Below are 72,089 nucleotides of genomic sequence, written 5' to 3'. Positions count from 1 at the left end.
GCCTGAGATTCAAATCCGGCTGGGTGAAGATATATTTCAGACTTTGGTGATCAGTGAATATTTCGCAACGATTACCCAAAAGGTAATGTCGCCAGGTTTTTAGTGCATGGACCACAGCTGCAAGCTCAAGGTCATGTGTGGGATAATTATCCTCATGTGGTCGCAACTATCGAGATGCGTATGCGATCACATGACGATCTTGCATGAGAATGCAACCTAATCCTTGTCGCGAGGCGTCGCAATAGATAACAAAGTCCTTAGAAAAATCTGGTGGTAGCAACACAGGTGCGGAAGTCAGGCGTCTTTTCAGTTCCTGAAAACTATGCTCACACTGTGGTGTCCACTCGAACTTTTTATCCTTCTTGAGGAGTTCAGTTAGAGGCTTTGCAACCTTGGAGAAATTCTCGACGAAGAGGCGACAATAGCTCGCTAGACCAAGAAAACTCCTAACTTGCTTAACCGATTCAGGTTGAGTCCAATCAAGGACAGCTTGAACTCTCTCGGGATTGACAGCAATACCCTTACCAGAGATTACGTGGCCTAGATAGGTCACTTCTGGTAACCAGAATTCACATTTTGAAAATTTGGCATAAAGGCGATGCTCTCGAAGTTTCATCAATACCAGCCTTAGATGCTCGGCATGTTCTTGTTCATCCTTTGAGTAGATGAGAATATCATCGAGGTATACTACGACGAATTTATCCAAATACTCCATAAAGATTGAATTCATCAGCCGAGAGAAGGTGGTTGGGGCATTGGTTAAACCGAAGGACATAACGGTGTACTCATATTGGCCATAACGAGTAACAAAATCCGTTTTTGGAATGTCCCCGTTCTTAATCTTGATTTGATGGTATCCCAACCTCAAATCCATTTTGGAGAAGACTGAGGATCCAGCGAGCTGATCGTACAGGTCGTTGATCCTGGGAAGCGGATACTTGTTCTTTATGGTGACCAGGTTAACTGGTCGGTAATCTACAACCATCTGATCCGTTCCGTCTTTCTTCTTGACGAAGAGGACGGGGCAAGCCCAAGGGTAAGAGCTAGGACGAATGAAACCTTTACTCAAGGCCTCATCTAGTTGCTTCTTAAGTTCGGATAGCTCCAGGGGTGCCATCTTATAAGGTCTTCTGGCTATTGGGACAGTTCCCGGAACAAGATCTATCACAAACTCTACATCTCTGTCAGGTGGAATTCCTGGCAGTTCCTCTGGAAAAACATCCGGGAAGTCACGGACTACCGGAATGTCTTCAAGTTCCGGAAGAGGGTTGGCATTTAGGGAATAGAGCTTGCATTTGGCAGCTCGAGTAGAGACATTTACTATCTCACCCGAGGGATGGGTAAGCTGGACATTTCTAGAGTGAGTATCAATCTTGGCATAGTGAGCTGACATCCAGTCCATGCCCAAGATGATATTAATATTCGAAGATTTCAATGCTATCAATGAGGCTAGAAAAACTAGCCTGTCTACTAGAATTTCATTGCCATAGGTTATCCTAGAGGTTTGCCACTTACTACCAGGGGTTTGGACAACCAATGGGATTGGCATATCACAAAATAACATGTTATGCAACTATGCATAACTTTCTGAAATGAAGGAATGAGAAGACCCAGTGTCAAAGAGAATGGACGCTGGGTGATGATTAACAAGAAGCGTACCCAGCATGACGTCGGGATCCTCTGCAGCTTCTTCTGCTGACACATAGTTCACACGGCCACGTGCAGGAGTTGGCTTCACATAAAACGCTTTGCCCGACTTGGCCTGCCCGACGGACTTTCCGGGTTGCTTGGCACCCACATTCTGAGGACACTCACGGGAACAATGCCCTGGTTCTCCACACTTGTAGCATATCACCTGGTTGGCACGTGGTGCAGCATTGCCAGCTGGACCACCATAAGCTTTTGCTGGAGGGTTGGCCTAATTCGTCTGAGGCGCCACGTAGTATGGCCTCGGAGTGTATCTTGGCGGCAGAGAACTGTTTGGAACCCACAGCCTGCGTTTTGGAAACGCGGAACCAGAAGACGAGCCAAAGTCACGGGAGTGCTTCCTTGTGGCTTCGAAGTCAGTATGACCAGTCTCCGCACTGATCGCTTTGTTGACCAGGGCTTGAAAGCTTGCACACTCATGGAGGCGCAGATCTCGACGGAGCTCAGGGCTCAGACCCTTACGGAATCTTGCTTGCTTCTTGGCGTCAGTAGACACCTCCTCTGTTGCATAGCGGGCGAGGTTACCGAACTCGCGGCTATAGGCATCCACAGACAACTTGCCCTGAGTGAAGGCACAGAACTCCTCTCTCTTTCTGTCCATCAGGCCCTCTGGAATATGGTGCAGACGAAAAGCTGCACTGAAGTCTGCCCATGTGGCCACTGGTTCAGCGGGACGCATAGCTTCAAAATTCTCCCACCACAGATTGGCGGGTCCCTCCAGGAAATACGTCACGAAGGTCACCTTGTCGGCTTCAGATACATTTGCCGAGCGAATCTTGCGTGAAATGCTGCATAGCCAGTCATCAGCGTCGAGGGGATCGACGGAATGATGAAACTTTGGAGGATTCAGCTTCACAAAGTCATTGAGGGATACTGCAGCATTCCTAGGCTGTCGAGCCGTATTCTTCTCAATACGCTCTAACAGTCGGTTGGTCTCCCTTTTGTTTCTCTCTGCCTCAAGCATCACTTCTACCAGAGAGGGTGGGTGAGGCAGGTCTTCCTGCGACGCTTGACTACCCTCACCTTGCTCATGGGCTGGGGCACGGTTCAACCTGGTGAACACCATCCTGACAAACAAACTCATAGCTTAGACCAATATCAAATCATTACTAGCTATGGATTAAGAATGTACTGAACACACGGAATGCGGAAATGAATATCCGAACAACATGGTAACAAGCAACTGCTATATATACACCATGGTTCATACACACCCTTACATAGTTCAGTACAAACTTACTCGAAGAGCAAACTACTGAAATGGTGGAACTACTCATCAGAGGCTTACAAGCTTCCTATGCATTATTTATCTAGGCCTCCGGAATTCGTTTCACATTACTACCATACTCCACAAGTCACACAGGACTGTGAACGTACGGCTACTACCATACTATCCTTCCGCTCACAGCTCAGGCATCCGCATAGAACATCTCATAGAGATTACCTCCATGACCTGGAAGCTCAACCTGCGGATCAGGAAACACTCTAGCCTGAGATCCCTGGGATCCATAAGGACACGGATGTGGCCTTGGTCCCCTGACTGGTGGTAAGAGGGGGCCCCGAAGAGGTGTGACTCCTCCTATAGCTGGCCAGTCAACGTGGGCCGGAAGATGGGTCCTAACAGGGTTCAGCATCTCCATCTCTCCATACCCTGTCTGGACTACCGGTGCCAGCTGCGTCAAAGTTGTCCACAGACGGGCACGGGTAGCATAAAGCTCCATGCGGAGAGCACGAGCATCCCTATCTCTGTTCTCTAGCATCTCAACGATGGACTGCAGAAGTGGGTCCTCCATAGAAGAATCAAAATAGACTCCACTGATGTATCCCTCTTCGCCAGACTGAGAGGCCGGAACATAGCAGAACTCTGAATTCTGCAGTAGTGCATGTCTCGCTCTCATGATAGTCAGCATTGAATAGGCAGCATCCTGTACTGCCATGTCAACAGTGACTCCCAACCCATAGGACCAATGGATTGGCTTCTCCGCTCCAGGGTAGTCTGGAAATACCCTAACAGTGCAGATGTACTGGCTCTGGTTGAAGTCTCGGTACTGTTCCTCTACCGTGTACTCGGGGTACCAACGGTAACCGCACACCGACATCATCCTGACCAGCATGGCCGTATGACCTGGTACATCAATGCACCTGGTCAGACGTACCACCTGACGAGAAGGACGGCCAGGCATCTGTAAATAGAGAGTAATGCAGAAGCATCAGAGCTCTGAATGCAAAAATTGGGCAGCATAACGGCTGTAAATGCTCAAAAACAAATTTTGAGACAACCCAAAAATGAAATAGCGTCACCACTCAACTATCAAGTTCAACTCTCTGATCATCAAACTTACTTCCTGCCTCCTAGGAATAAAAGAAACCCAATATCTCTCGACCCGTAGTCCTATAATCTACCGATCAAAAATCCGAGCCTAGGAGAAGATGAGTAACCTAGTCCTTAATTCCCGCAGAAAAGACGAGGATGACCAGAATAGAATACCTTGAGAAGAGAACAAGAGTGTTACGTTCCCTTCCACAAACAATTCCCTTATATATAACTAAAGCATTTCTACACTCAACTTTGACCAGTTTGGCTTAGTAATCCTACAGTCAGTCAGGCTCTGATACCAACGCTGTCGGGACCCCGATCCTAAGCCATAGGAATCTAGCATGTAATCCATCGCATCCCTTTGTGGTCTCACGCACGGTTAACTCCACGGCTGCAGCCTTACCTTAGCCGGGACCGTTTGCGTCTTTTGACTCACGTATGCGATAGTATCGCTAGCAATCCAATGTCAAAGAACCCGGATCGACATGTCTAGTCATAAACCAAAGTGGCAGTACCGCACAAGGACAGGCATACATGACCCAACAAAGCAGGTGTCGGTCACCGGCGAATGTAGACGAGTCGTAGCAAGCTACAAGGACTCCATTACATCACGTGACATTTCCCCAAAGGGGACAGACACAGCAGCTAAGAAGGACACATGCCGGTCAACCAATGTGTCCGGAGCAGTAGCGAACTACCAAGGCTCGTTGGACCACAAAGGGGCATTTCCTTGTAAGGAGTGCTACTAAAGTTCACGACTAGGTAATCGAACCCCATACATATCAAGTACGACACACGTACGCATGGCATACCGATATGTATAGATACATCGATGGCGTCACAACATAACCATAAACATACAAGCTTTATTTAAGAGGCTCGGAAGAGCCACACACATAATATTACACATTAAGGGTCTCACGACCCACAATAGCAGTCACACAATACAAGCCAGCGGAAGAGTTATAAACTGTCTGGGTACAGACAGAGCAACTAGAAGGCACGTGTCCTGACTATACTACAGAGCCGACGTAGGGCCAGATCATAGCTGGGACACCAGCTACTCGTCGTCGTCGATGTCTACGAAGAACCCTCCATTAGGGTCATTAGCAACCTCTGCAACATTTATTAAGCAAACATGAGTATGAAGGTACTCAGCAAGACTTTAGGAGAACTAACTACTCATGCGAGGTATCAAAAGGTATTGTGGGGTTTCAAGCGGAAAGCCAGCATTTGACTCGTGGCTAGACAACTTGCAATTTTAAATAATTTTGACACTTGATTTCTCGCACACGAGTCCACTAACACCACAACAATACACTATCGTGGAATCATTCCGTCTCCGTACGGAAATGTCGTCCACGACACTCACGCTTATCTGGACAATTTTATGAGTAGCCATTGAGGTTATCTATGAACAACATATGTCTCCAAGTAGTCCATATCCGCGGACGCGGCTATTCGAATAGATCATAACCCTGCAGGGGTGTACTTCGTCACACACGCTCCCGCCACTTATCGCCATGTGCACGTCATGCACCTCGGCAACCTTCAAGCGGAAGCCCAGCGAGGGAGTCGGCCACGACCGTTAACCACACTAGTACCTAGTCCAGGTTTATTGCCTATCTGAGAGTAACCCGTACGGAAGTCCGGCCGAGGTTTCCGCCACGGCCTCAAACGATGTGCGCAGGGTTCCCAAGCCCACCATCCGGGTGCCACTTGGTACACCGTGCCACTGCCTACCGCATCACGGCCCACCTCTCAGGTCAGCACCATGCACGGCCTCCAGCATTACTATAAACACCATAAACTACTTGCAACTCCTGGACCGAGTACTACGCGATTAATAGGCCGAGCGGGGTCATATTTCAGGGCCCAGCATGTGGTAGTATCTAGTCTTGGATTACATACACGGAACTCAGGTCCTAAGGACGGTTCCAATGAAACAACCCGCCATGTACTCCTACACAGCCTTTCACCGGTACCTTTACCAAATCAAGTTTAACACACGACCTTTGCTTACCGAACACATTCCACATTTCTGTTCATCTCCCAGATGACAGACCATACACAACTCTAAGCATAGCATGCATAGCAGGATAAGGCACATCATAGCTCAAGCATCTACCAGGTATGCTAGGTTGCAAGGTTCGGCTATTTACTGTGACAAGGTTAAGTCATGCAAAGGAAGTGGGTCCAACTATCGTGGCAAAAGCAGTTGTAGCATTTGATCCTAATGCATTAAATAGGTGCAGGAGCAAGAACATAGGTGTTATCGGGATGATCAAAAGAGGGTGCTTGCCTTGTTGCTCAGAGGAGGAACGATATCCGTCGGACGGATATTCGGTGGAATCCGGGGGTGCGGAGCCTACCGAAATGAACGGCAACATTCAATAACAATCATATGCAATCAAAATGATGCATGAGCATGGCATGAGAATTCAAAGTGATAAGTTATTATAATCAAGATGTTTTAAGTTTAGAGTTGATTTGAATCACATTCGAATAGCAATTCAAATGGGTATTCCCGGATACCGGTTTAATTGATTCGACCTGATGCTCAGATCAACCTAAAATTAACATGCATGAAATGTCATGTTATGGTACTGATTTACATCTAGGGCAGTGTGTGATCATTGCATTTATAATGAAATTTGGATATTTTTGCAAATTCCATTTATAAAGTGATTAAAAGAATTGAATTATTCCTTATTTCACAATTTAGGGTTCTGTAACTTTTTCAATAATAGTTGAAAATAGCATAATCAAAATCCTTGAATTTTTCTGATACTTTTTCATATATAAATTATTTTCATTGGAGTTACAGATTAATTTCTATGATTTTTGCAATTTTTAGCAATTTCCTGAATTATTTTTATACTGGAAATTCCATTTATTGCATCAGGCTGACGTCAGCAGGTCAGCCGACCTGTGCAGGTCAAACCTGACAGGGGGGGCCCCACTGGTCAGCCTCTCTGGGCTAATCCCGCGCTGACCAGCCCCTAATTGGGGTTTGACCAGGCGTGGGGCCCTCTGTCAGCGACTCAGAGGAGGGCGATTAGGCCCTAATGGCCGGCCACGTCGACGGCCACCGGAGGGTGGTCGCCGGCGACCAAACCCGCGGCGGAGGGTTCGCCGGAGGCGACCTAGACGGCGCTGCACAGCACCAAATCGCACGCGGTTGGCAGCTAAAGCAAGCTCGCGAAGCGGCCGATCTGGCAGGACCAACTGGGGAGGCTAGGGTCGCCGGAAGAGGCGTCGGTGACGAGCCGGAGCGGCAGCCGAAGCTCGGGCGTCGTCAGGGGCTTCGAATCAGGGGGATCCACACTTAGTTCTTAGCTGCTACGGCATCTATGCGTCGTCCTGGAGCTTCTGGTGCTCACGGGAGGACGAGCTGGACATCGGAGGGCTACCGGCGACGAGCGGCAGCGGCGGTGCTCGTCGGGCTCCGGTGAAACTAGGACTAGAGAAGGGGATCGACGGGGAAAGCTTAGGGGAAACCACCGCATGCTCACAGGGAGTGCAGAGAAGAGCTCAGACGGCTCGGGGAAGGCCTGGGGACGACGAATCGACGGGAGATGTCCGGCGGCCGGAGGAAGAAGACGACGGCGTTGCGGGCGTTGCAGGGCTCGAGGGGACTTCGGCTTCTGCAGAGACGACCAGGGCGACGAGGCGGATCTAATGGCGTGCTCGGGGAGGGGTTCCTATGGCCAGGGCAACGGCCAGCTCGAGCTCGAGCTCGGCTCTAATGGCGGCAGCAGGGAGAAGGAGGGGATCCGGGCGGAGGAGGAGAACCGAGGCGGGGAATGGATAGGGGAGGCTCTGGGGAGCTTATCCCCGCCGTCGCCAGCGCGAACCGGCGGCCAGGCAGGCACGCAGGTGCGTGGCCGCGCCGGAGGAGGCGGCGGCCACCTCCTGCTGCCTACTGGCACGGGGAAGGGGACGAGCGGCGAGATGGGCTGGGCCTGGCGTGGGCGTCAGGTAAGTCTTTCTCTATTTTCTCCTTTTCTGTTTTTTCTGTTTTGCTATTTATTGCTTTGCTATTTATTTCAGCTCCAAAACAAAAAGTAAAAAAAAAATTAAACCTCCTGAAATATTTGTTAAAATGTCCCCACTCATTTCCAAGACTTTCAACATTTTTGGAAAATTATAGCTTCTGTTTTCAAATTTTTAGATTTGAAACCAGTGGCTTTTGCATTTATTTAAAATGCTTGAAGTGTCAAGAAAATAGTTTTCTCCAATGCTCATTTGCTTTCATGATTTATCAGAAAGTTTGAACATTTCTTGAGGCCATTTTGGGTTCATTGATTTTGAACTAGTTTGAAATTTCCTTTAATTGAAATGGTGGCTAGGGTTTTGAGTTTTTCCTTTGCCACTTTGTTGTTTTTGTTGAAACTTCTTAGATGCAAATGCAAAGAAGACATGAGCACAATGCTATCTAGCTTAAGGTTTAGGGATGTGACACACAAACATGACAAATAAGATATGTGGCAATACTATCCAAGAGTACTATAAGCACAAGCAAAAAGATCACACAAACGAGCTTCACACAGGAAGTTACACAGCTACTAACTTGGACAAAAACATCAGTTTTTAGGGAATTAGTGAAAATTCCAGATTCTCACTAGCTGTTTATGCTCTGAAACATTTTGACAGCACCCAAAACAATATCTACAGGACTCCAAATGGAATGAAAATTTACAGGGAGCTAGACAAACACATAAGCTTCAACTTTCCAGTTGAAAGCTAAGGCTGAATCACAACACATTGAGCTGCACAAGCTCATCTACAGGAGAAGAAAATATAATCAGATTCTCAGACTTGGTGAAAATCACAGATTTTCACTGTCACCCTCTACTGCCACAACCAAGAATCAAACTCTTGGGCTCACCACATCTCATGGAACCAAGCTCCAAAAATAGAACAAAACTGAAATAAGTCATCTCCAGACATTGTTCCAATGGCAAAACTGACTTCACCAATGGATTCCTAGGATGATTCTACCCCAAAAACATATAAAATACCTATGCACTTGCTTGAAAAAAATGGGCACAAACTAGAAAAGAAAAACTACATAGAATCACATATAGTGAATGGTGCATCATCACATGTGATATTCACTAGAACAACCCCTACACAAGCTTATGCATGCTCTCACAAGGCCAATGGTGACATGAGGGTTTTGACCTCATGTATGTGTGCCCTAGAACATCACCATACCCACACACCTACAACAAGCATAAGCATAAGAGCACCTACACCATCCAACTCATGTGCTTATCATGGCACTTCATGCCATGGCATGTGTGTGACACACACATAGCACACACACACTCACATCCAACATTCTCATGGGAAAATACACCCACATATGCTACTCACTTGCACCACATGGATACCCCATCTACTCACATGAACTAGCAACATATATCTACATACACCCAAACCTACACATGCACTCCTACACATGATAAACCACACATGCACTCCTAGTGCCATCACACACACACACACATCATCATCAACTATCTAAACACTCATACACAAGGTATGTAGGGAGGGGGAAGACCATCCACACACACACTCACTTGTGCATCAAAGGCACAAGCACAACAACCCACAACACCTACACATGTATACAAGTCCTTCACCTACACACACACTCTGATGGAACCTTGTAATGCCCCAAGTGTGTAATTGCCATATTTGGAACCTATTGCATGTGGGTCCACCTTGTCATGGATATGAGGATGTCATTTTGTGTCTATGATCTCATTTGTCACTTTGTGTTCTTCTTTTGCATTCATGCATCCATGCCATGCCATGCCTTGTTTGACTTGCATCTATACCTTGCCATGTCTTAGTGCGGAGACTTGTGATCATGTGATCTGTGACTTGTGTGGAGTGAAGCATGTGTTAGAAAGTGCTTTGTTTTCAAAACAAACCACCTTCACTCCCTCTCTATTTTCCCCTATGTAAAATCTCACCTTTTCCTTTCCCCTTTTAAAAATGCCCATGTTTTAGCTAAAAAATTGTGGTGGATGAGAGATGTGAATTGTTGGTTTTGAATGGGTGTTTTAAACCGGTGCAATAAATACAAAACAGAGTCATCTAATTCTGTTTTGTGAAATATTACTTGCTCCTAAAAATCTTGTTGTTGTTTTATTTAATAGGTCATATTTTTCTATGACCAGGGGGTATTTTCTTTTGATTTTATCCCCACTAGTTTGCTTTGTTTATTTTTTTTCCTTCTAGCCTTTCTTTAAATAGAAAAGCCACAGGGTTTCTTTTCTTCTTAAGTGGCGCCAGTGGGCTTCCTCTCTCTCACAGAGAGGCCCATCTTCTCCTCCTCTTCGCGCTAGGAACCCACCTCACCGTCGCTCGTCTTCCTCCTGGCGACGTCATGCCTGTACGAACCTTTCTCCACCTCCCGATCGCCTTCCCCCCAATCCAGCGGCTCAAGCGCATTCCCCGAGGTGAATAAAGCCCCAGGTCTTCCTCCTCCTCCGTAGGGTTCCCTCTCCCCCTCAAGTGCGCCGCCACCTCTCCCCATCCCCATCTCCATCTCTTCTTCTTCTTCCCTGGTAAGTCTGTAGGTTAGCAGCAGAGAGAGAGAGAGGAAGAAGCTCGCCGCGTCTACCCCGTTTTCATCACCGTCCGGCGAGTCCGCCATGTCCAGGAGCTCGGGGTTCGACCCCGCGTTCCATTCCCGTTGTCGGTAGGGTCGGGGAGCGACCACACCGACGGGGCCGAGCTCGTCTTCGCCGCGGCCACGGTGCCCTCCTTCCTCTACATCAGCAGCAGCAGATCTTCCTCCGTTCGTTCTTCTTCCTCTTCATCGCCTTGTCGTCGTGGGTTCCTCTCCTTCCTTCTCCCTTCTCGCGGTGAGCATCGCCCCCTTTCTTCCTCCTCCTTGGTTCGGCCTATATCCGAGGAAGGGCTCGTCGTTTCCTCTCTGTTGCTGTTCGTCAGAGAGTAGCGAGGTGATGCGTGTGCGTAGCGTGGTGCCACATGCGTGGTGGCATTGCTTGGTAGTAGTAGGAGCAGGAGCTCACCTCCATCCGGCGCGTCGAAGCCGCTGCGGCAGCAGGGCGTGCCTCCTCACTCCCTGTCGCCATGTTCCTGTCAAGCAGGGTGTACCAGGGCAGCAGGAGTTGTGTGCGTGTGTATCTTCTCTATCAGGGCGACATGTAGGCATGTAGCAGTAGCAGGGGATCTCCCCCTTCGTGTTGCTTCGTCAGGGTGGAGGGTTCCTTCGGTAGCACGCAACAGCAGCCAGGGCGAGGTCAGCCCGACAACCTCCCTGTCACCGGTGCTGTTCTGTAGGCAGAGCAGGATCTCGTTGTCGCTTACCTTGTTCCAGTTCCCGTCTGTGTCATACTTCGAGGTGTAGTGTAGTGGTAGCGCGATGTGGTTGACAGTAGCAGGTGGTGGGTTCGAATTCCCCCTCGACACCTTTTTGTTTGGTTGTTTTCGACACAGTAAGCAACAAGGAAACCTTACCTTGTTCAATCCCCTCTCTCTATCAAATGCAGTGACAGTAGCGAGCTGGTTTGGGCTTTGTTCTGTAACCAAGGGTACTGGATTCGAATCCCAGGAAGACCCCTTTTCTTTTTTCCTTCTTTCTATTTTTTTTCATTTTCCTTTGTTTGCTATACTTGTGCCTAATTCCATAGGTAACAAGGTGGCATTGTATTTTTCCTTTTGCCTGCTAGAGTAGGGCAGAATGCATGTGTGTGTATGTGTTGCACACACATGTGGTGATGCTAGTGTATGCATGTATGTGTGTGTTTGAGTCATATGCATGTGTTAGTATTTTGCTTTGCTAGCATGTGAAGGATATTTGGTGGCTACTAGATGGTTTGCACATGTGTAGGTGTGTGTGTGTGTGTGTGTGTGTTGAGATGATGTGTGTGTAGGTGATGCACACACATGGGGTTCCTAGTAAGTGCATGTTAGTGATGCTTCCATATTACTTGCATGGTAGTTTTCCCCCTCATGTTATTCTTGGGGTCTTAGGGCTTGTGATGAGGTGGTGGTGATGATGACATGTGTGTGGTGAAAACAGCCCCATTTGCAACTTGTGCACCTCCTCATGTTAAATATGAGAGAGGGCATGATGTGTGTGTAGGTGATATAGTGGGAGAAGTGTATGTGTTGTTGATGTGCTTGACACCAACATGGGGTCCAAACCCTCATGTCCATATTGTCTTTGTGCACATGAGCATAGCTATGTGATAGTTGTTCTAGTGAGAGTGGCATGAAATGTTGCACTATTCACTATGTTGGATTCTATGTAGTTTTTCCTTCCTAGTTTGAGCTCACTTGCTCCAAGCAAGAGCATATGTTTTATATATGGTTTTGGGGTAGAAAGATCCCAGGAATCCATTGGTGAAATAGTTTTTGCCATTGGAACATTTTCTGGAGATGACATATTTTCATTTTCTTCTATGTTTAGAGCTTGGTTCCATGAGTTGTGATGTGCTCTTGTGTTTGTTTCTTGGTTGTGCCAGTAGAGGGTGACCCCCTCTACCTCTTGTTGGTTTCATCTCATGTTTAGGATTCCATATGTGCAAGTTATGCCCACTCAAAGTAGGCATGTGGCTGAAATTCCAGATTAGTGAAAATCTGAGATTTTCACTAAGTCTGAGAACCTGTTTACATTTTCTTCTCCTGTTGGTGAGGTTGTGCTGGTCATTGTGTTGTGATCTAGCCCTAGCTTTCAACTAGAATTTGGACCTGATATGTTTGTCTTGCTCCCTGTAAAATGTCATGTCATTTAGAGCCCTATAGGTATTGTTTTGGCTGCTGTCAAAAGGCTTCAGAGCAAAGACAGAAAGTTTGGTGCAGGAATTTTCACTAAGTCCTTGTAATCTGATGGTTTTGGGCAAATTTGCAGCCTTGTATCTTCCTGTGTTTAATTCCTTTTTGTGTGATTCTTGGTTGTGCTGGTAGTATTCTTGGCTAGCTAAAGCCACATATATTATTTGTCATAGTTGGGTGGCTGTAGGTGCTTTGCATATAGCTCACAAAGTGCTATGATGCAGTTTATGGCAGATTGTGTAGTTTTGTCATTTTGATGATCGTGAGTGCTTAGTTGATGTGTGGTGTTCTTCTTTGCTCCACCCCATCCATGATGGGTTTTTTTATGTCTTGGCAACCTCGGAATACCATATTTGTGCCATTTGAGTGTGTGGTGATGATTTTGACACGTAGGGCTTCATATCTTGTTTCATTGATTCCCGTTGATCCGTAGCTCCGATTGTATTTTCTTTATATGGTTTTGCATCGTTTTCACGAGACGCATCTGATCATGTCATTCTCATGCATGTCAAGATAGGTTAGCATGCAGTTCTGTCCAGGAACTTGTTTTAACTCCTTAAGCTTGTGTTAGTGATAGAAGTAGTGATGCATGCTCATTTTCATCTCATGCATCATGTGCTTGTTGCATCTTGAGGTGCTGTTGTTCATTGGATGTTATTCTTATGTTGGGTAGCACTGGGATCGGAGAACGGATACGTGGAGTCAGGAGAGTATGTGCAGGACGATCAAGGACTATTCCAAGCTGGGGATATCACACGCAAGATGATATGACCTTGATTCCATCTCTAGACTTGTTATGCCAGATTACGTTTCCCTTGTCATATGCTCGCTGCCTACCACTGAAATATTTGCCTCTTGATATGCCATGAACCCAAATACTGATCTCTTCCTAGCAAACTTGAATGGCTAAGTAGGCTTTGCTCAACTGCTAATGTTAGCGTTGCTAGATGCAGGTGCTTTGACTCATGTGATAACATGAGCTTGATATCATTATCTTGAATTCTGTTATTTAATTAATGCACCTATATACTTGGTAAATAACGGAAGGCCTAGCCTTTTGCCGGGTGCTTTGTTCCGTTATTGCCGCCATAGTTACCGGCTACCGGTGTTTGATTCCATATTGATCGCTCCTAACACGTTCGGGGTTGTTATGGGGACCCCCTCGATAAATCGCGTAGTGTTAAGACTTGTCCGGCAGGACCCAACATTGGTGTTAATTTTATAATCACTTAATAATAACCTCCATAGGGAATAGCTACCCGAGGAATTTAATCAACAACCCGGGCCAGTCCTCCTCATGAGTGTTGGTCCAACCACCTAGCAGTCGGCAAGACCACCCCAAGGAAACTTGAGGTCTGGTCCTTGTCCACTTTGCATAGACAGTGTTGTCCTAAGACTGAGATACGCGGCTCTTATCGGGGTCGTCGACACACCGGGAGGTCCTGCTAGTCTTGTCTTACCTTAGCGATGTATCTTGCGTATAGGAATCCCAGTGAAGCTTTGGTCCTCCCCGGAGTTGAGATTTTCCTCTAAGGAATCCGACGAGATCACGAGATTCGTGATAGAGGATTACTTTGCGGCCTGTGTACGTTTCTGATGGACTAGTTGGAGCACCCCTGCAGGGTTTAATCTTTCGGAAAGTCGTGCCCGCGGTTATGTGGCAACTTGGAATATTTTGTTAACATCCGGTATTAGATAACTTAAACAAAAGCTAATAAAATTGCCAACCATGTGTGTAACTGTGACTATCTCCTCGAAGATCTCTCTTCGATCGGTAACACGGTGGGGTTATGATTGACGTAGGTAGGTGTTCAGGATCACTTCGTGATCAAGTATTCTCGACCGCTAGTATAGACCACCTTCATAAATGTTCTACGTAAGTTAGCCACCAAACCAAGCTTAGGATGCTCCAACCTTAAACAGTCTACCCTATCCAACCTAATAACTTGACTAGTTCTGGCACCGAGGTCATAGATTGCTGAGTCCACGTGGCTCACGGATTCCTCCACAATACCAACAGGTTCAGGTACCCCAGAGACAGATGATCCCAACGGCACGCAGCTGGCGTGGAAGTACGATGAGGAGACAGACCGCCTGTACGTGAACTATCCAGAAGATTGAGGCGTGGTCGTGATCGTGGGCCTACAGGCAGGGTAGCATAGCCTTTTCTCTGTTTTGTAGTCCGTAGCGGAACTACTTTGGTTGTATGCGTGATGTACTCTGAGATATTTATGAGAAGCCAATTGAACCCCTGATTATCTATCTTTATTTATTATGTATGTGCTGTGTTACCTGTTTGCGAGACGCTTAGATGCGCTCCTTTCCAATTCGGGACCTCGATCCCCAGATCGGAAAGGACCGCATCTTGGTCGCTACAAACCTACTCACATGATATTCTCACATGCTAGCAAAATAAAAATACACAACAAAGATGGAAATAAACTAGGCTGCATATCCTGCCTCACAAGCACCAGCAACACAATGTGGCAAGCAACAAAAATACACAACAAAATGAAACATAGAAACAAAAAATAAAAGGGCTTGGAGGGGTTCGAACCCAAGCCCCTCTGGACCTCACCTGCTGCTATATCCACCCTGCTCTTGCCACTGCTTCGACGAAGAAGGGAGGTTAACAGAGATATCTACTATGCATGCAGCTACGCTACTCTACCGAAATTCAAATGCAAAAAGGGGGGTGCTCTCTCTGGGGCTCGAACCCAGCACGTGCACACAACACACACAACATCTACGCCATTATGCTACGATGGGAATCTCAGCAGAACAGGGGGTTACGACAAGGTAACCTGCAGGTATGCCCTGCTCTGCCTACAGGGAGCTGCCGGCGACAGGGAACAACACCGGAGCTCTCTCTCTACTGCTGCTACTACGAAGAGGGGGAATCCACTACTCTACGGCGCTGCTACTGCGAGGGAAAGGCACCCTCTGTGATGCCTTGCTCTGCCCGAGCACACACCTACAACAGACAACACACACCAGCACCTATTCCTCTCGGGACAGAGGTGTGCCGATGGCCTCTACTCCGATCTACTCGAGGGGGAAGGAGGGAGGAGAGGTTTCTCACCTAGGGAAGGAAGAGGGGATGCCGATTGGTGGAGGAGGCCGACTGGAGAGGAAGAAGATGAGCTGAAGGAGTTCCTGCTGCAGACCGAAGTAGAAGGACGGAGACCACCAGGACCGAGCCGATGGCGAGCTCATGCCCGTCGGTGAGGACGCTCCCCGGCCTCACCGAGGATGGGAATGGGGCACGGGCACCTCTCCCGTGCTCCTGGACATGGCGGCGGTGCCGGACGACGACGGAAGCGGGGTAGACGACGCCGGCGACCTTCTTTCTCTCTCTCTCTGCTAGACGCTACAGAGACTCACCTGAGGGGGGAAAGAGAGATGGATGGGGATGGAGGAAGGAGTGGCGGCGGCGGATGGGAGAGGAGGAACCCTAGGAAGAGGGGGTCACGTACGCCCACGTTATATGGGGAGGCCTCGACGTCTGTGCCCTCACGGTGGCACGCTCTCTCTCTCTCTCTCTGAAGCTCAAACGGAAAGGAGGCGTGGGTGGAACGGCATCAGGAAAGAGAAGGAGGGTCTTGGGAGCTAGGCTTCCGCACGGGGAGAGGAGAGTTGGGGCGCCAGGGGGGAGGAAGCGCACCTGAGGCGCCGCATAAGAAGAAAATAATCCCTGGGCTGCTTTCTAATAGAATTAAACCACAGAAAAGAAATAAAGCACAAGCTAAATCTATAAAGCTAAAAATAAAACAAAGGTACCCCTGAGCATAAGAAATTATGCCCTATTTAATAAAAATAGAAAAAGGATTTTAGGAGCCACTAAATAATTACAAAACAGGAATTGTTGGATCTGTTTTGTAACTATTTGCACCATCTCAACAAGTTTCAAAACAGCACAAACACATGTTCATCTCCACCACAAATAAGCTAAAGCAAGGACATTTTTAAAACAGAAAAGAATCAAGTGGAACTTGACCTTGAGATGAAATAGAGAGGGGGGAAGATGGGTTTGAAACCTATGCAATTCACAAGGTGACCTATTAGCAAAAGCACCACTCCAACTCTCACACACACTATCAAGAACATCTCATATCACCTCTACACCATCATGGATCACACCACACAAGGATCACAAGGCATCACACATAACACAAGGGCATCAAATGATATGGCATGCATGCAAAAGAGAAATAAACAAGGGGAGCTTCACATGAAATCATAAGCATTGAACTCTCTCATATCATTGACAAGGTGGACCCACATGGGGAAGGTTCCCAAAAGGGAAAGATACACTCTTGGGGCATTACATGAGGATAGTAGCCTTGCTCGATGATTCTCCATAAATTTGTTGCGCTGTGATTCAAATGAGACTTAATAGAAAACACCCAGTTAGTAAAATCACCCTTAACAAGCTTAGGAGGAGGACCAACAGAGTTAAGGCGCGATGTAGGAACTGGTCCTCCATAGACCACGGGAGGTGGAACTAAGACATAGGTTCCAGTCCCATTATTCTCGAGAGGGGAAGAAGGTCGCATACCTTTAGCCGCTTCCCCACAGGAATTGGCCTCAGAATCCGTGTTGGCGGGTTTAACCACCAACGCCGGTTCGGTAGAACTTTTAATTCCCTCGATTAACTCTTTAAGCATGGTCTTGACTTCGTTCGTCAAGGACGTCTTGAGGTGGGCCATAGCCGCATTCAAGTCGTCCCTTGTGACCGAAGTCAAGCCCATGGCCTCTGGTTGCCCATGGGGTCCTCCCTCATCATCCTCCATACTCTTCGGGTGGTGAAACCCTTAATAAACAGACGTAGCTCTCATAACAATTGAAAGGATCGATATGGTTGACTAGATGGGGGTGAATAGGCAATGACCACTTTTTAATAATTCTTAACAAGTTTGGGTTAGCAACATAAAGGTTCTCTAAAATGACAACTAGGTGATAACCTATATGATGCTACCAACTATAATCGCTAAGGCAAGTAAGAAATAGTCTACAACAAAAACATACACAATGTAAAGATTAGAGATAACCCCAAGTGGAACCATTGAAGACGAGGATTTGTTACCGAAGTTCCTTCCCTTTGACAGGAAGTACGTCTCTGTTGGAGCGGTGTGGAGGTACAATGCTCCCCAATAAGCCACTAGGGCCACCGTATTCTCCTCACGCCCTCACACAATGCAAGGTGTCGTGATTCCACTATAGGTTCTCTTGAAGGCGGCGACCGAACCTTCACAAACAAGGTTGGGGCAAACTCCACACAAAGCTTGGAGGCTCCCAACAAGACCATGGAGCTTCACCATAATGGAATGTGGCTCCGAGGTGATCTCAACCGTCTAGGGTGCTCAAACACCCAAGAGTAACAAGATCCGCAAGGGATTAGTGGGGGGAATCAAGTTTCTCTTGGCGGAAGTGTAGATCTAGGCCTTCTCAACCAATCTCTAGGAAATCAACAAGTTTGATTGGCTAGGGAGAGAGATCGGACACTTTTGGGCTTAGGGAGCAACAATGAAGCTTGGGAGGGTCAAAGGTAGGGTTCTTGAGCAAGAAGAACCCTTTATATAGTGGGGGGGGGGAATCCAACCGTTTTCCCACTCACAGCACGAGCCCAGCGGTACTACCGCTGGCTGCAGCGGTACTACCGCTAGCACTCCAACGGTACTACCGCTAGCTGCAGCGGTACTACAGCTGAGCCCATTGTAGCGCAAAGATACTACCGGGCCAACCACCGCCAAGAAAGTCTTCACAAAAAGTCCGACGTAGTACAGCCGCAAGGATGATGGTACTAAAGTCCTGAAGCGGTACTACCGCTAACCAGGGGCGGTACTACAGCTGGGCCAGCGGTACTACCGCCAACTCTAGCGGTACTACCGCCAGCTCTAGCGGTACTACCACTAGGGCCAGCGGTACTACCTCTAGGGGACCTTTTTGCAAGAGGAGAAAGATCAAAGAGGGAAAAGCTCCAAAGTTGCAGGGGAAGGAGATGGAGAAAAAATGTGTGCGTGCAAGATTGATTCCACCCAAACCTTCCCAATACGGGTCCCCTCTTAATAGTACGGCATTCCTACGACTCAAAAACCACCAAAGAGAATCGTAGAAGACACCGTGCTTCTATTCCACGGAGGGTGCCAAATCGTCTTGTGCCTTTGTCATGTATTATCTGAAATGCTCAATGGACACGATTAGTCCATTAAGGTACTGTCATCAATCACCAAAATTACTTAGGCATAAATATGCCCTAACACCTACCTCTGCGCCGGGGGTGCCGATCCACCAGCTCCGGTTTCCCCCCTCGCCATCGCCGCTACCGGCCTGGGTGACCGAGTCGTCATAGCCGATGTACACAATGGCCTCGGCGCCGCCGCACATTCAGTCGCCACCGGCGCCACCCCCGCAGTACGGCGGGCCCTCCAGTTTCGCCGGCCCCGACGGGTACCCGGCGCCGGCCCCTGCACTACTCCGTGCCGACGAGCCGTACCGCCAGGGCGGCCCTACCCACACGCCGCCACGCTTCGCCAAACTGGACTTCGCCACCTATGACGGCACGGAGGACCCCCTGAGCTGGCTCAACCAATGTGATCAGTTTTTTCGAGGGCAACGGACGCCAGTGTCGGATCGCACCTGGCTCGCTTCATATCACCTTCGAGGTGCCGCACAGACGTGGTATTACGCTCTCGAGCAGGACGAGGGCGGCATGCCTCCATGGGAGCGTTTCCGCGAGCTCTGCCTCCTACGCTTCTGGCCTCCGATCCAAGGGAGCCGGTTGGCAGAGCTTGGCGGCCTACCCTTCACCTCCATGGTGCAGGACTTCGCCGACCACTTCCAGGCCCTGGCGTGACGACTCGCCAGCGGGCGGAGCTCTTCGTCGGGGGACTACCCGACCACATCTGCATGGACGTCGAGATGCACGGACCACAGGACATCCAGACGGCCATGTACTATGCCTGCGTGTTCGAGCAGTGGGTGGTGGCTATGCAGCAGGCGTTCTCGGCCCAGGCACCTCGCCCACCCCCTTAGCCGGCTATGTCTGCACCCAGCCGGCCTGCCCAGCCAGCGGCAGGGACGCCCGCCACAGTAGCAACTCGACCGTTCCGTCGGCTAACCCCGGCCGAACAAAATGAGCGTCGTCGCCAAGGGTTATGTTTCAACTACGATGAGCCCTACGTGCCAGGCCATGTCTGCCCGCACCTCTTCTATCTGGAGGCGGATGACTATGTCGTGGAGGATACAGCTCCATTCGAGCTTGCCAAGGCGGCAGCCCCAGCGTCAGCCACCGCTCTCGTGGTCTCCCTGCATGCCCTTGCCGGCATATGAACGGAAACAACGATGTTGTTGCCAGTGACGGTTAATGGGGAGCGCCTCTTAGCTCTCCTGGACACGGGCTCTACACGCAACTTCATGCCCGCGCCTAGCATGCATCACTTGGCCCTCCAGCCGACGGGCGGCGAGCAGCTCTGAGTTACCGTGGCTAATGGTGACCGTCTTTGCTGCCACGGAATTGCGCAGCAGGTTCCCATCCTCATCGGCGACGAGTCATTCGCCATCACGTGCGTCGGCATCGACTTGGGCGACTACGACTTCATCCTCGGCGTCGACTTCTTGCGGACGCTCGGACCCATCCTTTGGGACTTCGACGCACTGACCATGACTTTCTGGCGTCAAGGGCACATGGTGCAGTGGAAGGGCGAGGGTGGCACTTCTCGAGCAGTTCCCTCTGAGCTGTCGACCGCCATAGCAGACTCCAAGCCGCCCCTGTTGGCTCATCTCCTGTAGCGGCACGGTGACCTTTTACCGTTGTTCCTTGTTCACAAGCTCGGGGGCATATGGCGTTTCTGCCTCGATTACCGTGCTCTCACTGCCACGACGACGAGGGTCAATTTTCCTATACCGGTCATAGCGGAGCCGCGGGAAGAGCCGCAAGGGCCACGCTTATTCCCTACGCTCGACTTGCGTTCTGGCTACCATCACGATCACTTCGAGTTTTTGGTGATGCTTTTCGGTCTCTCCAATGCGCTGGCGACATTCCAGGCCTTGATGCACGACGTACTTCGGACTAGCTCAACCCTCCGAAGGCACCTTGGGAGCAGCTCAAGGAATCCCGCCAACATTTTCTAGACATCCAGCTCGAGGACGAGCTGTCTGCGCAGGCGAGGAGAAATGTTATGACCAGAGGCCCAGTTAGCCAAACTGGCCTAGTATCTTAATAATATTAGGGGCTTAGCCCAAGTTATCTTAGTTATCTTAGAGTCCAAGTTATCTTAGTTATCTTAGAGTCCAAGTTATCGAGATTATATAAACCGATGTAAACAACTCTTTTGGAATCAAGCAATAAGACAATTCTATTGCCCGGATCCAAGAGGAGCCAGAACCCTAACCCTAGCCACCGCCTCCTCTACTCCTCGTCGCCTCCTCCCTATGCCGAGACGGCGCCGTCGCGCCGGCCGCGGCGCCCTCGTCTCCTCCAACCTCTCTCCTACACTTATAACCTAAGGCAGAGGGCCGGTAGAACCCTAGTTTCTACCAGAGACAATGTCTTCAAAAGTTACAAGACACATAGTAGTTTAGTGTGTACTCCCAGGATTGTATCTGGCTCAATTTGATTTAAAAAAACACGGTTTAGTGTGCATCGAAACAGTAGTTACAGAGTTTTGGCCTTTTATCTTTTTTCTCTATATATTTTTCATTCATATCATGCAGCCATCGTGCTATGGGTTCATGTGATCCTGATGAACTTGGTACATCCAAAATCCATGTGTGATGTCTTTGATTTCGACATTATTTCCAGCTTAGGTTAGCGAAGCCTGTTAACCGTTCAAGTGGTATATGTGCTTGTGCGTTGGTGGCCTCTACCTACTCGTGATAAAATATTATGTTTTCTGATATCTGTTCAAGCGGATGATGGTTAATGTATGAGGGCTAGAGATTAATGTCTCCATATCTATGGTGGTTACTAGTAATGTTGAATTGCAAGTTCAGACTTTTTTTTTCTAATAACCAGAAGCAATATTTACGTTTTGGTTAGAAGAAAAGTGAACCTAAAGGGTGCAGTTGGTTATAGCTCATGGATAATAATATTTCAGTCGCAGGAGAGCTTGCTGAACAGATGAAGTTGACGTAAAATCTCTGGTCACCTGCAAATTTAGCTCCTTAAAGATCAAGTTCGGCAGTCATCAGTTTCATGTTCAGTAGTATTCAGTTTTGCAATACAGTAGTGATTTCTGAATTTGTTATGTTGCTGGTTACTTAGTGCTAAGTGGCACTCAGTTGTGTCCAAATGAATTGTATTTGTAATTGTAAGAATGGTTTTTATTATACAGATGGAGTATTTATTAGATCACTTTGTTATTCTGGTTTTACCAAAATATTCACACAATGAATTATATTTGGTTTTTTTTTTCGAATTATATTTGTTTCTTATGCTTACCAATACTGCATCCCACGGAATCGTGATAATGGCCTATGTTACTTAAATCATTTCCATATTTCATGGCTAAAGACCTCGTGTACTCAGGCCCTGTTTGGAATCATAATAGATTATAATAATCTGGATTATGAAGATAAATTATATAATCTGGTTTATAAAAATAATCAAGGTGGGCATGTTTGGAGGCCAGATTATATAAACTGTAATCCAGGTTTTATATTGTACAATGACATGTATGTCCTTTGTTTTTTAACTGCAAAGGTAATAATCTAGATGGGCATGTTTGGAGGACGATGGCGGTGGCAGTAGGTAATTATCTCCAAGTTTCCAAGGGTGATGGGTCATTAATAATCCATAATCTGATTTTAGCTGGGGTAGAGTAGATTATGAGTTTTTAATAATCTGGCCATCTAGTTTTTATAAACTGCAATATAATCTGTCCTGTTTGGAGACATAATAGATTATAAAAACCGGATTATATAATCTGAGTGTATCCAAACAGGGCCTCAGTCCAATAGAGATAGTAAAAGAACTAACATAAAATACATGATATAAGGACGCACAGTTATATCTAGAAAAAACAAGAACGCCTAGCTACTGTAAGATTAAGTGAGTGGTCGTAAAACTACATCAAGATTCGCCAGATTCGTTCCTCGCTTATGGGAGTAATTGACTCCATGCAAACTGTAAGATTACTTTGCATTTATTCTGTAAAATGTTTACAGTGCTTTAGGTGCGGGGACTGGTTCCTCCTTCCACGCTGTAATATTACCTCACAAACGTGTTTTTTCTTACAAATTATGGTTCTAAATGTGGGTACAGAAACTGGCTGGGGTGAGGAAATTCCTCATCCAGGATGACGAATAGTGGAACCATACACACACATATATATATATATATATATATATATATGTGCGGGGACTGGTTCCTCCTTCCACGCTGTAATATTACCTTACAAACGTGTTTTTTCTTATAAATTATGGTTCTGAATGTGGGTACAGAAACTGGCTGGGGTGAGAAAATTCCTCACCCAAGATGACGAATAGCGGGACCACACACACATATATATATATATATATATATATATATATATATATATATATATATTAAAGCAGGATCGAACGTCGTGATGGTTCGACCATCTCCCGTTCCCGCGTACGATCCCCCCTTCCCCGTGCTTTTCTCCTAAGCCCCGCCTTAAAGAAATGAAGAAAGGAAGAAAATAGATCAACTATCCACGAACGCACGTCTCCAACGCACCCGGCCTCCTCATCTCACGAACCCCCACCTTGTCGCTCTCGATCCCATCTCTCTCTCGCTTCATAGAAAAAACTTCATTGCTATCCCCAGGAAACTAGACCAAGCGCGGCCGCCCGGCCGACGGGCAGAGGAACCGATGGGGGTGGCTTGGGAGATCGCGCGCCTGCCGGAGGAACTCGTCTTGGTGGCGCTGGCCCGCACGTCCCCGCGCACGCCGCCATTTCCCCGGCCTTCCGCGCCGCAGCCGACTCCGACGATATCTGGGCGAGCTTCCTGTCCCCCGACGGCCTTCCGTCGCTCGCCGATGGTGAGCCGTCGGGCCCTGCCCCGCCCTCATCCAAGAAGGAACTCTTCCTCTGCCTTTCCGCCGGCCCCGCGCTTCTCCAGGTCAGGCTCGTGGTACGCGCCTTCACGCCTATCCCCACCCAATCTCTTGTACTAACAGATTTGTTGCCGGTCGATTGCTAATTGATTGTGTGCCCGCAGAGCATGTGGTTGGACAGGGAGACCGGTGCCAAGTGCTACATGATATCCGTCAGGAACCTCTTCATCATGTGGGGGAACACTCCGGAGTACTGGTCCTGGATCCCACTCCAAGACTCTAGGTTCGTTTGCTCTTCCATATCCATACATACTATATAACTTGTGTGTCTGAATGTTGCTACCTGGTGATGGTATTCTCATCTAATTACATTTTATTTGATTGTGTGGTTGCTTCATGGTCGCACTGGCTTAATTGCAATTAATTTGACCATGTTAATTCATGCAACCTGCAACAGTGCAGTAGCTCCTAGGATCGTCCTATGAACCAAAACCCAAAACCCAAAAAGGGGATTTTGGCATAGTTCCTAAGTAGCAGCAAGTTTAAAATAAGCACAATGCTTGAAATCAGTTTTTGGTGATCTTGAAACTGTTTGAAAGGGACTAAGTTCAATTCAATTCCAGTTGGATATCGGAATAATGTTGTACATTCTAAAGTCCTGGCTACTTCATGCATAAGCGAACTTGGTCTAGACCAACTCTTTTGATATTGTTTCATCTAGACCAACTCCTACATCTGTATGTCTGGTCTAAGCTCTTTAACTTTTGGTATATGGTACATCTGCATTTCCTACAATTTTTGTTCAGGTATATCTATTTTAACGTGCTCTAACGTCAATCTATTCTTTGTACCAGCATGATTAAAGTACTGCGATGAAAATTGAAAGGAGCTTCTAAGAAGCTTCCTTTCATTTATCCGGTCCAACTAAAATGATATTTATTCAAACACATGTGTAGAAGTAATAGATGTCAACCGATGCTAATTCTGTTGTCTCATAACTTTCTACACTGTCACACTCAAGCATGCATGAAGATGGACCTTATAAAGGGGAATCTGCCGTCGTGATGGTTCAACCAGCGATGGTTCGACCTCTCGATCCAAGCTCTCCCACCCACGTTCTCTTCCCATAGATTTTTTTTCAACCCTTCGAAAACCAAACGGCTCAATAAAGAAAACCAGATCCCTCACCCCGCCCCCGCGCGCTAGCCGCTAACCCTCCCTAGGCTCGAACCGCTCCCCTCGCTAACCCTCCCTAGGCTGGAACCGCTGCCGTTCCCGACGCCGCCCCCGCCCCCACGCGCTAGCCGCCGTTCCCGACGCCACCCCCGCCCCCGCGCGCTAGCCGCCGCTCCCGGCGCCGCTCGGTCGCCCGCCCTCGTCCCCGCCCTAGCGCGCTAGCCGCCGCTCGGTCCCGCCCTCGCCCCCGCCCCGCGAGCTCGCGGCCGCCCCGGTGCCGCTCGGTGCCGCCCCCTCCCCAGCGCGTTCGGGCACAGCCTGTGTCGGGAGAGCTCGGTGTGGTCGCGCGACAGGGACGACCTGTTCTCGCGGTCGCGGTCGTCGTGGGACGAGGACGACGAGGAGGCGCTGCGATGGGCGGCGTTGGAGAAGCTGCCCACCTACGACCGCGCGCGGACGACGGTACTGGCCATGCCGGAGGGGGATCAAGGAGGTGAACGCGGACAAGCTGGGCGCGCAGCAGCGCATCGCCTCGGTCGGCGACGACCACGAGTGCTTCCTCTCAAAGTTCAAGGACCTCGTCCACAGCTTGAGCTTCTCACCTCCTCTAACATGTCAGACTCTCGACCTTGTGAACTTGTGATGCTCATTTGTCGTGTGCTGATGCAGGGTGTGGATCGAGCTGCCGACGATCGAGGTGCATCTTGATGGATCTTTTTTACGAGCATATGTACGCATGCTGTTGGATGGGAAAATTTTTCTTTTCGTGATTCCTGCGAAAACATAGGGGTATCTTATCCTAGCACAATTGATTAATTTTGCTTGACCAGCTAAAGCTCACTCTCTGTTGCAACATGATGTTCCTTAATTCGGTAAGACAACCTTATATTAGGCTAGAAGAGTCACGATTTCTACGCAACTTTTTCTCTTCATAACTACATGAACTAGATGTTGGTTCCTGTCAGGCTGTCACTTGGATGACTGAAGACGGCTTGGCACTGAGCGAAGTTTCTCAGTCATTGAGCAGGCGTTCACAGAAAGCAAGGCACAATGGATTTTGTTTGGATGTGATCTGCTTGGATGCTGAGCAGATCCATATATCTGGATAGTGTTTTCCTCTTGGTAAAGGTGCATGCATGCTATACCTTGGAATTGGATATTCAGAAAAGCAGCAAACACTTCTGGTTCAAATCAACTCCTAAACCTGGCCTAATAATATCCCAGGCCCACGTTGCTTGCACTTCAGTAGAACGACATTTCAGTTTCCCATCTGATGATGTGACCTATTTATCACCTGTTAGTTGAGTTTGAGCTCTGCCTGAGTAGGCTAAGTTGTGCAATAAGTTAATTATGCAGAATATTTTCCATATATGGCAACTTTGTTGTTGTGATTCTGAAGAGGATGTTTTCAGTTATTTGATAGCCCCCTTACCCCTCAAAAAAAAGTTAAAGTAGCTTCATGAAATGATACCGTACTCTCAAGTGGTGCCTCATTCTTGAGTTTGGCACTCATCCTGAGCCACAAGTTCCTCATTCATCTCTTGAGCTCCTATTCATGCTTACTTCTCCTAGAAGATAAATTCATAAGTGATTAACAAGTTAAATGGTCTATCCATGCCTTTTGTTGATTTATAGCTGTCCTTTTATGTTTCTCTAATTCACTAAAACCAACTCTGTAAAGGCTTTCTTTCCAAAAAAAAAGTGGGTTAGCTTCTGCTAATAGTCAGCATCCCTTGTTTTGTTTCTATTTTTTGGAGGTCGTATGAAATCTGTGCAAATGTTATCATTAAGCTGAAAGTCAGTTCGGTAATGAGACGAGCGAGCACAATTTTCATTGCTGTATAATATAATAAGTATACATAGCTGCACATGATTTCAAGCCTGAAGACACTACTCATTTTCGTTTCTAATGGCTTGCTAAGGGAGCTGTAACCATGTTTTTAATCTTCTGCAGGTGGACTTGGGGATGTTGCTGGAGCTTTGCCTAAGGCTTTGTCAAAGAGAGGTCATCGTGTCATGGTATGTTTCTATAAGCCGCCTTATGATGATATTGTGAACAGAGACTCAACTAAGATGCTAACAGTTGGTAAATGCCGCAAGTCAGCATGGAAGATAAGCAGATGATGTTTAACGTTCATGAAGTAGCTTATTAAACCAGTAAATGACCTAAAATTGGAAACTTATGTCGCCAACTGAATAAAACTGGCAAGAGAAACTCATAGGTATCATGATGTTTGTGCCCAGTAAAACCTGAATGAATATTTCATGAGTAAACAGTTGTGGTAATTATTACATTTAGTCTCATGTAAAATGAGTCATTAACAAAAGAGTAAATTTCATATTTTACCCCTAAGTTTTGGGTTCTTGACATATTTTTCCCAATTTAAAAGAAACTCCTCCATTTTACTCCATTTAACCTAACTCCTGCCACTTTTTACCCTTTCAAATTAAAGGGGATCTGTCGTCGTGATGGTTCGACCATCCCTCACCTGTCGCTGCCTATTGACAGGCCCTACCTTTCACCCACGTCCTCCCATCGATTTTTTTCAACCACCCCTCGAAAACCAGAGGCAAGTCAACCCGGGAACCAAGCGGTAAAAAACCGCGTCTATCCCGTACACCCTCGCTAGCGATCCAGCGACCCTCCATGATGCCCATTTATGATCCCCACTTCCATCACCAAGACCACCGGTAGCAGCGCATCTAGAGCAGTTGCGTCTTCCGCCCCTCCCTTCCCCCTTCCATCCTCCTGTTCACCGGCACCTCTCACATGGTCTTCTGCTCGCCCTAACTCTATTGATGTCTCCCTCCATGAAGACGTTCGCGCGCACCTGCCTCCAAGGCCTCTCCTTCCCGATGTCGCCTCCCATGTGATGTGCCACAATCTCCATCGGTGTGGTGTCGGTCGAATAGGACGACCAACACACTCCTCCTTGGATCTAGGTGACGACGTCGACCAGAGCAGTGGCTGGTGCAAAAGCTGGAGGAATCGAGAGATGCACAAGCCAGCAGAGGTGTGGGAATGGAGGTGTTCAGGGCCGTGGGCGCTGGCCGACGTGTCACTTAGAACACGGCGGCCTTCCCGCATGGTGGCTGCGCCCGCGCTGGAGCCTGGATGATAGGAATGCAAGCGGAGGCTCCAAACTGGAGGTGCCTGGCCAACCGCGTTTCATCTCTTTCTGAACCATGGAATAGTCAACCTCAGCTCCCACGTACATTATCCATCCATGCATGTCAGCTAATTCATCTTCAGAGTAATTTATACATTTCTGTCTTCATGTATTTGCTGTCGTCATGTTTTTTTATTTCTTATTTATGCTAATTGGACAATACATACAATATGGAATGCACCCGCCTCCAAGGCCTCTCCTTCCCGATGCTCAACTAGGCCACATACCACATCCTCCTTTGCTCCAAGATAGGTGCATGGCGTCTGTCTCAGCACCCCTATGCCTTGTTGATGGGGAAGGGAGAAGCCTCAAGGACTCGCTCGACCACGGCAGCCCGAGAGGCCCGCAAAGCCGCCACAGGGTTGAGATAGTATGGTGATGTACGGCGTCCTGAAGATATACAAGATCGATGTCACCCAAGTTTCAATACGACAATTTGATTGAACTGGGCTATGCCTCTATGACTGTGTTCAACGAACCTGAAAATTTGGTAATGTCATACGCATGCATGTGTGTTTGTTTGTGTTGGGAATTTTCAGAGATGCTCAGAACATCCAAACATGTGTACGATGGCTATGCTGCAAAGGGCGACGAGCATGTAGATAAGGTGAAGAAGGAAACGTTTGTGTTATTCTTCTTATCTGTGTGAGCTCTCGTCCTTTTGATTCGTAGAATGATGAAGTGACCATGATGTGCTCTCACTGCTTTGATTTGTAGATTGCCAACTTCCCCACATATTATAATTCGTAGGTTGCTGAATGGCCCTTTGTCCCTTGTGCCTTAATTCAACAATCCATCTACTAGCCTTTCGTTGAACAACACAAGTGAGAACTATGCAAGTACACAATTTATGTTAGATTCAAAAGGCACTTAAGAGTTAAGGCACTATAAGCTTACTAATTAGGAGAGCGTCTATGCATCTGTGTACAGTGTACTTCTAATCGGTGGGGGTTATAAAGTGTCGATGCACGACACTTAAGCATAATCATGTTGTGGTAGAGCAGAAACCGGGTTTACCTCCAACGAAGAGAAGCATTGCAGCTGCATATATCCTACTTTGCATTGTTAGCTAATTCCGCCTCTTTATTGAGTGGGTTATTGTATTGGGAGCTGCCAGTGCTTATTGTGGTATCTATTCCAAAATTTCATTATATTTCTTCGGTGCAGTCCAATCTTGCAGAACAAAAACAAATAAAGTGCATAGAAATATTGCATTTGGTAGAATTTATATGATATTCCAAGGAACCATGCTGCACTCTATGTTGTTATGTTGAACCGGAAGTAACGACGACACTGAGGAAACATGAGTTTATCGTTCAAAAGAGGTCTCTGGAATTTTAGAGGGTTGTGGTATATGAATCATTGTTGGATAAGGAAAGGAGTGGGGTAGGATCTGCACGTGTGTATTGTAGAACTTCACTAATGTAGGTGTTGATTTTTTTGCAAGATTCTATATTGTTGTTTACCCATATGCTCTTGGAATTGTGTACTAATTATGATTTGTTTCAGTCTCATGCAGACATTATATGATGGATTTATATGGCTGCCTGACGAGGTAAAAGAGCTATATCTAAGCATAATCCTGTTGTGGTAGAGCAGAAACCGGGTTTACCTCCAATGAAGAGAAGCATTGCAGCTGCATATATCCTACTTTGAGTTGTTAGCTAATTCTGCCTCTTTATCGAGTGGGTTATTGTATTGGGAGCTGCCAGTGCTTATTTGTGGTGTCTATTCCAAAATTTCATTTTAGTTCATCGGTGCAGTCCAATCTTGTAGAACAAAAACAAATAAAGTGCATAGAAATATTGCATTTGGTAGAATTTATATGATGTTTCAAGGAACCACGCTGCACTCTATGTTGTTATGTTGAACCGAAGTAACGACGACACTTAGGAAACATGAGTTTATCGTTCAAAAGAGGTCTCTGAAATTTTCGAGGGTTGTGGTATATGAATCATTGCTGGATAAGAAAAGGAGTGGGATAGGATCTGCAGGTGTGTATTATAAAACTTTACTAATGTAGGTGTTGATTTTTGTTTGCAAGATTCTATATTGTTGTTTACCCATTTGCTCCTGGAATTGTGTATTAATTATGATTTGTTTCAGTTTCATGCGGACATTATATGATGGATTTATATGGCTGCGTGACGAGGTAAAAGAGCTATATATTTTAGTGTTTTCGATTCAGATAATCTATTTCCTATGGATCTATGTAATCTTGGTCTTGCAAGAAAAACCATATGCAACATAGCTACAAGGTGACATATAATTTGTTTACTTTGTTGTAATTTGTATGCTAAGTAGGTCGGAATATTCCTATCTGGTAGTTTATGAAAGAACTGTCATGGTGTAGCCAAGATTTTAAAAATGTTCATCAAATTTGTTGTTTGTATTTCTGCCTAATATAAGAACTTTGTTTCCCTGTTCATCCAACTCTGCTCTTTTGATTGAAGTTCTTTCCTACACTCACAACAGAAACTTACAATTTGAACGCTTGTCCGATGCAAGAGATTAAGGATTAAAATCATGGAATCTAAAAAAATAGCTTGGACTATAAAAGATCTAAAAAAAGACTCTGAATGTCCTGTCAAAAAAATGATTTACTCTGATAAACAATGTTCATGGCATTTTGACCTAAAAAGTGGGCAGCCCACTTGATAATTAACGGACTCTGAACGTCCCGTCAAAAAAAGAAAAACTCCAAACGTCCAACTTATATTATGTTGGTGCTTAATACTATGATGCTGGTGTATGTGTACGAGCTGATGTCCAGGAAGCCATCGCATCCCGACCTCTTTGAGGTCTACTTCGATCAAGCAGGGAGGGTGACACAGGTGTCATGTTAAAGATACTGCAAGATCCTGGTGCTGATCTGATCACTACTATAATAATGAACTATAATGTGGGTGCCTTTTGTTCAAAAAAATAAATAAAATTTGGGCACTCACGACCATGTGCTCACCAACAACTAATGATGAACACATTCGTTTAATTATTTACTGTTCAGGAATTAGAACATATCTGAACAATTTTATTTTCATGCATGATTTTGTTTATGAGACTGTTCAGGCATTTTTTAAGTTTCCGTAAAGATGAGTACTACCAACCCTTGCTTGTATATATATGGCGACACTTGATCCTCTTTGTTCTGGTTTCCGAAGGTGCCGATGCTTCTGTTCGTGTTAACAGATAGTTTTGTCCGAGGGGAAAGCAACTCTGTTTGAAGTGAGTTGTAAGTTGCGGAGTTTTAATGCTATATTCTTGTGTTTTATTTTAGTTGTAGCCAGCCCGGATGTAATCTTGAGATTCCCTTTTTATAGTTGAAATAAAGCCATAATTCAGATAAATAGTTTGTGTAGCACTAACTCATTTTGTTGCGTGATCTTTATTGCATATCACTAAGTTTAATCTCCATTATACAATCTTCCTATGAACTAATAAATGGCTGCATGGTATGTTCTTATCTGTTGCATTGTGGGAGTATTTTATTGTATTTCATATACATGATACAAAGGGAACAACTATAAAGGTAAATAATGGAGTTCTTTTTTCATGCTTGAGAGGAATGCATTAGGAAGTAAAGATTCGTGGTTTGACTATCAATTATAGGAAGAACCCGAGCATGATTTCCATATTTAATTTATCATGGCAACAACTACCAACCGTGTAGTAGTAGATGTTGCCGCCGGATGTCTAACCATTCATTATCCGTCATTATCCGTGTTAATGTGAGGTTCTTAGTACATGATCATATTATTAGTGTCCTACCTCAATACTCGACTGAGAGGAGAGTTTAAGACGAGATGACACACGATGCGTGTAGCGGAGATACATTGAGCATTTACAGTTGTTGTAATTTAATAGCTTATTACCTTCATAAATGTTTTTGTCCCGTGACAACGTACGGGCATCCAACTAGTATATATAGGTGCCCCAAACATCGCAGTTCACCATCTGATTTATGTTATCCCTTGCGAGCCTATTCTATCATGGCCAAGCAAGTAGCAGGGTGGTTTCTCTCTTTGTAAGCTAGCCTGAGCACTTGAGTTCGAGTCCCATCTTCCACCACTTTTTGTTTTTTGTTTAAAATCAATTTTTTTACCATGCGGCTATTAAACTACGAGACAGGTTCGATCCCTGGTTGCCTCAGTTTTTTTCATCCCTCACTTTTACTACTCCGTATTTGTTATGTAATTAAAATGCATATATGTATTGTATTGTCCCACCTCGCTCCCTTTCACAGAATACCATCAACTTATGTACCTTTATCACTTTATATCAATATAAGCAGCCCATAAATTCTGTATGGAGTTAATCCGTCTCTTCATAGAAAGAAAACTTGTGGGATGATTATGGGGGAGATTACCGAAAAAAAATTGACACGCAAAAGAAGATGCCATGCTTAATGTTTCCAAAGGTAGACACCCTAGAGGTGGTATGGAGGAAAAGTGTTAAAAAAATATTCACAACTAAAAAGTTGTTTGCAAATAACAAAAATGTTCTTGAATTTAAAAAATATCAAAAGATTGTAAAATTGTTCATGTATTTGAAAAATATTCACGATTTTAAATATGTTCAAGAGTTTAAAAAATATTCTTGATTTCACGGAATTGAGAATGATAGTGTATCTTGGTGTTGCAGCAAAATGTGATCATGATCATTGAATATTATGATTTTTTTTCTCCCGTTGCAACGCTCGGGCCCTTTTTCTAGTATATATATACACACACTACCTCCACCTTCCCTGCTCTCCGATCTCATCTGACCTATGACCTCTGATTAACGGGTTCAACCGTACAAGAAATGTTTTTTTCCTCCGCACCCGATAACAAAATTAGTTGCATGGCCCGTCCGAATTTTATGCATGACTAGAGGTATATAACTACCCATCAAATAACCTTGCTAGCTTTAAGATCCGGCCAGCCGGCCCCATCCATGCACCAGATCTACTTCTATGCATCAGCGGCAACAACAATTAACAGAGTACTTTTCGGACATGCCGGCGACCACGAGGACGAACAACTGCATCCAAATGGCTGCTGCAACATGGTGGACGGGGACAGCGGCAACGACTACGAAAGCTATACATCAGCTCCGACATTGCTAGCAGCCTGGCGACGACGTAGTGCATGTCGAGGGCGTCGAGGAGAGTGCGGAGCACAGTCACTGTTGAGATGTACCACTGAGCTCTTGGTTCATGAGCGCATGCAAATGGAGACATGGAGAGTAGATATGTAATTAATGTTGCACTTAATCGAATCATGGTCTCGTGAGCAGAGTCACATGCACCAATCATCAATGGATATACTCTTGGGTGTGAAAGACTGTGTATATGGTTAGCGTGTGTTTACTTAATATTGATGTTGTTATATATCCTTTCATTTTATACTAAGTTTAGAGGTTGCCTCGTTCATCAAGATGGGCACTATGAATCTGATATAGGGTAGTGCACCAATTCAAGTATAAAAAATTGTAAATATCCAACATGTTGAATGTCGGACATACTTTACTATAGACATACTACAGATTTTTTACTTTGTTAATACACTAGACATTTTTTTCATCTACAGCTTACTACTCTTGTGCATATACTCCATACTACTCTTGGTGTATATACTCCATACTACTCTTGGTGTATGTACTACTCTTGGTGTACATACTCCATACTATTCTTAACCAAATACTTCATATATGTACTTCAGTGACATACAATATACTACACTCCACTTTGGAGAAATATATAATCCCTTTCCAACTTCATTTTTGGGGATATACTCCTTTTTGCATAAATATACTTTTGAGATTAGATGAATATACTCCTCTCCTAGTGTTTTCTTTCAAATAAATTGATACTCTATTTTTTTTGTAGAATGATACTCCATGCTAATTAAATGTGTGTGTTTCCGTGCCATATATGGCAGGAACCATGCCAATTACATATGAGTATGTGTTGTTGTTTTATTTAGAGCATGGTTAATAGTATAACCAACTGCTGGTTATAAGCAGTCTTATAGTTCATCTTATAGCTAGCTTGTACAATAGTTAGCTATAAAAGAGTAATATTTTTATCATATATTACCCATTTTTCATTCTCATAAAACACCTAGGAGCACATGCTAGAGCGGGCTCTTCACTTAGCTATAAAAGAGTAATACTTTTATCATATATTACCCATTTTTCATTCTCATAAAACACCTAGGAGCACATGCTAGAGCGGGCTCTTCGTGAAGAGCCCGCTTCCCTTCTCTCATCCAACTCAGCAAAAACATAGTATTTTAATCCTTACAGCCTGCTGATTGTACCTTATTGCACTTGCTCTTAGGGACGTGTGAACATAGTCCTCTCCTCTATCCGATGGAACACGTGCATTGGTTTGTTATCTACTCGCTTGCATGCAGCGAGAATCGAGTGGGTTGTTGAACCTAGCCCCTTATCCGCCGGATTATTTAACAAAAAAGCGCTGGTCACAAGTGACGAAAAGTGAGATGCTAATGGTTCTTCCTTAATTCATCAACCCGGTAGGGGAGCTACGAAGGAACACGTGCACTACTAGAAAAACATAATTTGCCGACAGCTTTATGCTTTGCCGTAAGCAATTTCACGGGGTTGACGCAAAGGGACTTTGCCCTCAGCCAAAATAGATGTTGACGGCATAGGAGGGGCTGACGGCAAAGAAAATCTATGCAGTTCGCTTGATCTAAGCCGGTAGCCAGCTGACGGCAAAGGACCAAAAAGTTGTCGGCATAGGAAGGCTGACGGCATAGGGGCCTAACCCGGTCGCCGCCTCGACCAGTGCTTAACGGGGGCCGTCTTTGCCGACAGCCAGCTGAGGGCAAAGACTAACGGTTGTCTTTGCCGACAGCTGGCTGAGGGCAAAGACTAACGCCTTATCCCCCCGTGCCACGACCTCTTCTCTCTCTCACGTGCACGTACATCTCCCACCCTGCTCTCCCGACCCGCCCTGCGCCGCCCCGCGCCCGCCCCGCCCTGCACCGCCCCGCGCCCGCCCCGCCCTGCGCCGCCCCGCGCCAGCCGTCGGTGGACTCGCCGGTGAGCTCCTGCTCCCCCTTTTTTTTGTTTTTTTTTGTTTTTTTTCTATGTTAGGGCCTCTTAGATCCTATGAAACGTTTGAAATGGAAGCCTTAGTTAGTATTAGCTTTAGTTAGATTTTTAGTTAGATTTAGTTAGCAATACATGTTAATACATGTAAGTATTAGTATTAGTTAGCATTAGTTAGTATTAGCTTTAGTTAGATTTTTAGTTAGATTTAGTTAGCAATACATGTTAGTACATGTAAGTATTAGTATTAGTTAGCATTAGTTAGTATTAGCTTTAGTTAGATTTTTAGTTAGGTTTAGTTAGCAATACATGTTAGTACATGTAAGTATTAGTATTAGTTAGCATTAGTTAGTATTAGCTTTAGTTAGATTTTTAGTTAGATTTAGTTAGCAATACATGTTAGTACATGTAAGTATTAGTATTAGTTAGCATTAGTTAGTATTAGCTTTAGTTAGTATTAGTTAGCATTAGTTAGTATTAGTGAGCATTAGTTAGTATTAGTTAGTAAGTGCAATAGAAAGAAAATAATAAGAAGAAAAGAAATAGAAGAAGAGAAGAGTAACAAAACTTGAATAATAAATTATTAATAATAGATGTTAGTATTAGTTAGCTTAATTACCGCGAGTGCGTATTTGTGTTGATTGAATGTATTTAAATGTGCAATAGCTTCTCCGCGAGGGATTGGTTTTCAACGACCTCCCCTCCATTCGAAAGTGAGCACATTTGTTAACTCCTCCTCCACCCCCTTTATTTTGCTCTGTTCCGGCCTTCGTGCTGATGACACTATCTAGCTAGGTATTTTTAGTATTAAAATGCAAAGGTGTTGCGTAACCAATATGCGTCTCCCGTTCGAAAGGGTTCCTGTCATAAATATGCATGCATTTGCATATTTATAACGGTGATTCTTTCGAATTGTCCAACGTTATCCATGGACAGCCCAGGTATGTGTAGATTGGGTCGTTTCCCACGCTTTGCTCCGGATCCCATGCAGAGTTTCGACAGCTCCTCCTTGTTGTTCTTCGGGTACACATCCTCTCGGTTAGTTGCCGAGACGTGTATCAGGAGAACAGCGGGGAGGTGCTGCCAAATTTTGCGTTGGGTCGGGAGCAGAGCAGTGGGAAATGACCCAATCTACACATACTCGGGTGGGATTAGGACCCATCTTTACCTAGTAGCTGGTAGGTGTGCATGCCGTGCATCCCAATGTATTAACCATGATTAAAAAATGACCATAATTAATTTAACATACTTGATGAATTGATAATTTATATTGTTTTATATGTGGATACTATGTAGCTAGCTTGCTAGAATGACTGATCGTGAATGGATGTACACCGGTCACCATAGTCAGAGAGATATGACCGATGAATGGTTGAGCAAAACCTATGAATTCGTGGAAACGGCGTTTTCTAAAGGCCAGCCAAAAACATGGTGCCCCTGCACTAAGTGCAAGAATAATTCGCGACAGACAAAGGATGTAATGGGTAAACACCTGCAGATGCGTGGTTTTACTCCCGGCTATACCTTGTGGACATTTCATGATGAGTCGGCCCAACATAACAGAGAAGAGGTGTTGCGTCGGCGCACCGATGATCATGGTACAGGGATTGAAGACATGGTGAATGACTTTGATGATGCTCGGAACAAGGACGAAGAGATGGAGGAATCCGCGAAAGCCTTCTATGCCATGTTGGAGTCTTCAAAACGTCCTCTTCACGAGCACACTAAGATTTCTCAGCTAGATGCCATCGCACAAGTAATGGCTCTGAAAGCCCAGTTCAACATTGGAAGAGATCTGTTTGACTCAGTGATGACCCTATTTGGGCGCTTTCTACCAGAAGGTCATATTATGCCGTCAAACCTATATGAGTCAGACAAAATCGTTAGTGCACTCAAGATGCCGTATGAGAAGATACATGCTTGTGAGAAGGGATGTGCCTTATTTAGGAAAGAGTATGCGGACGAAACATATTTTCCATTTTGCAAGTCCTCCAGATATGTTGAGGTAGAAAACGGTGAAGGTGAGAAGGAGAGAAAAATCCCCGTGAGTGTCCTACGGTATCTACCGATCCTACCAAGACTTCAACGACTTTACATGCTCGAAGAAACAGCAAAACAGATGACATGGCACAAACATGGAATTAGGAAAGAATTAGATGAACACGGAGTTCCGATGTTGGTACACCCTTCAGATGGTGACGCATGGAAGGCATTCGATAGTATACATAAGGAAAAAGTTAAAGAACCAAGGAATTGTCGAATCGCCATCAGCCTGGATGGGTTCAATCCTTTTGGTATGACGGCTACCCAATATAGTTGCTGGCCTGTATTTGTCATTCCCCTCAATCTTCCACCATCATCCATTATGCAAAGAAAGCACATATTTCTGACGTTGATAGTTCCAGGGCCAAAATACCCGGGGAAGAATATGAGTGTGTACATGCAACCGCTGATGGATGACTTGAAAGAAGCTTGGGTGAATGGGGTCAACACATACGACGCAGCTAAGAAAGAGAACTTTCAAATGTATGTTTGGTACCAATACTCGTTGCATGATCTGCCAGCATTTGCGCTTTTCGTTGCCTGGTGTGTGCATGGAAGGTTCCCATGCCCACAATGTAAGGCAGATCTTAAGTTTCATTGGTTGCCGGCGGGTGGGAAGTATTCCTGCTTTGACTTGCATAGACAGTTCTTGCCTATGGACCATCCATTGAGAAAAGACAAGAAGAATTTCATGGAAGGTAAAGTTGTCAAACACTCTGCACCACCTGCGTTGACCCGGGCACAAATTAATGAACAGTTAAAATCTATGGAGCCTGATCCAAACCGTCCAGGGTATTTCTTGGGTTATAATGAGGAACACGCGTGGACCCACAAGCCATGCATCTGGGATCTCCCCTACTTCGAAGACCTCTTACTTCCACACAACATTGACATGATGCACACTGAAAAGAATATCGCCGAGGCCCTTCTTGGCACATTTTTCGGCACTGATAAGGGCAAAGATAATACAAAGGCTAGAGTTGACCAGGAGACTCTGTGTGATAGGCCATCACTAAACATGCGAGAACCGAAAGGAAGAAAAAATTGGTCCAAACCACCTGCCTGGTACAATCTTGAGAAGGGAGCAATAAGGGAAATCCTCTTGTGGGTGCAAAAAAAGTTGTTGTTCCCTGATGGGTATGCTGCGAATCTAGCGAGGGGAGCGAGCATTGAAAAAATGAAAAAATTTGGGCTCAACAGTCATGATTGGCACATATGGCTTGAGCGGATAATGCCGGTGATGTTGCATGGATATATCCCCGAGGCTGAATGGCTAGTATTGGCCGAGTTGAGCTATTTCTTCCGTGTTCTTTGTGCTAAAGAGTTGTTGCGTGCCTTGATAGATGACATGGAAGAGTTGGCGCCTGAGTTGCTCTGCAAGTTAGAGAAGATTTTTCCACCGGGCTTCTTTAATCCGATGCAACACATGATTTTGCATCTCCCAACCGAGGCAAGATTGGGTGGCCCTGTGCAAAATCGATGGTGCTACACAACTGAAAGAATGCAGAAGACACTTCGAGGAAAATGTAAAAATAAACGTAGAATTGAAGCATCCATGGCCGAGGCGTTCATTACTGAGGAGGCGGCAAACTTCGTAACAGCACACTATGATGCCACTATGCACAGCTTGCATAATCCAAAGCCTCGGTACAATCTAGGCGACCCCAAACGACGTGAATCCAATCTCATCCTTTTCAAAGGGAAGCTCGCACCTTCTGGTGTGGGAAAACCAAAGTTGTTGTGCGTCGAGGAGTGGCGCACACTAACGATGTATATATTGAACAATTTAACAAAAGTTCGGCCATACATCGAGTAAGTGCTCTGTACATTGTTTCGCAACTTTTAACAAGTTTTGTGTCTAACAACTATTATTAATTGATACAGTCGATACGTCGAACAATTCTCGAATGGTGTTGCAATCGAAAAAGAATCCATTCTCGAGTATGAACTTCTTGAAAAGACATGAGGCCGCTATCCCGGTTTCATCTCTTGGTTCAAAAAAACGGTACCTCCCTTATATATAATAAGTGATTTCCTTTGTTGCTATTACTCATGAGTAACACACCAAACTCTATCTTTTCTTAACTTCTAGGCTAATTCAGATGGGCAAGTCGACGATGAATTGAGACAAATAGCTAGTGGTTTTGACTTTAAGGTCCGTACATTTCAGAAGTACGACATCAACGGGTATCGCTTTCGTACTGCTAGCAAAGAGCTTTCAATGCCCGGTCGAAAAACAAACAATTCCGGTGTCTCTGCTATAGGCGAGGGAGGTGCCGAGTATTATGGAAGACTTGAAGAAGTCTACGAACTTCATTATTATGGTGAAAATCCTCCGAACGTTATTGTGTTCAAATGTTATTGGTTCGATCCTACTAAGACAAGACGGACTCATGAACATCTTGGGATTGTCGAAATTCGACAAGACAGGCAGTTAAGCGGTGCCGATGTCTATATTGTGGCTCAACAGGCCACCCAAGTTTTCTATCTGCCATACTGTCGTCAAAGTGTTAAGAACCTAGAAGGTTGGTATGTCGTGTTCGATGTGCCGCCACATCTTAGACCACCTCCCCCAAATGAAGACGATTATGAACCTCAAATTGACCCAATAACATATGATGGAGAATTTTTCCAAGAATCACGTGGTGTCAGACGTCGTACCCGAAACTGCTCTACGTCCACCCTGAACACGGAGGAACAAGACTCACGTGATGATGAGGAAGAAGTGGAAGTAGAAGAAGTTACCAATGCCGATGAGCTATCAATGCTTGATCGGTTACAAAAAGGCCTTCCACATGATGTCCCTGAACCCGATGACGATATCAGTCATGACAACACGTGTGATACTGATGATGATTTTGCTTCAATTGACCATGGAGAAGAGACAGATGATCCAGACTATTAGTACTTTGTATGCATCCAAACATTGTTGTTTAATTATTCAATTATTAGTTGAATTATTCATGTATTTATTATTGTTCATTTAATTATTGTCCTTGAATTTGTACTAATTATTTAACTATTTATTGTTACAGGTGGTGAGACATGGCAGGCGGGGATAAGTTGAGGATAGCACCTGGGCAGCTACGGAGAACTTTGTTGCAGAGCTTTGCCGAGGAGCCCCGTGGGAGAGGCGTAGGAAAGAAGAGAGGCAGAGGACGTGGTCGTGGGAGAGGGAGGCTGCATGATAGGAGCCAGTCGCCACCACCGTCGGCTACTTCTGTCTCAGCCACTTCACCCTTGCAGATGAGGGTGTCACCGGTGCGGGATCCTACCGTCCAGGAGCAGACACCGATGCAGGGGGCTGAGGCGGAGGCTGAGGCGGAGGGGGCTGAGGCGGAGGGTGCTGAGGCGGAGGCTGAGGCGGAGGGTGCTGAGGCGGAGGCAGAGGCAGAGGGGGCTGAGGCAGAGGCTGAGGGGGCTGCCAGCAAGTCGGTCTACCAACGTGGTATGACACGAGTTCGAGACCGATTGGACTTGCAGCACAGGCCGTTAATTAAGCCAGATGGCGAGAAGTAAGTTGATATATATTGTGTACCTTATATCATTATATTTCACCAAGTAGCTAATGTCTTTGCCTTATCATTATGTAGGGGGTGGGATTACCCGCAGAATACCCGGAATCCAAACTGCCTCCTTGGTGCTTTACTTAGGGAGCACTTCCCCGGGATAGTGCAGTTGCCCGGTGAGGGTATGGTTCCCGAGCCAGGACTCAAGTGGGAGCACTACCAAGCCGCTCTGCTCCGGAAAATACACATGTCAATGGTGTTGTTTGCGTGAGCGTGGCCGACAAGGTGTTGGCTGATTTTTGGGTAACTATTATTTTACCCAATAAAAAGTATACAATGTTATATATTGTTATTTCCTTCCAAATCATTTCACTATTCATCTGTGCATCTATTTGGCATAATTGCAGAGTTACTTTAGGGTCGAGGAGGGGATGGAGGAGGCGGCCAAGAAGAACCTCGTGAAAGAGTGCAAGAGTTTATTGAATAACACGAGGCACGAGCTGCGTGTTCAGGCTGTTCGAGATTGGTACGCCAAGCAAGGGGAGCCGAAGACAAAGACTGAATGTCGAAAGATTTTCCTTGATAAGACCGAGTACATGGAGGTATGTACATTCCAAAGATCAATTCTTAGGGCTAGTTAGGTCTAGTTAGTTATAATAGTTAGTTTCATTCTTCATTAACTTACATTCATAGGTGCCCCCGAGATGGTTGGCCGATAAGATGGATTGTTGGGAGATGATAGCGGATAGGTGGTGCACAGAGGCTTGGTTGAGCACCCACACTATGGCCAAGGACCATCGTGCCCAATTGGTTGGTGTGCCACACCACCAAGGCAATGCCAACATCAAGCAATACGCCAAAAAATGGGTATGTGTGCCTTGTTTTGTTTCATCAATAATTCGTTCGTTCATGATTTTTGTTGTACTAATTCTTTGTCTTCTCGTGTAGGCCAAACACAATAACCAGCCCGAGCCTGAGGGATACGCCGCGTTTAGCATGGCCCATAAGGGCTCGTACAAGACGGCGAAGGCATATTCTGAGGGGGACGGGCCGTCGGCGTACACAAGCCTGTCCGCCTACAACAAGATGACGTCTTATTCTGAGGTGGTCAAACAGCTGCGCGGGGCTGACTTTGACCCGAGCCAGAATCCTATCGATCCAGAGGCGTTAATGATCTCTGGTGGCGGTAAGAGTCATGGCACGCTGGCCATGTGTGATGGCTTCGTCCCTATCACTGAGACTCTATCTCAGATCAAGTCGAGGCAAACGAGCTCCGCTCCTGCAATTCGGCAACGCGCGAGGCCAGTTGATCTTGCCATCGAGGTTAGTTTTCTTCATTATTTCTTTCGTTCTTTTGTCCCTGGATGGATGATGAAAATTCCTTTTGAGGAGTGGTTGCAGGCCGCACTTATGAAGGAGAGGGAGGCCACCAGGCTCTTGTTGGAGGAGAGGGACCGGAATACGCAGAGGTTGCTTGACGAGGAGAGGGCACGCAATAATGCCCATGCGAAGGCCATGCACGACTTCGTTGCGGTAAGTCAGTTGTGTGAGAAGCAAGGCTATGTGTGAGACGCAACAAGGCTATTTCTTTGACTCCTCGAAAACTAATTTGCAGGCTATGTGTGAGAAGCAAGGTTTGCCGCCCCCTCCGCCGATGCCTTCTCCGGTGGGAACGGTGAGTTCCCTTTCAATGACCAACCTTGCACGGTCTTATACCATTGTCTGTCGCCGTGCTAACCACATATTTTAACTCTTGCCTTGTTGCAGCATCATTCAAGAGTTGAATCCCACGATCCCTTTACTTCTCCTGGTGAGAGCCCTAGCAACCCAGCGACCAACGGAGATGCAGCTTCTCCTTCATTTCTTGGCATTCGGTAAGTTATTCCTCTCCTTCTTATTCTTCTTATTGTTTAGATCAACTTAGATTATGCCAGGCTTTAGTTAGATTAGTAAATTCTAGTTGATATTAGCCATGGTTTAGTTAGCTTAGTAAATTCTAGTTGATATTAGAGCTCAAAAATGACATAATTAGTTTAGAAAGTTTTAAAAGAAACCAGAAGAGAAGAACAAACAAGAGATGAAGAAATAAGAGAAGAAGAAAGAGGAGAAAAAGATAACTTCTCTTCTTTCTTTTTCTCTATCTTCTTCTTCTTCTTCTTCCACTTCTTCCACTTCTTCTTCCACTTCTTCCACTTCTTGTTGTTGTTCTTCTTCTTCCACTTCTTCTTATAATTGCTTAGCTTAATTTAGATAACTTCTTTCTTATTGTATTCTTCTTCTAAATTCTTTCTCATTATGCAGATTTTGATAAAGCAGCATGGCATATGGATGGATGCTCGAGACTTCGTAATGCACTTGTGTAGTCCTAGATGAACTTTGTAATGCAATTGTATTTGTGGATGCACTTGTGATGCTTTGTAATACTTTGTGATCTTGTTTGCACTTTAATGACATATATTCGTGTTGTTTGCACTTTGTGATGCACTTGTGGTGCTGTTTAGGGGCAAATTCAATATATATATGTTGTTGTTTGTATCTATGTTTTGCAAATGCAGGGAATTAGTAGAAAACAAATATTAAAAAAAAGCAGAGAGGGTCTTTGCCTACAGCTTACTGACGGCAAAGGCTTTGCCGTCGGTGGACTGACGGCAAAGAAGACACGTGGCGGCAGCCTGTGCATTCTGGCAACTCTGGGAATACCAATTTTTCGGCTTTGCGGTCAGCTGGGACAAAGCTGTCGGCAAAGAGGCGGCCAAGGGGACCCAGGGGTAGGCTTTGCCGTCAGCTGGGCTCTAGCTGTCGGCAAAGAGGCGGCCAAGGGGACCCAGGTGTTTGGGCTTTGCCGTCAGCTCTGCTACGGCTGTGGGCAAAGAGGGGAGGCTTTGCCGTCAGCTTTGCTACGGCTGTGGGCAAAGCCTGCCATTAACCTTCTAACGGAGCTCGGCATGTGCCGTTGCCGCCACTGCTCTTTGCCGTCAGCCCGTGCCAGAAAGCTGATGGCAAAGTCTTTGCCGTCGGTCGAGTTCCGGCTGTCGGCAAAGAAGGTGATTGCCGATAAAATCTTGGCCGGTACCTTTCCCGGCAGCACACTAACGGCAAAGCCTTTGCCGTCAGTTAAACTGTTCTTTGCCGTCAGCTCTGGCTGTCGGCAAACCAGCAGATTCCAGTAGTGGTGGAGGCTAGAGGATTAGGTGGTAACTACGAGTGCTTGTAGATTAAATTTGTCCTATATATGGGAAATGCATTATATATATATATATATATATATATATATATATATATATATATATATATATATATATATTCGTCACCCAGGATGAAGAATAGGTAATTCTTCACCCCGGTGTATAACCTCTCAAAATATATTTCTTGTTGGATGTCATAATTTTACCTCACACGCTCCTCACAATCTTACCTCACCAACATGGACTAATCTTACCTCACATGCATTGAACTCTCCCCAGAGTGTTATAATTTTACCTGACCTCACACATGCATGTTGTAATATTATCTCATGTGCATGACATATTTGTTTCTTACAGTGGGTGTTAAGAAGCACTTAAGTACACACCATAATATTACCTTACATGCATTTTGGTTATTACAGTGACTATAGGATGCGTGAGGAGGTGGGGTATATATATATATATATATATATAGTAACTCTATTCATCACCCAGGGTGCAGAATAGTTTATTCTTCATCCGAGATAATCTTACGATCAATTTACAAATAAATTACATTTGAAATAAAAATATTTATATGGTCAAATATTTGAAAGTCTATTTGTCATCCTAGGTGAAAAATAAGTAATTCTTCACCCCGGTGTACAACTCTCAAGACATGATTCTTGTTGGATGTTGTAATTTTACCTCACATGCAACTCCTCACCAACATGGTCTAATCTTACCTCGCAATGGTTGAATTCTCACCGATGTGTTATAATTTTACATCATTTCACACATGCATGCCATAATATTACCTCACATGCATGACAAATTTGTTTCTCGCGGTGGATGTTAATAAGCCCTTAACTACACCATAATATTACCTCACATGCATTTTTATTCTTATGGTGACTATAGGGTGCGTGAGGACGTGGGGTGAAGAATAACAATTCTTCACCCTAGGTGACGAATAGTCAATCCCTATATATATATATATGTGTGTGTGTGTATGTATATATATATATATATGTATATATATAGTGCATTGTATCCCTATCAAACGAAACACTGCAATGTCACGAGAAAAACTGCATGCGCTTTTTCGAGATCGTTTTAGTTTTTAAACCGTTTGTCAGAATGATGCGTATAATATACCGTTGGATTGCTACGAAAATTTTCCAACTCCGTCGTGTTCAACATTTCTCGTGATTCCTCGTGGTTTGAGAGCAGTTTCAAAAATGATGGCGGTATGACGGGCTGCAGTGAGCGTTAAACCGCTCGTCAAGATGAAGCAAATGATATAGCGTTGAAAAGATATCATCGAGACGCATCTTTTTCATGTAGAATGCTCTCTCTAATTCGTTACGATGTGAGAGTAATTTTAATTTTACTAAAAAGGGAATTATGTTTTTCAAAAATTTCGGTTTTTTCGGCACGTTTTTTGCTGCAGTTTTTTAACCGTTCGTCAGAACGAGGCGTGTGATACGGAGTTTGAATTGCTATGGAATAGGCGAAACTTTAATATATTGATCATTTGTTTAGATTCCTCACGGTTTTAAATGAATTTTGAAAACGGTGTGGCTGCCTACGAGTGGCAGCATGCGTATTTAAAAAAATCCAAACCGCTCGTCGAAACGATGCAAATGATACGGCGTTAGAAAGATATAAACGATGCACAAATTTTTCATGAAGAACATTCTCTCTAATTCCTTACGGTTTAAGTACAGTTTTGGAATTACCGAAATGCGGACACTTTGTTTTTTCGCGACACCTAAATCGATGCGTGAACCGCATTGGACTAAAGAGCGCACTGCTTCAGAATGAAAAAATAGCACTGCATTCGACGGGAAAGTGCACTGCATGATTTTCTTTTTTGTTTGTTTTCACTCTATTTTTCATGACACCAAATCGCTGAAATAAACTACATCACATGGAGAACCGCATTGTATGAGACGAAAAATTGCACTCCATCGGATGAAAAAAGAACTTCATGTTTTAAGGCATTTTTTGTTTGAAACGAAGTGTACCAAAGAGTCCTTCGTAGTGGACTTTTTTTAAGACCAAAGTGCACTGCATCTGTTTGAAAATTTCTTTACTAGTGAACTACATTCAAAACAAAAGCAAACTTCTTGCTATATTTGTTTTAAAGAATGAACCACTTAACTCACTACAAAATGAACTTCAACAAATACAAATAGGGTCAACCCAGCTGAATTTCACGCGATATACAATGGAGCACTGCAGCCCAAGAACACACCTTTTGAGAGAAGAAATAGTTTACTGAACAACTACTTTACTCAAGAACCAGCGAACCAAACTACAACGGAACAACCAGAGAACCGCGAGGACCGCAGAGAATTTCAGATTCAAGATCCGTTACGATGATGCAGCTGTCGTCCCTCCAACAGAGCCTTAGAATGAGCCCCTCCGTTTCCCCTCGTCATCCGCACACCATGTTCAATTGGATGAACTGCAAGAGGCACACCATGTTCAATTGGATGAACTGCAAGAGGGCAGGAGGCGTACTGCTCGAGGTGTCTGGATGCACTTCTCAAATGGTGACGCTCACGGAAGCAGGAGCGTTGGGGATCCCTCTGTGGGATGGCTGGGGCCGGCTTCGGGTCTAGTTCTACGAGTTGGGGAAGGAACATCGTCAGATGGTGGATCTCACCAGGGATGGAGAAGAGGTGATGATGGATCTCACCGGATCCGGGCAAAGGCGACGTGATGGTCGAGGTCTTTCGGAGAGAAGGCGGCCAGGTTCCGACGACGGGGCTTCACGCGGGGCCTGGTTCGTGCAGCTTGGATGGAGGCCAGGTTCGAACGTCATCAACACTCATTTTGCTTTGTATGTAGTCTTCTAGTAAAATCTTTAAAAGGACTTATATTTAGAAACGGATGGAGTATCAGAGAGTTTTCTCTCCACCACCAGCAATGCCACTGTCACAAAGAACACCAAAGTCCATCGTGATGCGAGATTATGTTAAGTACATCAGCTCAATTATTGTCCGTAATAGAATAATTTTTCATTTCAAAATGTATAAATTATCACTCTGAATCCTAGCAATAATCTGCACATGCTACTGTTTTCACAATGAATAACTTACTAACTGATTAGCTGCCCATCGTTCATAATAATGTGTATATCTCTCGAGGGAGTTCTTCGCCATTTCTCTTCTCTTTTCAGATTCATCATACTGTAAGTGTCTGGACTGACAGTACACAGAAATATCTGTCAATAATCTAAAATCTAGAACCAAATCAAACATCAGAGGGAAGCCACCGTTCACGGTGCCGAAGTCTTGGCTCAATTAACCAACAATGTTTGAAGCAAAGACGTAATCATGGGCATGCTGAAACTTATAATGGAGGAAGTAATAAAGTTCCCGCCTAACCCGACTACCTTATGGGTCAGTGCAAGAGAACTAACTGAAAGAAGAGACTGATCTGATGACAGAACGCTATGCTGATGAAATACAACTGTAACTTTGTATGCAGGACAAAACGTAAACATGCCATGATTCAAGGGCACAAAAATGAAAATGAAATTGAGAGTTGATAATGCTTGTATGGAGTAGTTGAATATAATTATTTCTAGAACAATACCCTGAGAAGAGAACAAGTATGTGCAAGTACAGCTAGAACAAAAATTGACCTAGGATATCCAACCTTTGTATTTGTATGCCATGTAAAACCCTGAATTGGATTGTCAATTACTCTTGCTTGATTCATAGACAAGTCCCAAAAGTTCAACGAGTTGTCGGTGGAACCAGATACAATGGTCGATGCATCTACATCCTCAACATAGCTTACAGTCTTTGTGTGGCCAATAACGAGCTCGTACGCCCAGAGATCTAAGCGCCTAGGGCCGCCGTAAATAGCAGACCGAGACAGGGGGGAAGTGCGTTGTGCCGGGTGCTGCTTGACCTGGATGACGAGGTCGTTGGTGACAGCATAGGCCTCGGCCAGGACGTTGGTGGCCACGAGAACCTCCCGCTGATCTTGTCGGCAGCAGCATAGAGGCGGCCAAAGGCGACAAAGCCATCGTAGGCCACAATCGCTGGATCCGATGCCGTCGGAACGTCCTAGAGGTCACGCCACACCGAGGCTTCGGACGCGGGAAGACATTCACTTACAACAAAGACCAAGTTCAATAACTCCAAAAGTCACAAGAAAGAACAAAAGGATGTCAGCTAAGGAATCATATAACACCCAATTTAATATTACCAATTCCTTCTTCTTTCTTGTGATGAAATTCACCCAATTCAAGAGATGGCGAACTAAACTCACCAATCCCATGACTAAGTTACCAATCCATTTATACTTTTTTGTGAGAGGCGTGTTGTAAATAGTTGGCATCCAACTTTTTGGATGTAATATAGACATCTAACCTTCTGTGGTCGGACAGTGATATACAAGCTGAAAGTGAAATAATTGTCCACTTGGATCGTCTAGTAGTTTTGATCAGATTTTACCTACAAGGGGAGTCGTTAGTAAGATAGGAGTTGCCAACAATCATTAATACATAATCACTGACGGGATATGTACCTGTAAATTTGACTTTAGATATATCCCTAAGGCACACATATATCTTCAACCGAAGCAAATAAAGCACATACATATACAGATGTATCTTAGTAAGAACCATTCATCTCCAACTAAATCATCAAGTGTATCCTAAGACAAATCATCAACTCTAGTCAGAGCAAAAGATCCCCATGTAGCCTATCTAATAAATTGATATAAGATCAAAATATTGCTTCCAAAAGAAACACATTTTGCAATTTTGTAGAACGGAGAGGCAATACAGAATAAAAGAAAAAACTTAACTACTATCTCCAGATTTGTGTTTATCAACGTTGCTGTATCAAAGAAGAGAAGAGAAGAAGAGTGGGCATACCTCCAGACGGGTTGGAGAGGGTGAAAGACAAGGGAAGTGGAGTTGCTAGGTGGTAGCCTTTGCCGCTGCTCACCCGTTGTCATGGATCTGGAGCTCGGCGAAAAGGAGACCTCCCTGGACATGAGAAATGTGCTGGTGGAAGGCTCCCATCTGACTTGCTTGACCCCGGCCGCCGAGGCACGAAGTCTTAGACCCAACGCCTCTCGACGGCCCTGGAGCCACCGCCAACTCCTAGAGCCACCCCCTCACCTGCTTTGGTTCCTTCAGTCGACGGTCGTGGACGAGGATGATGAGGATGGGGTGGATTTAGTGGAGAAAGAAGGTGGCGGCGGCAGAGGACTGGGGAGGGGATGGGGAAGGAAGGAAAGGAGGTTTCCTTTTTCTCCATCTCTGTTTTACCGAGGGAGGTGTTATCTCGGAAGATTTGTCACCAAACATCAATTTTCTACCTTATACAGAACAGTCCATCCTGATGACGTGGAGAGAACGTCCTGATGCGTAGCTTCTTGTGTTTGATAATACTCGTAGTAGCTAGTGGTTAATAAATTAGTGGAAACAAGTGAGCAGGAATTTAAATATATCAAGATTGTTTCACAATATTACAAAATAAAATATTCATCTTGCGGGTTGAGGTATGCACACCACAACATAAAAAAATAAATAAGATCCCATTTTATACTATTCGGTCACATTAATTAGTATACCCGTTCTTAATTTTTTAAGTACTAGATACCTTGGATAATTAGTCATCAAAAAGTGTGATTTGACATTATTTTTTAAAATACTAGATACCTTTTTTTTGCGAAACTAAATACTAGATAACTTGAAAAATAATATATTATAAAAATACATAGGGATGTCCTGAGTATACATACAAACTTTTGGGATGATGTACTAGATTATTTGGTCGTACATGATGCCTTAAAAATCAAAGAGTATATATAATACCTTTTTTATTCCAATAGGTATATACATACCCTTGAGTATCTTGATATGCAGCTATAGTCAAAGTGTGAAAAAAATTATGTATAGGTATCAACATGCATGCGTACATTCGCGAAAGTAAAAAAAGAATTAAGATCACATCTTATATTATTTGGTCACCTTACTTTGTATAAAAAAATCGTCAAAAAGTATGATGTGGCCTTATTTAGAAAAACATACCAGATACCCTCAGAAGTAAAACTATAGGAAAATACATAATAACGTTCTAGTTATACATACAAACCTTTCCAATGATGTTTCTTATTATTTGACAATATGTGATACCTTAAAAATATTAGAAGGTATATACATACCCTTTTGCTTCATTAGGTATATATACATACCATGCGTATCTTGGAACGCGGGTATGGTCAAAATGTGAGAAATATAATGAACGTAGAATAAATAGAAGTTTAAATGTACGCATGTCATCCTTTTTCAACAAAGTGTGAGAAACATAATGGATGTATGAATTTAGGACGGTAAAACTGCACCTAAAGCGAGCTCTCTCACGCTCCCAACATTAACGACCGTCAGATTTTGCTTTTAATCATTTCTGGTCGTAAGATGATCGTTTCAGCATTTGATTACCGCGACTTGGGCCACGTGTCCTAAGGGGCTGCTACGCGATTTTTTCGAAGGCATGTGGCTGATTGGGCTTTGGATGGGCTGGTATGGAAGCCCATTTGTCTAAGGGGTCTAGGTATCCAGACGAACAGGCAAGATGCAACGGCGCGGACGGTCGGCATCGATGCAGCTGAGGCGTCGATCCATTCCAGCCGAGTCGCGGTTGGGGATGAAGCCGAGGCGAAACTTGCGAGGGGACCCGTCGCGGGAGGGAGGCGAGGCGCTCGAGCGACATCGATGGAGTGATGGGGTAAGATCTACAGCACATGGGCTGCTTCGGCGATGGCGTATGGTGGATGTGCCGGTTGTGTGCATGAGAAGATAGAGGCCATGAGCAACGGTTCCACGGTTCGAGCACAAAGTACTACCTCTGTAACCTCCCTCACGCCTCCTTCCGTGTCTCCTCGATTGGCACATCACACCATCGTAGGCATCCCCTTCTCCCTTCCGCTGGAGCACGAGCACGAGCACATCAGCAGTCGCCTCTTAATCCTATCCTCCTTCCCTCTGTCGGACGGCAGCTCCCGAAAACCAAATTTTCTGAGAGCTGAGATAGGCGGCCGTGGGAGCTGACGCTCGAAGTAAACTTGGGGAGCCAGATGCGATCAGAGTTGATGATAACCACCAAGGTTAGTTGATTGTTTTGGTTTTCCCTGGTCCGGTTGATTGTCTTGCATTGGTTAGGTTCGGTTCTTTGATTTGATGGTGATCTGTTGATTTGATTCTGCAACGCCTGATGATGATGACGTTTTTTGGCTCACATGAACTCGGTGTTCCTGATGTGGATGATGTAGCAGCAATGGCCACATCGGTCAAGGATCAATAACATGAGCAAGTGAACCGTACACTACTATTGGGGATGGCTGAGACGCTACAAGACATATATTATCATATTACAGGCTCATCTTTGCTGTTGTAAGTACCACACATCACATATGACATATCATATTGCGTCTACACAAGCAATTATAACATGTGTTCCAAACAGCATATGTGTGAAGAACACAAACAATAGATATGGGACTGTATTTTGTCCCGTCCATTTTTCCGAAAACGAGTCCCTCAAGAATCCTTCAAATATAATCTCTCTTACAGTGTCGATGCTTTTTTTACTGCTATCGTAAAATAAAATCTTTAGTTACAGTTGCTTGAGTACAACTCATGTTTCAGTTAGACTTATGGTTTATGCATCTTGGCCATGTTCCGAACTTCTAGCGATGTCAAAAATCACCATCATAACCAAATTTCTCATCTATGGAAGTTAAGTTAAGCTATACTTGTGTGAGGTTCTCCATCTAATATTCTTAGCACTGAATTTGTAGACCAGCAGTCATATACCCTAGAAGCATAAACACCTAAGTTTATTCATGGTGCATTATAGAAATTTGTATGTTGTACAATGGCAGTATCTTTGCATATGTTCTATCCGGAACCAGTTTGTCAGTATGTCTTCCTATTATTACATCTCTTATTAGTGTTCTTTCTTAAATAGTTTATCTGCTAATATTTATCCCTTCTGTGAGTAGACAAGTTAACTAGGTATGTTGTCTTCGTGGTCATCTGTATATATGCTAATGTCAGCTTTAGCATTCAAATCAACCTTCATATTTGTATCTTTCATTTGCAGTGCACAATTTGTGATTTAATCATTCACTCAAGTGGTAAGATCTCAGTCTGGTGGACTCCATACCATGGCATTTAATATTCTTACATCTGGAATTTTCATGCAACAACTGATAGTAAAGATTGTCTGGCTAAATTGGTTGTACTCACATGAACAATTAGACGCACCTTTTCCCTTTTGGCTCCTAAAATTGATGTATGGAGATGATACCCAATTTTTGCAGGTTGTAATAAAAAAGCTACTGTTTAATTAAAGTGAGAATGGAAATTTCAACATTAGCATCCTTATATAAGGCCTTTTATGCCTTTTTTTTCTAAGGCCTCAAACAAGCAAATATGCAGTCATCTATGCTGATGCTACCCGATTGACGCTTGTGGCCGCCGGCTGGAGGGCGTTCAGGCAAAGGACAATCGTGGAGTGCAAGGATAACCTAGGAGATGACGCCCACCTATTTTTGGCTGTTTGTGTGATTAGATAGCTTCATATTGGCTTGTTGTGGGTATTGCAACGTAGGTTATCACTCTCCTTTTCTTTGTTAAAATCAAGGTGCCGGTCTCTCATCTTTCGTGAATCATTCTGTTGTGGCTCTGCATCCCCATCTGAATGGGTAAATTACCTATCCAGATTCAGTCATCAGCTATGCTCCGATAGTACGTGTTGCTCACTATACAATCAAATATTACAACATTTTGCTCACTCCATGATTTGATATAACAACATTTTGCAGATACCAAAACAAAAGTAGATTAGTAGTCTATCGGTTAATTATATTGCCCTTTGCTTCTGTGTATAGAACTATATATCAGTATATCACATGGACTCCTTGAAGCAAGCAAAGATTTTTGACTTGTGAGGTCTAACTTGTCATTTATCTTATAGAATTTTAGAAATGGTACCAAGCTTAGAATTTAATGTAGGAGAGTCAATAGGAACTATACAAATGAAGTCAGAGTTTAGTTAAGAACTTGGTAAACATTTTTGGCAGCTAATGTATTTTGTCTTATTTTCTATATATTGTCATGTTTTTATGTAATTGCGCTCTTTTATGTGAAAAAAAGAAGTGTAAAATTTTCTCTTCTCTTTCACTCCATCAAACTAATCCATGATATATGGCATGTAGTTGTCTCATGGATGAGTGACCACCTGAAGGTTCTTCGGTATAGTTCTTCCACTCTTCAGTGAAATATTACGTTGAGTTTCTATCGCCTTGAAGAAAAAGACTGCAGTTAATTTCTATGACGGAGATAGTTACTACCAAAGGTGTTGGTCTAGGTTGCAGATTTGGCTATCTGTGTATGGTATTTTATAATTTGTATCTTGTCTTTGCAAATAGTTGACGAGTTGACATTTTTTTCAAGACAATTGTGATATGGATGTTTGACCTCTTTGATTACTGCCCAACATATATGTGTTAGTAGTATGTAAATTTAAATTTATTTTTCACGAGTCCAAGCATATGGGGAAGTTCCTATCATCTTACTAGAGAAATAGACGGGCGCTGCACCCAACAATGATCTAGTAATCAGTATAATGGTTATCTATGTACGCATGTCATCTTTTTCTAGAGTGCATTGTTATAGAAAAATAACATGCAGTTTTAGTTTGGAAAGGAAACATTCTAGGAATCCAGTAGTATATTGTTTTTTGCAAAGAAATCATTGACAACTAATGGTTGGAGTACATGCAAACAAAACTTGGATAGTCATTATATGGTGGATTATACACATGCATCAACAAATATGACTTTCTATAATGGGCCTAGTTACATTTATATTGATATATATATGTATAGAAAGTCTATTCATCACCCAGGATGCAGAATAAGTTATTCTTCATCAGCGGTAATTTTACGATCGTTTCATAAATAAATTACATTTGAAATGCAAATAGTTACATTTATATTGATTCAACACGTAAAGTTTGACATAAAAAAACAAAAATATAGGTCATAAGACCAGGAAAAATAGTGTTTTATATATATTTTACACTATGTTTTTGTGTTTGTTATTTTACGTGACATAAATTATTTTTTATGATGACTATATATTTCTTACGGTTTCTTTTTATGTATGAAATAAGACAACATTGACGGAACGCAAAATTATGGTGCATTGATATGAAAATAGAGGGTGAAGAATAACCATTCCTCAACCAGGGTGACTATATATATATATATATATATATATATATATATATATATATAGGTAAATTGTTTAGGGCACCTTGATCGGGTCCAATCCATTAATGCTTCCTCTTGTAAATGACGTGCATGCCAATGATTTCTTTCCTAATTTACATGCATGCTAGATAGGATAACTTTAACCAATTTAAACTTTCTTATTTAGTACGTCTCCTTTTTATTCCTGACTCATCAGATTTTTTTGGTCCGTGTATACGAGAGATATGAATATGTGAAAGTTGAGAGTATTCAACATATAAATTCATACTGAAGATATTTCTCTGTACGTATATACCTAGATGTGAAATTTATTTATACATACCCATAAATGACGCACACTAACATACTTTCAGGGTATGTACGCATACATTTCATACGAGGGTATGTAGCTTGTGGAGAAATACGATGAGTATGCACATACATGAAAATGTATTATGTACTTTCTATCTCGTATATCCATAAATATTTTGGGCATGTAGTTTTTGGATATTATACCTAATAAAAATATTTATGTGTTGGTGTTATACCTTATCAAAATATACACATACTTAGGGTATTGTATCTAAAAAATATATACACATACTCAAGATATCCATGTGTATGTGCTAGTAATTCCGTTTAAATACACGTGCATGCCCTTCTAATTAAAACTGTTTTTTCTCTCCTTATAATGAGTATTACGTACCTTCCATCTATGAAATATCAAACATGGTAAGAAAAAAGAGACAATTAATCACCACTCATTAATTAGTAATTTCTCTCTCCTATTATGTCTCTCCATCATGGAACGCTGTCATGCATGGTGTGTGGGGCTTACATGCAATTAGTGTTTATGTGATAATTAGTTCATCAATGGTTTTTAATGGAATAATCCGTTAACAAACATACCCGTTATGATTGTGCGCATCTAAATGCAATTCATCGGTCGAAAGGCAAGGAATCTGGACACCTAGGTGTCCCAAACGGTCGTCATATATATATAGGAATTGACTATTCGTCAACTAGGGTGAAGAATTGTTATTCTTCACCCCACCTCCTCACGCATCCTATAGTCACCATAAGAATATTATGGTGTAGTTAAGGTCTTCTTAACATCCACCATGAGAAACAAATTTGTCATGCATGTAAGGTAATATTATGGCATGCATGTGTGAGGTGAGGTAAAATTATAACACATCGATGAGAATTCAGCCATTGCGAGGTAAGATTAGACCATGTTGGTGAGGTAAGATTATGAGTTGCATCTGAGATAAAATTACAACATCCAACAAAAATCATGTCTTGAGAGAGTTGTACACGGGGTGAAGAATTACTTATTCTTCACGTAGGATGACAAATAGACTTTATATATATAGAGAGAATGGCGTTTTGGCTTCCGGGAGCCATGGAGGCCGAAATATTTGAAAAATTCAAAATTCAAAAAATTTAGTTCTAAAAAATCTGAAAACAAATATACAACTAAACAAGGATGTGATTCGTGTGAGTGTAAAATTTCAGATCGAAATACTTTGAAACGCGATCTGTACAAAAAGACAAATTCATGATCTAAAATGATGAATAGTAACATGTGTTAAAAAGTTTCAGATTTGTCTTTTTTGCGCAGCCCTCATTTCAACGTATTTTGTTCTAAAAATTAACACACTTGTGTATTATACCTTCATATATCTATGTATTTTTTTCAGAATTTTTTGAACTATTAAAATACAAATTTTCACTGAATTTGAAGTTTGAATTTAAAGGCCTCCAGTGAGCTCGGGAGCCAAAAGCAATATTCGTGTATATAAATAGTCTATTCGTCACCCAGGGTACAAAATAAGTTATTGTTCACCCAGGTAATCTTACGACAGTTTCATAAATAAATTACGTTTTGGAATACTAATAGTTACATTAATATTGATTCATTACGTAAAATTTGATGTAAAAAAATAAAAATCTAGGTCATAAGACTAGGAAAATCGAATTTCATATATATTTTACACTATGTTTTTATGTTCGTAATTTTACGTGGCATAAAATATTTTTTATGGTGACTATGTATTTTTTTACGGTCTGTTTTTAGTATTAAATAATGAAAAATATTGAAATATAAAATTACGATGCATTGATGTGAAAATTATATAGTGACGGACTAGATCACATCATTAGGAGAATCATGTGATGGACTAGACCCAAACTATGAACGTAGCATATTGATCGTGTTGTTTTATTGCTATTATTTTCTGCATGTCAAGTATTTGTTCCTATGACCATGAGATCATATAACTCACTGGCACCGGAAGAATACCTTGTGTGCATCAAACATCACAATGTAACTGGGTGACTATAAAGATGCTCTACAGGTATCTCCGAAGGTGTCCGTTGAATTAGTATGGATCAAAACTGAGATTTGTCACTCTGTGTGACGGAGAGGTATCTCGGGGCCCACTCGGTAATACAACATCACACACAAGCCTTGCAAGCAATGTGACTAAGGGTAAGTCACGGGATCTTGTATTACGGAACGAGTAAAGAGACTTGCCGGTAACGGGATTGAAATAGGTATGTGGATACCGACGACCGATTCTCGGGCAAGTAACATACCGAAGGACAAAGGGAATGACATACGGGATTATATGAATCCTTGACATTGAGGTTCAACCGATAAGATCTTCAGAGAATATGTAGGATCCAATATGGGCATCCAGGTCCCGCTATTGGATATTGACCGAGGAGTGCCTCGGGGCATGTCTACATAGTTCTCGAACCCGCAGGGTCTGCACACTTAAGGTTCAATGATGTTTTAGTATAGTTGAGTTATATGTGTGGTTACCGAATGTTGTTCGGAGTCCTGGATGAGATCACAGACGTCACGAGGGTTTTCAGAATGGTCCGGAAACGAAGAATGATATATAGGATGACTTCATTTGGTTACCGAAAGGTTTTCGGGCATTACCGGGATTGTATCGGGAGTGACGAATGGGTTCCGGAAGTTCACCGGGAGGGAGGCAACCCACCTGGGGGAAGCCCAATGGCCTTAGGGGTGGCGCACCAGCCCTTAGTGGGCTGGTGAGACAAACCTAGAGGGCCTATGCCCAAAGAGAAGAAAACCAAAGAAAGAAAGAAAAAAGGGAGGTGGGAAGGAAGAGAAGAACTCCACTTTCCAATCTTGATTGGAGTAGGAATCCTCCTCTCCTCCTAGACGGCGCACCCTTGAGGGCTTGGCCCTTAAGGCAAGCCTCCTCCCCCTCCCTCCTATATATAGTGGTCTTTTAGGGCTGATTTGAGACAACTTTTGCCACGTGCAACTCAACCCTAAACCACATAGTTCCACCTCTAGATCGGATTTCCGCGGAGCTCAGACAGAGCCCTGCAGGAGTAGATCATCACCACCACCGGAGCGCCGTCACGCTGTCGGAGAACTCATCTACTTCTCCGTCTTGCTTGCTGGATCAAGAAGGCCGAGATCATCGTCGAGCTGTATGTGTGCTGAACGCGGAGGTGTCGTCCATTCGGCACTAGATCGGAACGGAAACAGATCGTGGGACGGATCGCGGGACGGTTCGTGGGGCGGATCGAGGGACGTGAGGACGTTCCACTACATCAACCACGTTTCTTAGCGCTTCCTGTTGTGCGATCTACAAGGGTACGTAGATCCAAATCTCCTCTTGTAGATGGACATCACCATGATAGGTCTTTGTGTGCGTAGGAATTTTTTTCCCATGCAACGTTCCCCAACACTAACCCGGACTCATGTTGTTTTCAACAGAACTACCATGGTGTTTTTTTGTACAGAAATAAAAATTCTCATAATGGAACGAAACTTTCTGGAGAATTACTTCGGAATAGAAGAAAATTACTAGAGACAAGAACCACCGGAGGGAGCCACCTGGGAGGGCACCACCCACCAAGGCGTGCCCCCCTCCTGGTGCACCCTGGTCGGTGGTCCTTACCTGGTGGCCCCGATCTTCTTATCTCCGACGCTATAAAATCCTATTTTCGGAGGGAAAAATCAAGGAGAAAGAATTATCGCGTTTCACGAGACGGAGCCGCCGCCACCTCCTGTTCTTCATCGGGAGGCCAGATTTGGAGTCCGTTTGGGGCTCTGGAGAGGGGAATCTTCGATCTTCGTCATCACCAACCCTTCTCCATCGCCAATTCCATGATGCTCCCCGACGGGAGTGAGTAATTCCTCCGTGGCCTTGCTGGTCAGTGAGGAGTTGGATGAGATTCATCATGTAATCGAGTTAGTTTTGTTAGGGCTTGATTCCCAGTATCCACTACGTTCTTAGATTGATGTGGCTATGACTTTGCCATGCTTAATGCTTGTCACTTTGGGCCCCGGTGCCATGATTCCAGATCTGAATTGTTTATGTTATCACCATTATATCTATGGTCTATATCCGATCTTGCAAGTTATTGTCACCTACTACGTGTTATGATCCGTAAACCGCGGAGTGACAGTATTCGGGATACTTTCTGGTGATGACCATAGTTTGAGGAGTTCATGTATTCACTATGTGTTAATGCTTTGTTCCGGTTCTCTACTAAAAGGAGGCCTTAATATCCCTTAGTTTCCTTATGGACCCCGCTGCCACGGGAGGGTAGGACAAAAGTTGTCATGCAAGTTCTTCCATAAGCACATATGACTATTTACGGAATACATGCCTACATTACATTGATGAACTAGAGCTAGTTTTGTATCTCCATAGGTTATAATTGTTATACGATGAATATCATCCAACGAATCCATCGATCCAATGCCTACGATTTTCCACCATATTGTTCTTGCTAAGTTACTACTGTTGGTGCTACTATTACAATTGCTACAAAATTACTGCTATCACGGTTACCATTGCTGCTACTGCTATCACTACCGTCAAAACTATCATATCAATGTGCTACTGATCCTATTGCGGCAGATAATTAATCTCTAGGTGTGGTTGAATTGACAACTCAAATGCTAATTGTCGGTGAATGCTCACAACATATGCCATAGGTAGGCTAAAGTCAGTGAGAACCGAAGGGACAAAGGTGGGCGCTGGGAACGAGGTTGGTACACGCATGGGACGCACGATGTACCCAGGTTCAGGGCTCTCCGTAGAGATAACACCCCTAATCCTGCTTGTGTGTTTGATGTATGGGAACAGAGTACAATGTTGCTCCTCGAGCTGTGTTGGGAGGAGGAAGAGGGGAGCAGCCGGCTCGTCTCCACCTCGCTCTCTGTTGGTTGGTGAGTGTGTGGTGTTGAATGACTCGCCAGTGATCGGTCCCCCTGCATGGGGGGCGGCCGGGGGGTTTTATAGACGAACCCGCCGGCCTACAATATGGATAAAGGGTACAAGTGTGGGACCCGACTGGCTGCTTCGCCGGCTGGCCAGGGGCCCACAGGGGTCTTGTCTTGTCGATGAGGGGCCCGCCGGCTGCATGGTCTCGTTTACCTGTGGGACCCGCCGGCTGGCCAATGGGGCTCCCACGTAAGGTTGACGCTCAGCACGCGCTGAACGTCAAGCGTCGCCCCGCGAGATTCTTCATGGGCAGGCAGTACGACCGCCTCCACTGTTTCCCACGCCGAGTGCAGTAATGGAGTGGGAGTGTGACGGTCCGACATCAGGCTAGGTGATGGATCAGAGCCGGGGTAGGTCAGCGGCGTGGCCACCGATGCTCGTACCTGTCGGGCACCCCGATCCAGTACCTTTACTGACGCGTAGCTACCTTTAATCGTGAGGTCCTTTCCTGACCTACGATCTGATGTGACTGGTGATCCTCGGCCGGCTAGCCTGCTTGGTTAGCCGGCTCGCGGGTGGCCGCCTCCTCCCCAGTCCGGCTGGCGGGACCAGGCCGGCTCTGAAGGGGAGGCCGCCTGCGCTCCAGCCGGCAGGGGGTGCTGGGCCGGCAGGCGATGCCCAGCCGGTCAGAAGACTTGGGCCTTGGGAAGCTCCCTATCTTCATGTCCATTGGGCCGGAAATGAAGGAGCAGGCTTGATGAGCCTACCCCGGGCTTATCCCCCCGACAGTAGTCCCCGAAGTTGGCGAGGCCTGCCGCCTGCGGGCGGGCGGCCTCACGGGCTTGTTGTCTTGTCTTGATATTTTGGCTGTTGTTTGTGGTGAAGGACGCCGGCTTCGGAGCCGGGCAGCTTCGAAGCGACGCTTCGGTCCAGTCGTAACTGGCCCGGGGAGCGCCACGTGCCAGGCCCCGCCTGGCATAATGATGGCGATTACTGCTTGACGGGACCGGGCCTGGGCCCTGGGTCCCGCCACGATGCCCCCTCGGCCTCCGCGCGGGAGATCTTCTGCGGATTTACTCCGCGACGGTTGGGCTTAGGGGAGCGTTACCGCCCGTAATCGTGGAATTAATGGGGCCCAGTGCACACCGGATCCCCTCCCCACGACGCTTCGTGGGGTTTAAATGGGACGCGGGGGTTTCGAGGAGGCCATTCGCCCCCTCTTCTCGCCCCGCTCCGTGCCTTCTTCCTCTTTGTGTCCTGAGAAGAAGAGCTCGCGCCCTTCGTCTCCTTCTTCTTTGCTGCCGAGACCTCCTCCGCCCGCTTCGAGCTCTCGCCACCCGTAGCCATGGCTGGGGGATCTTCTTCGAAGAGGTCGTCGGCGCAGCAGGCGTCCTCTCAGGGGGCCTGGCTGGGCAGCGATGTCGACGCGGGGCTCATCGACGCGCTCCGTCATCATCGGTTGCTGCCCCCGGCCTCCCAAGTGTCGGTGCGCCTCCCTGGCTTCGAGGCCTATCCCGCACGTGTCGCGGGAGAGGTGGTGGTCTTCGCCGAGCATTTCTACCGGGGTTTCGGGCTCCCGGCTAGCTCTTTCTTCGCCGAGTGGCTCCAGTTCTTCGGCCTGCAGCCGCATCATCTGGCGCCGAATGCCATAGTGCAGCTGGCCGCCTTCGTGGTCCTGTGCGAGGGCTTCGTGGGGATTGAGCCTCGCGTCGATCTGTGGTGCAGCTTGTTCTTCTTCAAGCAGCAATCCATCGCCATGGAGAAATCCGAGGTGGAGAAGCTCCACGGGCCGCGCCCCATGACGTCGTGCGGGGCCGCGTTGGTGCATCACCGCCCGAAGTCCGGCTTCCCCCAGATGCCTTTGCAAGACTCCATCAAGCATTGGCAGAAGGGGTTCTTCTATGTGAGGAGCACCGACCCGGCCCAGGACACCCTCAACATGCCCCCGTTCGCCATCGCCCCTCCGACGCGGCAGAACTAGGACGCGAAGACCCCCAAGCCGCATCCTGAGGTGGCGCTCATTCGCGCCCACCTCGATATCTTGAGGGAGAGCGGCCTCCTCGGCCGCGACCTTCTCGCCACCATGGTGGTTCGCCGGATTCTGCCTCTGCAGAGGCGGCCGCATCTGGTCTGCCAGATGAGCGGCCGGCTTGATCCGTGCCGGCTATCCATCAAGAGGCTCACCTCGAGCGCTGTGGCACGGAGGGTGAACCTGATCTCCACCGCCCGTATGGATGAGGGCGGGGAATGGACGTGGGGGATGGCCCCGTTCAACCGGGCTCATCCGCCTCCCATGGTAGCCTTTCTCCCTTCTTTTCTGTCGTTTTGTTTTGAAGCCAGTGGCGTTTGCTGAGCCAGGTTGAATTCCTTTTTTGTAGATGTTCCAGACCTTGCAGGGGTCCCTCCCTCAGCCTGCTCCCGATGTGGAGGCGTCCGGCGCCTCCGAGATGGAGGATAAGGATGCGATGGAGCCCCGCTCGGACTCCACCGCCGGCACGGGAGATCCCCTGGAGTCGGAAGGGACCGAGCCGTCCGGTGAGTACCCGCGGCACGCCCTAGCAGACTGGACGGACGACGATGAGGAAGCCTCATTCTGCTCTGATGCAGCCTTCGAAGGAGACTCCGACAAGGTGGAGGAGGTCATCGGCCCACTACCATTGTGCGGCCGGCGTCAAGGCGGCGGAGCGACCGCTGCTGACGAGGCAGTCGGGAGGAAGGGCAAGGGTGCCACAGCATCCCGACCGGCCTCTAAGCGACAGGCGCCGGGTCCTCCAGCCGGGCAGCGGGCAGACGGCGCCAAAACGCGCCGTGGCGGTGGCCGGAAGCAGGTCCCGGTAGTTGCCGAGTATGGTTTCCTCCTTTTCTCTCTTCCATATTTTCAGATGAACTTTGTTCCTGAGAAGCTTGGCTCGACAGGGAGGCGGAGGATTCGGATGAAGACACCGCCTCCGCGGCCGAGCGGGCCGGCTGGGCAGCGGCTGATGCTACCAACAGGGAGCTGGAGATAGAGTCCAAGAGTCGGTGGGACACGGCTGTGGGGAAGGTCGCCGTGGATCAGCCTTGCCCCAGCTGGGTCGAGAGGCCGGTGGAGAAGCGTGCGAAGGCTAGACACGACCCCTCCGCACACGCCCGTGTGGAGGAGCCAGCTAGCGAGGCCACCTCCGGGCCAACCCCGAGGACCGAAGGGACCTAGCCGTCTGAGCCGGCAGCTCCGGAGCGGGTGGACCTGGAGACGATCCCGGTTTCTCCCCGGGCCGAAGCAGCTCCTGACGTGCCGGTGCTGGACCTGGCCACGCTGGACGCGGCCCCTGACGCCCCACGGGCGACCATGGATGCGCCGGATGCGGCTCATCCGCCTCCTGTGGAGGAAGTAGCGCCGGCTGGGGCGGCGCCCGAGCCGACGTTGAGCCGGCACCAGGAGCCGGCACCATCGTCGTCCCCAGCAGGGCCCTGTCGCGCCAAGGGCAGGGGGCCGGCCTGGGAGCCGGCCCATGAAGTCGTGGCGGGCGGCGAACGCGGCCTGCCTGCGAATGCCCGCCGGCACCATTCTGTCCAGCGTGCCGGAGCTGGTGACGTTGTTTGACAACGGCCGGTCGAAGGTGGAGTAGGCGGACCGCGTGGTATGCAGCGACATGGAGCTCCTGGAAGCCCGCACCCAGGTAGGCCTTGCCTATTTTTATTTTTCTTTGTTTTTTTCTCCTCTCTTGACGTCAGTGGGGGCGCGACAGCGTACCCACTGGGTGTAGCCCCCGAGAATCGGGCGGGTTAATTGCCAACCGGTCCGAATCTCTTTGAGGCCTTTTTTCTTCTGCATATTTTTCTTCAGTGGGGGCGTGCAAGCGCACCCACTGGGTGTAGCCCCCGAGAATCGGGCTGGTTATGCTTTTAACCAGGTCGAATCTTAATCATGTTCCCTTTTTCTTCCCTTTGGCAGGCGCTATACGATGCTCAGGTACAGGCGTACAATGAGCTTCGGGCCGAGCACGTGGGGGCTGATGGCCGGATCGCCGGGATTGAAGTCCAGCTGGGCGAGGCCGCCGTGGAGAGTGATGCCCTTTGCGAAGCGGGCGGCAGGCTCCAAGAGCAGCTGGACCTTATTCAGGCGGAGAAGAAGGAGCTCGAGGCGGCCGGCCGGGTCGAGCTGGAGCGGCTGCGGGCCATGCTACAGGAGAAGGAAGCCTCCTACTCTGCAGACATGGACCGCCTCACGTCGCATCATCTTGAGGAGGCGAACCTCAAGGACGCTGCCTTGAAGGCGAAGGACGAAGCCCTTGCCCAGAAGCAAACGCAGCTGGGTCAGGCGCTGGAGTCCGCCGCGACCCTCCAGGAGGAAATCACCCGCCTCAGTCATGCGAGCGAGGTGCGGGAGCGCGAGGTCCTCGAGGTCTTTCATGAGACCGACGGCGCCTTCTAGCGTAGGTTTCCTTCCCTTGTTTTGCGTCTGGTTTTTTGGTCGTATCCTCCTCTTGCTGTGTTCTTACGTCCCGGCTATCTTTACCCCAGATCTCTTCTCCGAGACCCAGGTCGCAGCGGACACCGCCGTTGAGGTGTGCCGCGAGGAGCGCCGCGCGGCCGAGCAGGAGGTAGATACTACCTCCGGCTAGAGCGTCGAGGAGATCGGCGTGGGCCTTCGGGCCCGCCTGCACGTCCTGAGCGAGTCTGTGACTGACCTCTAGGTTGCAGGTTCGTCGATGGTGGCGGCCCTGTGGCCGGAGGGCGTGGAGCCGACGACCATGAGCCGGCTTGCCCGCTGGCTCGCAGCGGGTGGAGAGCGTTGGACGCTTGGCGAGCCTCCACCGCGCGTTCTGGGGCTTATATGGCCCTGCGCTTGGCCAAGTCATGGTATCGCAACCTGAACTTGGGCAAGCTGGCTGCCCAGCATGACGGCTCGGAGGCGGAGCTGCAAGGCATGGAGGAGGAGCTCCGAGTGAGAGCCAGCGCCGTCGCCGAGTACGCCGCCTGGGATGACTTTGTCTTGGAGCGGGGCGAGAACGGCGGCGTGATCGCTGAGGATCTGCACGGCCTTCAGCCCTACGACGTCGATGGCAGCGCCGAGGAGGCGGCCCGGGCTGCGGAATCTGTTGCCGCCTCCAGAAGTGGGGTGTATGCCGACTCCGGGATCAGCGGAGCCGGGGGCCACAACAGGGGAGACGACGCATCTACCTCGGGAGGAGCCGGAGGCGGCGATGCTACCACATCATGAGCGGCAGCCGAGACGACCCGTGAGGCCGCTGTCCCGTAACTGGCGTCCCTTTGTGTTTTTTGTTCTACCCCCGGAGGGATGTAACGAACGTGGGCCGTGGGCCAATGCTTTTCATGAATGTATATATTCAGCATTATATTCGTCACCAAGCGTGTTGTCTTATGACCCTGTCTTTTGATTCCTGGTTGACTTCTCTTATCCGAAGCCATCAAGACGTAAAGAACAAAACATAAGCCAATCAGAGGCCGGCTAGAATGAACCAACTCGAGCCGGTCGTCACTAGTATAGCCGGACTGTGCATGTATTCGACCTGACCCGGCGTCACACCGCGAACCGAGCGACCGGAGCCTGCCCGTAGGTTCAAGCGATGGACCGGGATTCTGCCGGTATATTATGTGCCCGACTACAAGGATTGACCGTCCGAGCGGCTGGCGAGCCCCCGAGCTTGTTTGAAGCTAGCAAGGGGCCGCGCGGCGTAGACTCTGGGCTTAAGCAAGCCAGCAAGAGGTGGTACCCGGTGTAGCCCGTACACGGAGTGAAAACTCTTTTAGCAAGAGAAAGCATGGAGCCTGCTTTTTTCTGTGTAGCCTCCGAGCTTAAGCAAGCCAGCAAGAGGTGGTACGCGGTGTAGCCCGTACACTGAGTGAAAACTCTTTTAGCAAGAGAAAGCATGGAGCCTGCTTTTTTCGCCATATTAGTTGTTCCCGGCAGTCAGAGGCCATCTTGAGTCTTGAATGAGATCGTATATACGATCGAGCCGGCCCGAGCCGGTCGTCCCAAGTATAGCCGGACTGTGCATGTATTCGACCTGACCCGGCGTCACATCACAAACCGAGCGACCGGAGCCAGCCCGCAAGTTCAAGCGATGGACCGGGATTCAGCCTGTACACTATGTGCCCGACTACAAGGATTTGACCGTCCGAGCGGCTAGCGAGCCCCCGAGCTTGTTTAAAGCTAGCAAGGGGCTGCTCTGCGTAGCCTCCGAGCTTAAGTAAGCCGGCAAGAGGTGGTACGTTGTGTAGCCCGTACACATGAGTGAGAACTCTTGATAGAAAGAAACATGGAGCATGTCCTTTTTATTGCCTTCTTTGTTTCCCGAAGTGGGAGGAAGATACATGTGTATGCTCTTCCCTTCGCTTGTCTTCCGCCTTTTAGCAATAGAATGGGCGAAGCAACACCACGTTCCATGGGCGCTCCGTTTCCTGGCCGGAGTCGTCCCTCTTGCGCTTCCTTGGCTTCTGGGCGTCAATTAGGTAGTAAGAGTTGTTGTGTAACGCCCTACTGACGATGAAGGGTCCCTCCCAGGGGGGTGAGAGCTTGTGCTGGCCGGCAGTGCGCTGGATTCTTCTGAGGACCAAGACTCCCTCCCTGAAAGAGAGTGGCTTGATCCTTTTGCTGTGGTAGTATCTCAGCTTCTGTTGGTAGATGGCCGTCCGGCTCAAAGCCAAGTCCCTTGCTTCCTCGAGGAGATCCACACCGTCTTCTCTGGCCTCCTTCGCCTCCGTTTCTCTGTATAGGGTGACCCGAGGCGAGTCGAATTCGACATCCGTGGGGATGATAGCCTCAGACCCGTATCCAGAAAGAATGGAGTGAAGCCGGACGACCGGTTGGGCGTGGTGCGGAGGCTCCATAGTACAGCCAGCAGTTCTTCGATCCAGCAGCCGGCTGACCTGACCAGTGGTTCCACCAGCCTTGGCTTGATGCCGGCTAGGATCAGGCCATTGGCCCTCTCCGCTTGGCCGTTTGACTGGGGGTGTGCCACTGGGGCCAGGTCGAGCCGGATGCCTACCTTGGAACAGTAGAGCGCCAGGGCGCCCTTGGTGAAGTTGGTGCCGTTGTCGGTGATGATGTTGTGTAGAACGCCATATCGGACAGAGATGTGTGTGATAAACCTGACGGCAGTGGAGTCGTCAAGCTTCTTGATAGGCCTGGCTTCGATCCACTTGGTGAACTTGTCGACAGCCACCAGAAGATGCGTTATTCCTCCACGAACCGTCTTGAAGGGCCCAACCATGTCCAGTCCCCAGATGGCGAATGTCCATGACAAGGGAATGGTTTTCAGCGCAGAAGGCGGCATATGGCTTTGTGCACTGAAGCATTGGCAGCCTTCACATTTGTCCACCAGATCCACAGCCTCCTCGAGGGCCGTGGGCCAGTAGAATCCATGGCGGAATGCTTTGGCCACCAGGGTTCTGGAGGCGGCATGATGCCCGCACTCCCCCTGGTGGATGTCTCTGAGGATCTCCTGCCCTTTTTCTGATTCGACGCAGCGTTGGAACACGCCGGTCGTGCTACGTTGTACCAGCTCGCGATTGATGATGGCGTAGGCGGCGGACCTGCGCTGGGTCTGTCTCGCCTCTGCCTCGTTCTAAGGAAGTTCGCCGCGAAGAAGGAAGGCCAGAATGGCCTGAGCCCATGATGGAGCCGACACAAGGGTCGCCTCTACTTCGTCTTGACTGTTGGGGGCTTCCGTAGCCCCCGAGCCTGATGGTGTCTCCGGTGCTATTGCTGCAGCCGGCTCATCGTCTATCTCCATGACGTCCACCCACTGGGAGGGTTCGAGCCCGGGTAGAGCCGGGGTTGTCGTTGTTGGAGTCGGGTGGACCAATGGAGCCAAATTAAGATCCGAAGCCGGCGTAGTTGGTGGAGCCGACGGCGCTTGCACCGCAGATTCAGTCGGTGCCACATTTGGAGCTGGTGCCGCCAGTGCAGCCGGCGTGGGGTCCGTAGCCGACATAACTGGCGGAGCCGGCGGCGCTTGTATCGTAGAGTCGGCTGGTATGAAGATTGATGCCGACTCCGGAGACGGCTTGTGGAGTTGCTCGAGGGAGACGCCGGCTGAGATGGCCTGCCTTGTGGAGCCGATCTTTGCCAGCGTATCTACCACCTCATTGTCCGCCCTGTGAACGTGGTGGAACTCACAACCCTCGAAGGGGCCGCTGAGTTGCTGGATGAGGAAGCGGTAGCTTGCCATGTTGGCGTCCCTGGCGTCCCATTCGCCCAAGACCTGTTGAGTTGGTCCCCTTTCGGAGACGTCAAGATGATGCCGGCTCCCAGTCCCGTCCGCATCTTCGAGCCGTCGAAGTGCATCCGCCAATGTGTGGAGTCTGGAGGCGGTGGCTCGAACTGGGTCTCGGCCCAGTCGACTAAGAAGTCGGGCACCACCTGTGATTTGATGGCAGTGCGAGGCTCATACCGAATGTCGTGGTCCGCCATGGCGATGGACCACTTGGCAATTCTGCCCGTGGCATCACGGTTGCCCATGATCTCTGATAGCGGAGCAGTGCTCACCACAGTGATGACATGCTCTTGGAAGTATTGTTTTAATTTCTTAGCAGCAAGGTAAACACCATAACACATTTTTCTGATAATGAGGGTAGTTGTGCTTAGAGGCGGACAAGACCTCACTAAGGTAGTAGACAGGGCGCTGCACTGGCAGGGCCTTGCCCTCCTCTTTGCGCTGAACTACCAACACTACGCTGACAACTCGAGTGGTCGCCGCGATGTATATGAGTATGGGTTCCCTTTCAGATGGGGCTGCTAAGATTGGCAGGCTCGAGATTACCTGCTTGAGGTCGCGGAAGGCTTCGTCCGCCTGGTCGTTCCACTCGAACTTCGTCGTCTTCTTCATGAGCTGGTAGAGTTGAAGAGCCTTCTCGCCAAGCCGGCTGACGAACCGGCTGAGGGACGCCAAGCAGCCGGCGAACTTCTAGACGTCGAGGATCCGAGCCGGCCGCACCATCCGCTCGATGGTGCTGATCTTCTCAGGGTTCGCTTCGATGCCGTGGGCGGATACGAAGAACCCCAAGAGTTTGCCGCTTGGGACCCCGAAGACACACTTCTACGGATTGAGCCGGATCTTGTATTCGCGCAGATTGGCGAATGTCTCTCGCAGGTCGTCGAGGAGGCTGAAGTGCTGCTTCGTCTTGACGACGATGTCATCCACATAGACGTGGATGTTTCTGCCAATCTGTGGCAGTAGGCACTGCTGCATGCAGCGTTGGAATGCCGCACCTGCGTTCCTCAGACCGAACGTCGTGGTGGTGTAGCAATAGGCCCCGAAGGGCGTGATGAAGGAGGTCTTCAGGCGATCAGCTGGACCCAGCTTGATTTGATGGTAGCCTGAATAAGCATCCAAAAATGATAGCAGTTCGCAGCCTGCAGTGGAGTCGATCACTTGATCTATCCTAGGCAACACGAAGGGGTCTTTCGGACAGGCCTTATTCAGGCTAGTGTAGTCGATGCACATTCGCCATGTGTTCTTCTTCTTTAGCACCAGGACTGGGTTCGCCAGCCAGTCTGGGTGGAAAACCTCCATGATGAAGCCGGCTGCAAGGAGTCGGGTGATCTCTTCTCCGATTGTGCGCTGCTTCCCCTCGGCGAAGCGGCGCAAAGGTTGTTTCACCGGCTTTGCATCCGGTCACACGTGAAGTTTGTGCTCGGCGTACTTCCTCAGGACACCCGGCATGTCCTTGGGGGACCATGCAAAGATGTCCCGATTCTCAAGGAGGAAGTCGACGAGCTCGCCTTCCTATTTGGGGCTGAGGCCAGCCCCGATGGTGATGCACTGCTTCGGGTTGGCAGGGTCGAGCGGGACCTGCTTGGTCTCTTTAGCCGGCTTGAAAGAGCCCTCGCCGGCCGATTGGGACGGAGGAGAAGGAATCGCCGGCTGCTCAGTAGCCTGGGCCATGAGCCGGTCAATCTGCCGCTTCTCCTCGGCAATCACCAAGGCGTCGGCGAGGCGGCTGCTATCTTGGGCGCACTCGAGCGACTTCTTGTAGTCGCCAACAACAGTGATGATGCCCTTGGGACCCGGCATCTTCATCTTTAGGTAGGCGTAATGCGGAATAGCCATGAACTTGGCCAGAGCCGGTCTCCCCAGCAGCGCGTGATACGGGCTACTGAGGTCCACCACCTCGAACCATATGGACTCACGGCGGATGTGGGCCTTGTCGCCGAAGAGGACGTCCAGCTGGATCTTGCCGATGGGCGAGCACGACTGCCCAGACACGATGCCGTGGAAGACAATGCTGGTTGGCAGGACGTCCGTCTCCTTCAGCCCGAGCTTGCAGAGAGTGTCGAGGTAGAGGATGTTGATGCTGCTGCCGCCATCGACCAGCACCCGGGAGAATCGGCAGGTGAGCCTCTTGGAGGCGAAGGTGGGGTCGAGGACGAGTGCTGATGACCCCGGGTTGGGCATCACCGCAGGGTGGTCCACCCGGCTCCATGTAATTGGTTTGTCGGACCAATGCATGTACTGGGGAACCGGGGGGACAGTGGCGTTTACCTCGCGCCGCCTTTGGCGCAGGCTGTGCTCTTCGTCGCCTTCACTGGTGAAGACGACGAACGCTCCGTCTTGATGCGGGTACTCGTCAGGGTGTGGGCCGTCGTCGCGAGGCGGCGGCGGCGGAAGCGGAGCGTGATGGGGAGCCGGTGCACGGGGCGCCGCCTGCGCACCTGGGGGAGCCAACATTCCCTCTCCTTGCGACAGCCGGCGTGCAATGCTTCACTGCCGAAGGGTATGGGTAGACGGCGCCGCCCCCGAATGTATCTTACAGGGGGGCGTCGAGCAGCTGCTTGAGAGTCTGCTTGGGCAGCCAGTTGGGGTTGCCCTGATTGCGACGCTTTCGTGGAGGGCCGGCTTCGGAAGCCGACGCCTCGCCCTCCACGTTGGGCACCAGCTTGTTGTTGGCCATCTAATCTGCCTTGCGCTTGTAGTTGTTCTGGCCGCCTCGGTTGTCCCCAGCCGGCTTGGGAGTAGCCGCGCAGGCACAACCTTGTCCGAGGCGGTCACCTTGATGCGCATTGCAGAGTCGGCCATGGCGTACTTGTCCGCCTTGGCCATGAGCACCGCCAAGGAGGTGGGCTCAGCGCACATGAGCTTGTGCTTGAGAAGGGTGCCGTCTTGGCATCCGTCGATGAAGTACTGTATGGCTTGTACCTCATGCACCCCCTCACAGGAGTTGCGGAGCTCAGTCCACCGGGTGACGTAGTCACGGAGGGGTTCGTCGGCCTTCTGGACGCACATGGCCAGCTCGCGAGGCCGACCAGGGCGCTTGTAGGTGCCGGTGAAGTTGCGGACGAACGCCTCCTTGAAGTCCACCCAGGAGTTGACGCTGCCGGCCGGGAGGCTGTTAAGCCACGTCCGGGCCAAGCCGGCTAGCATGAGTGGCACGTAGCGAACCGCTACACGCTTGTTGCCCCTGGCGATGCCTACGGCCGTGGTGTAGTCGATCAGCCAGTCTTCTGGCTTGGCCGTGCCGTTGTATTTCGGCGTATCCTGAGGCAGGATGAAGCCTCGAGGAAATGGCTCCCCTCGGATCCGGGGGCCGAAGCAAGCCGGATCGACGGGTCCGTCTTCCTCTAGGAGGGCCGAATGGGCGAGGGCGATGATACGCCGGCGGGCGTCCCGCTCGTCCTGGGAGGCGGGGCCGCCAGCCCTGGTGGCGAGAGGGGAGGCTCCTCGGGAGCCGGATGCGTGAGTTCTTCGCGGGGGAAGATCCCCGTACTCCGAGTCGCCCTCGTCGCCTCCATGACGTAGGCCCGAACTGTGCTCGCTCTGGTGCTGCGAGCGCCGGCCTTGTCTTCCCTCGCCCCTCCAGCTCGAAGGGCGATGCGAGGAAGATCCTTCGGCGTGGTGCTGGCCGCTAGGGTCGCAGCGAGCCCCCGAGTTCGGCCCCGGGGACTCTGAATGAGCCTGGCCGGGGTCGAACCGAGCGTGCTGCTGGTTAGCGGCGTCAAGGAGATCCTTGACGCGCTTCTCCTGGAAGGCGCGCTCCTCGCCTTCCAGGCTGGCCATCTCCTCCATGGCCGCCTGCGCTGCCCACATGTTGGCCGCAGGAGTCCCGTAGGTGGGCAGTGTTGGAAATATGCCCTAGAGGCAATAATAAATTAGTTATTATTATATTTCTTAGTTCATGATAATCGTTTATTATCCATGCTATAATTGTATTGATTGAAACACAATACTTGTGTGGATACATAGACAAAACACTGTCCCTAGTAAGCCTCTAGTTGACTAGCTCGTTGATCAAAAGATGGTCAAGGTTTCCTGGCCATAGGCAAGTGTTGTCACTTGATAACGGGATCACATCATTAGGAGAATCATGTGATGGACTAGACCCAAACTAATAGACGTAGCATGTTGATCGTGTCATTTTGTTGCTACTGTTTTCTGCGTGTCAAGTATTTGTTCCTATGACCATGAGATCATATAACTCACTGACACCGGAGGAATACTTTGTGTGTATCAAACGTCGCAACGTAACTGGGTGACTATAAAGATGATCTACAGGTATCTCCGAAGGTGTTAGTTGAGTTAGTATAGATCGAGACTGGGATTTGTCACTCCGTGTGACGGAGAGGTATCTCGG

General features: G+C 47.1%; 1 protein-coding gene and 2 long non-coding RNA genes across 16 annotated transcripts; 2 read left to right on the top strand and 1 right to left on the bottom strand.

The window, feature by feature from the left end:
• Positions 1-23,521: 23,521 nt before the first annotated feature.
• Positions 23,522-31,564, top strand: LOC123425788 (putative F-box protein PP2-B12). 14 transcript variants are annotated; one of them, XM_045109523.1, is made up of 8 exons: positions 23,522-23,936; positions 24,053-24,154; positions 25,717-25,777; positions 25,878-25,919; positions 26,013-26,175; positions 27,002-27,066; positions 27,890-28,824; positions 29,727-31,564. In XM_045109523.1, the coding sequence occupies exons 1-5, from the start codon at positions 23,686-23,688 to the stop codon at positions 26,154-26,156; spliced, it is 600 nt and encodes a 199-aa protein (XP_044965458.1). In that variant the 5' UTR covers positions 23,522-23,685; the 3' UTR covers positions 26,157-26,175; positions 27,002-27,066; positions 27,890-28,824; positions 29,727-31,564. The 14 variants fall into 14 exon arrangements, 11 of the variants coding, with proteins under 11 accessions (XP_044965458.1, XP_044965457.1, XP_044965450.1 ...); XM_045109522.1 differs by having other exon boundaries at positions 23,522-23,948; XM_045109515.1 differs by having other exon boundaries at positions 23,522-23,948; positions 24,038-24,154; positions 29,727-30,058.
• Positions 31,565-46,112: 14,548 nt separating this feature from the next.
• Positions 46,113-49,315, bottom strand: LOC123425787. Its single transcript, XR_006621884.1, has 2 exons — positions 46,700-49,315; positions 46,113-46,624 (listed from the first exon to the last, which is right to left on the bottom strand). It is a non-coding gene; the product is annotated as an uncharacterized LOC123425787 (long non-coding RNA).
• Positions 49,316-50,611: 1,296 nt separating this feature from the next.
• LOC123429894 lies at positions 50,612-53,535 on the top strand. Its single transcript, XR_006622776.1, has 2 exons — positions 50,612-51,135; positions 51,301-53,535. It is a non-coding gene; the product is annotated as an uncharacterized LOC123429894 (long non-coding RNA).
• Positions 53,536-72,089: the final 18,554 nt, after the last annotated feature.

This window comes from Hordeum vulgare, chromosome 2H (genome assembly GCF_904849725.1).
Source record: "Hordeum vulgare subsp. vulgare chromosome 2H, MorexV3_pseudomolecules_assembly, whole genome shotgun sequence".
Taxonomy (NCBI): Eukaryota; Viridiplantae; Streptophyta; class Magnoliopsida; order Poales; family Poaceae; genus Hordeum; species Hordeum vulgare.
Note: the sequence above shows the minus strand (reverse complement) of the source record. Positions and strands in the feature narration are given on the sequence as shown.

Excerpts from the sequence above, each read along its gene's own strand:
- LOC123425788 (XM_045109516.1), top strand. The coding sequence starts at position 23,686 with ATGGGGGTGGCTTGGGAGATCGCGCGCCTGCCGGAGGAACTCGTCTTG. Across the intron at positions 24,155-25,716 it reads ATCCCACTCCAAGACTCTAG|GGTGTGGATCGAGCTGCCGA; the intron begins GTTCGTTTGCTC and ends GTGCTGATGCAG. Across the intron at positions 25,778-25,877 it reads GATCTTTTTTACGAGCATAT|CTAAAGCTCACTCTCTGTTG; the intron begins GTACGCATGCTG and ends TTGCTTGACCAG.